Source organism: Hemiscyllium ocellatum, chromosome 1 (genome assembly GCF_020745735.1).
Source record: "Hemiscyllium ocellatum isolate sHemOce1 chromosome 1, sHemOce1.pat.X.cur, whole genome shotgun sequence".
Taxonomy (NCBI): Eukaryota; Metazoa; Chordata; class Chondrichthyes; order Orectolobiformes; family Hemiscylliidae; genus Hemiscyllium; species Hemiscyllium ocellatum.
In genome coordinates this window covers 162,167,645-162,239,733 of record NC_083401.1, presented here as the reverse complement: position 1 = coordinate 162,239,733, position 72,089 = coordinate 162,167,645, and the positions used below count along the sequence as shown (strand labels likewise).

Genomic DNA, 72,089 nt, shown 5'->3' with positions numbered 1-72,089 from the left:
TGGAACAATGGAAGCAGCCTGGGTGTGGCCAGCTCTCTCAGACCAGGCTTTCCCGCTTTATAGTTTTTAGGTTTAGCTTTCAGGAGAAGCCTTTGAGGTCCCGAAAGAGTGGGGGCTTCAGTGAATGTCTCCTGACCTCTCCACTCTCTGAATCTTCTCTTGATGTCTTTTTCCTCCTGGATTGGAGACCCGCATGCGAGAATCTGTGTCTGAATTTGCCTTTTTGCCAAGCAGTGTGTTGTTGTGATGTTACTATATTGGACAGTTAGTTCGTAATAGGTACTGTACTATTATTCAGTTAAGGTTTCCAATAGTTAAGTCATAACTAATTTCTCTTTTTTTTGTTTTTATTCAACTATAGTGTTTAAATTAATTGTGTTTTGCGTCACATCAAGTAGTCTGACCAGTCGCATTGCAATGGAACACAGCACTTCATATCTACCTTTAAAATAAGAAAAGTTAGGGTCTAATCTATCTTCCTGAAATATTTTGAGGGGGCCTGGTCTGGTCCTTGTAGTACCATTTTAAATCAGGTTTGGCATGCGCCCTCTAATATAGATCTGCAGTTTCTAAGTGACCAGCCAGAGTCCAGAGAGTGCCATGATAGTCAGAAGGCAATGGAGCCAATGGAGTTGAATTCACCAGGTACCCACTCTGATTTCTCTGTCAAGTTCTCTTGGCGTCTATCTGTTCGACAGATTTGGTAACATAGTTGAAGAGTAATGCGACAGGTTGCAGGATTAATTATGTGTTTAACAAATTATGATCCTGTCAACCGGCAACTCACCACTCCCCAGCGAGATTCTCACCACCTTGCAAAGGCAAAAGAGATGCAGCAAAATGCTCTCAACGTGGATGTAGGCCTCAGTGGACTCTTTGCATGATTCTACACTCAATTCCACATTGTACACCTCACTCATACCCTTAAAACATTCCGCAATTGTCTAGTACTGGGGTAGAAGACAGCTGTTCCAGTTGGACAGGCTTCATTTGAGTGTGATCCGGTGAATTGTACAGTAGAAATATAAAGAGGGCTTCAAACTAATTACATTGAGAGGGTTGGGGTAAGGAACATAGGCTTGCAAGGCAAAAGGATAAGGCAGGGTTGCAGGGCAACCATTTTGATAATGTTACCTAGAACAGCACTGCAAGTACTAAAACAAAATAAGGTTAAAGTAGGAACAGAAAGTAACATGGCAAAATTACTTGATCTTTACTTAAATGCACACAGTCTTCAGAACAAAAGAAATGAATCAACAGCACAAATAGAGGTTAGTGGACATGATCTTATAGCCATTACTGATTGCCACAAGGAGATCATGGTTGGGAACTAAGTATTCTTAAATGGTCAGGGATTGGGAAATGCTGAAATTGAAATGTACTCTTGTTCATGGATCATGGCAAATTAACATGCAGTTACAGCATCAATTAAGGAGGCAAATTAAATGTTTAGTCTTCATTGCTAGATAATTTGAGTGTCGGAATAAAGAATTCTTATTGCAATTGTGTTGTGTCTTAGCAAGTACACTTCTGAAATGTTGTGTTCAGTCTGATCTCCTTATGCATACAAAATCATACTTGCCATAGCATGAGTGAAACAAAACATCACCGACTAATTCCTGCGATGGCCTAATGAAGAAAAATTAATATTATATACTGGGTGTACATACGCTGAATTTTAGAAAAATGGGGGGGTGTGACCTCATTCAGATTACAGAATTCTTACAGAGATTAACAGGGCTGATGCAAGAAGGATGTTGCCCCTGACTGGGAGATCCCGAACCAGGAAATAGAGTCTCATAATAAGAGGTAGGCCATTTAGGACTGACATCAGAAGAATTCCTTCAGTCAGAGGATGGTGAATCTTTGGAACTGTCTTCACCACCAGAGATCTGTGGACGTTCAGTTAGTGAGTACGTTCAAGACTGACATCAGTAAACTTTCACATATTAAAACTAGCATGGAACATGGGGATAGTGCAGGAGTGTGGCACTGAGGTGGAAGATCAGCCTTAATCTCATTGAACTGTGCAGCAAAACATGGAGGACTGAGTGTCCTACTCCTGCTCCAAATTCTTATATTCTTGCATTTTTATTCTGAGGGGGCTTAACAAAGTTGATGCTGATAAAGATGTTCTACTAGGGGATGCAGTTTCAGAATAAGAGATGTCTCAGTTAAAACAGAAATAAGCAAAAATTTCTTCTTTCCGAGGTTAGTTAGTGGGAGTCTAGGCTAATGGGAGGACAGACACAGAAGTGAAGTTGAAGCCACAATCAGATCAGATCTTACTGAGTAACAATGCAGGCTCAAGCTGTTGAATGGCCTCCTGCTCCTATTTCTTATGCTTCTATATTCTCAAGGATAATTAAGAATAGGCACTAAATGCTGTGCCCAAATCTCAGGAACACACAGGGCTGAATCTTACAGATTTTTGGTTAAATCCAAATCGGGTTTGTTTGGTAGGATTCTTAGTGCAAGACCAAGTCAGTTTTCTCACTGAATCTCCTCATTATTTGGCATTCTTGCCTCTATAGTATATATCATATCCATCTCACCCATGTGCAGTACCTGTAACAGCTCAGAGTTGACAGGCACCCAAGCACAGGTACTATATTACAAAGACGTTGTGCACCAGACAAGCACCAGAAATCTGGAGCTACCCTGGGTATTTCTGACAGTTTCCCCCACATGGAAGACAGAGGGGGACTGGCAGGTGGAGCTCCTACTAGATTTGGTGATGCATAGGCTGTATGTCCTTTGCTCTGAGGACCAGCAGTGGAAGCCATGACACCAAACTATGCCAGTCTGGGCTGAGGTTGGTTGAAGGATTCTTAGCTATCTCAAGGAAAGCCCAGCACGGTGGGAAGAAGGCCTATCTCCCACCAGTGCAAGTGCTGCCACCTTCTATGCTGAAAATGTGTTGCTGGTTAAAGCACAGCAGGTTAGGGAGCATCCAAGGAACAGGAAATTCGACGTTTCGGGCATAAGCCCTATGCCCGAAACGTTGAATTTCCTGTTCCTTGGATGCTGCCTAACCTGCTGTGCTTTAACCAGCAAAACATTTTCAGCTCTGATCTCCAGCATCTGCAGACCTCATTTTTTACCTGCCACCTTCTATCCAAGGCCTCACACTCCCTCTGCCATTGTACCCACCTCCCACCAAACTTCATACTCCATCACTCTCACTATTGCCAGAAGCAGCTTCCCACTTGCCCTCACCCACTCTCACCCCTGACAGCACTAGCCCTGCATGCTCTCTATGCTGCTTATTCTCTCCTTCAACACACCTCCTCACCTTCACCAACTGTAATAGATGTGCCACCTATTTGCACCATCTGTAATACCTGTCTCTCTTGTTTTCAGAAGGAAAGGCCACAATAAGGCAGGAATCCCATCATTCAGCTCCTCTGCTCACATGAGGTATTGATTCTGATTGTGACAGCCCTGAGCAGGCCCTAAGCTGGTAATGGAGACGCCCTTAACTTGCTGTGCCAGAATACCTTGAGAGAACACCATCTCCCTTGAGTGGATTGAGGCCTGCTGACAACAGTGAAGAGCTTCCTGACTGTGTATCCATGCTAAATGATGGCAAGACAGCAGTAACAGGAATTGAGGAGGCAATGCTCAAAAACACAAGGCATGGCAATGCAGAGTAGGGATCCCGTAAGCATCCACATAGGATCAGGTTGACTGAGTTTTATGGTAGTGAGGAAGAGCCCGGAGATGCAGCCTGGTTCAGTCCATGTGTAGTGACTTTGCGGCAGCATTAAAACAATAGTTTCTGGTGCAGAAACACCCTACAAGCAAATCAGTGATGTGCCATGAGGTTTGAGTCCGGCACATGTTGGACATCGTTGTCCATCGACAGTGGTGAGATGCTTTGGGCCATTGGCCATAGACCATCAAATGTTGGTATCCAGTGTTCAACATTGATGTCATCTGGCCCATCAACCACCCATTCTGGTCTCGATGTCTGGTTTTCCTCACGTCTAGATTGTTGGGTGAATTTGGAATATCAATGAGGTGAGTTGGGCAGTCAACACGGACCTGAATAAGCATTAATTACTATAAATGAAAGGCATGAAGAAGGGGTAAAATAGCATCAATATGCACCTCATCCAGATTTCTCCAATTCTGCCAGATTCCTTTCTGTCGACAATGCTGCTAAGACCCTCCCATTAAAGAATTCTACTTCCCAAACTGCTCAAGCCACAAGATAAATTATTGAATTACTTTAAATTCGGGAAATTGATAATATCAGCATTAGAATAATTTTCCATACCTTGAATCAGTTTTAAGGAAGTTGAGACAGGAAACAAGTGTGGTCCATAAGCTCAAAATGATCAGTCACCAATAACAACGCATCAGCACCATGCTCAAATTCCCTTCTTCTTGATGTCTGCTGCTGTAAATCAGTTTGTTCAGCTTAACATTTGCTATTTTTCATGTATCAGCATCTAGCCTGTGTAACTCTTTGTTGTCTTTCAATAGATTACAATTATAACAAACGTTGAAACATTGCCAGAAAGCTGTGACTATAGTCCATGGGACAGAAATAACTGCTGCTATGGGTAGACCGAGCTATCACTTGGGAAAAATGCCAATGTTTGTGTGAGCAAGGTGCTCCTGTTCTGAGCTTTATTAGGTTCATGCCCCCGTTTGTGTGGATCGGCCAGATGTTAACTCCCTCAGTATGTTCTGTTGTTTGAAGTATAATTGATAAGCTGATGAAAATTTAGCACCAGCCACCACATTAAAAACACAAAAGGCATGGAAGCTGAAAATACTGACATTGCTGATTAATCATTTTTTGTCTACAATCTACAGACAATGCTTAATTTTAACAAAAACATTTTCATGTTTAAAAAAATCTTTTCACGTGATTATGTTACTGGACCATCGTCAACTCTTGACTAGACCATTCCAGTATGTTTGTGAATGGACTTCCACTTTCTATTCTGACAGCCATCTGGAACTTGTTGCCAATGTCTAAACTCACGACACGTCCCATTCGCACATCACCCCTGTGCTTGCTGACATGAATTGACTCCTGGCTAAGAAACATTCTAATCTCTCTTTTCAAATTCCTCATGCGCTCACCTTTCCCAGCCTCTGTCATCTTTTCAAATTCCTCATGCGCTCACCTTTCCCAGCCTCTGTCATCTTTTCAAATTCCTCATGCGCTCACCTTTCCCAGCCTCTGTCACCTTTTCAAATTCCTCATGCGCTCACCTTTCCCAGCCTCTGTCACCTTTTCAAATTCCTCATGCGCTCACCTTTCCCAGCCTCTGTCATCTTTTCCAAGATCTGCATACCTTCAAACCTGGCCTGGTGAACATCTCCAATTTTAGTTGCTCAACCACTGGTGACTGCAGCTTGTAACCCTCTCATCTTCTCCACATCTCTTTCCTTCATTAGGCCGTTGTTTGAAACCTACCTCTTTGATCATTCTTTAGTTCATCTGACCCAATATCTATTGCTTGTTCTTGGATTTTATTCTGTAGAGCACTTTGGGACTAAAAGTGTGATACGATTACAATTTTCAGTTTGACCCTTATCCACAACAGGCTTGTTCAGTTGTGTTTATGGCCACAGTGTCAAGTCATATATTGCCATAATATATGCTCAAGTGATATCAGCTTGGACAAAAATCCAGCAAACACGGTGCTGTGGTACTCACTGCACTTCTCCACACTGTTCCTGTTGAATTTCTCAGGGTCCAGCCAAATGAGGATAATATTAGTAGGCTTGTGGTGAAAATCCAGTCTGCCTTGGGAGCCCACCTCAGTTGGTGGCTCCAGAAGTGACTGTTTCCAGCCTTATACATGTTAGCTTCAGTTTGGGAGACAAGACTTCCATTCTCCCACTAAGCCACATTGCTCAGGGCAGGACGTGTCAGAAGAGGAAAATTCGAGAGAGAGAGAAAAAAAAAGTTTTATTGCAAATAAAAGAAATGCAGCATTATCAAGTGCTGGAGTATGTTGTTGGCAGCCTGAGCTCGTGGCACTGAAGCAAGCACTGAAGAAATTCTGCCAGTAGAATCTGAGTTCATCTAAGGACACATCACATCTTGATGTCAGTGAATTTGCAATGAACTGTTAAGTCAGTTAAATTGAGCACAATGACAAGAAAGTGCTCTTGAGGAAATTGCTGGAGTTTTCAGCTCTAAATTAATGGTCTGTGCAGACGTTTGGTTCTAACATTCAGATTGTTTGGAGGTTTCAATAAGATGGAGACGTTACTGGATCGCAGACTCCCATATTAGTTTCTCGTAATATTAAAATAGTGATGCTAATTACAACAGGAAAGGCTTAAGTTCATACCTAAACATTTTATTATCAGCTTACCATGAATTCTGAGTAAAAATCTGGGGGCTGACTTTTTTACACTAAATCCAATCAGTGTAACAATAATTTAAATGTTCACTTTTCAGCCCATTTACAGAATTGTTTGAAATGCGCACTGCGTTAGCGAGAATGCAATTTAGTTCGTGGAAGCATCAGCAAAACCAATCACATTATGTTTGTAACAATGATGATTTTATTCACAAGCAACCAGTGAGCAATGTAACCTCGATAAATGTTCAAGTTAACTACCACAGCTGGGGAGTTTGTCTTTTTCTTGAAAAAGGCTCACTGTCAAATTGTAAAAACCTGTTTTTCCCATTAGGTTCTGCCTGGTCCTTGTTTACTTCTGTGACTACTGCCGGTTTAAATGTTTTTTCTGGCAATAATGAAAGGAAAGTAAATAACTGATGTCATGCACTCGGATTGAAACTGAGGACACAAAAGTAACTGGCCCCCTTAGTTATGAACATTTGTTGATTCACATTGAAAGTCTAACAATCATTTGTTGCAATTTATTTTCTTCTTCAACTCATGAAGACACAATCTGTTGTGTATGTTGACAATATATGTATTCATATGATACGTGTGCAAGTGTCTTTTTTGGATTGAATAAGATGGAGAATTAGTGGATTAAATTTGGCAGCTCTCCCTCTTGCTTGTTTGCTGCAAGGTTAATTACAAAAGCTGGCTTTCCTTGTGGACATCTTTCTCCAAGATTGAAATTATTTTACACTTTAAAAGGAGTCAATTTAACCAGATTTTCTTCTGTTAAAGAGGAAGTGAAGTTTATCAGTTACTAAATATGAAAATGGAAATAATAAAGCAAATTAGATTCAAAATGGCAGGTAGGTCTAAAAGAGATATGTGGATCAATCTGAGTTCCAAAATGCATAGATGATGGGATGTTGTGGCTGTCATTTTGGGTGATACCAGTCGCACTGATTCTGGCAGGTCACTGGTTGATTTGAGATGCTTGGTTTTGCAGGTGAGCTAATAGGCCTTTGTCCTATTTTGACTCAGGTTTCACTTACTTTCTGGCTTTGATCAAAGAAAGAGGCTTTTTTGTTATACCTGCAGCGCGATGATGATGAGGGGATGTCTCAGCTGAGACCCTACAGCACATACCTTTACTCATTTGTCCACATAAAAGAGCACTGAAACTGGTTTTCAATCCCTGCTCTCGTGTACTCTTGGCAGGGAAAAACACAAACAAGTCACTCCCCCAGACAGCTCTCTTTGCTCCCATCACAGACTGAGATAATGCACAGGATATTACTATCCAGTTTGCCATGTGTTTCCTGTCTTTGAAGTCCTTATCTTTGAAGTTTCCTTGATACTGGTCAGACATGACATTTCAGGGTCACTCTCAAGGCTGAAGTGCCTTCCTGACAGTCCTGAATTGCATTGTATATTCTCAGTCACCTTTTGACTGTATGTTGTCTTTTATTTTACAGAAAAAAAATGCTGTGCTTAAAATTTTGATATCTCCATAGAATTGGGTGGCATAGTGGCACAGCGGTTAGCACTGCTGCCTCACAGTGCCAGAGACCCAGGTTCAATTCCCGTCTCAGGCGACTATCTGTGTGGAGTTTGCACATTCTCCCCGTGTCTGCGTGGGTTTGCTCCGGTTTCCTCCCACAGCCCAAAATTGTGTAGGTCAGGTGAATTGGCCATGCTAAATTGCCCATAGTGTTAGGTGAAGGGGTAAATGTAGGGGAATGGGTCTGGGTGGGTTGCTCTTTGGAGGGTCAGTGTGCACTTGTTTCCACACTCTAAGTAATCTAATCTAATCTAATTGGGGGGGCTGTCATGCTGGGCATATTTGTGATGTCACTAGAACTAATCATGGATTCAAATCCCTATTGTGAAATTTGAATTCAATAAATAAATCTGATTAAAAACCTGGCCTAATGGCAACGATATAACAGCTGTTAATTGTAAAAATCCGTTGAAATTATCTAATGACCTAAATTTATTATTGTTTGACTATTAATCCAGAGACTCTGGTCATGCTTCAGGGACTCAGATTCAAAGCCCGCCATGGTGGATGGTGGAATGTGAATTTCATAAAAATCTGGAAAGAATCTGATGTTGACCAGAAAACAGCTGCTCATTGTCAGGAGAAACCCATGTGGCTCACTAGGGAAGGAAACTGGCATCCTTATGTTGTCAGAGCTGCATGTAACTCCACACCTGTAGTGATGTGGCTGACTCTTAACTGTCCACTGGGTAGTAAATCCCTGGCCCAGCGATGCCCACATCATGTGAATGAGTTTTTAGAAAAGGATTATGATCCATGGTAAAGACAGAAGTGATGGGTCGGATGCTATTCAAGCAGGTCACTTTGACCTGAATAGTGTTGAAAATCTTGTGTGTTGTCAGAATCGCATTCATCCACTCCTGTCTTGTGCCTAATAGATGATGGATACGTTTTGGGAATTTAGGAGTTGAGTAACTTGCCTCAGAATTTTCAGCTTCTAGGATGCTGATAGCCGGGGATGCAGGGATGGAAATGCCATTGAGTGTCAAGCGTAGATGGTTAGATTCTCTTGTTGGAAATAGTCGTTGCTTGGCACTTGTGTGGCACAGATATCACTTGCCACTTATCAACCGAAACTTGAATGTTGTCCAGATCTTGGTGCGTATGAACACGAATGGCCTCAGCCTCTAAAGTATTGCACATAGTATTAAAGATTGTGCAATCATCAGTGAACATCCATATTTCTGACCTAATCAGGAAGAGACAGTCATTCACGAAGCCATTAAGGCCATCATCAGCAATACTGTGTAACTGAGATGATTGACCTCCAACAGCTGCGACCATCTTTTTTCACGAGGTGTGACTCTAACCGGTGGAGAGCTTCCCTCATTTCAGTTTTGACCAGGTTTCTTGCTGCCACACTAAATCAAAAGCTGATGTCTTGATGTCAAAGTCACCATCACTTCACCTTTTGAGTGAGGTTGTGTTATTTATATATTTAGCTCAAGCTCAGGAAATGAGTGGTGCTGGCAGAATCCAACTGAACATCAAGGGGGAAGTTATTGCTGTTTAAGGGCCTCTTGAAATCACTGTCAATGAAGTGTTCCATCACTTTGCTAATAGTTGAGAGTTGGTTCATGAGTTGGTGATGGGCTAAATTAAATTTGACCTGCTTTTAATGTACAAGGCATACTGGGCAATCTCCAAATTATGGGAAAGATGCCAGTGTTGTAACTGTACTTGTTCGAGGTGTAGCTCATTCTGGCACACAAGACTTCAGTGCTACTGTGTGGGTATGACAAGACCCATAGGCTTTGTAGCATCTAACATCTCCAGCCATTTCTTAAAATCATGTTGACTGAATCAAATTGGCATACCTCTGATGCTCAAGAGGAAAGAAAAATGGATCATCCATTCAGCATTTCTCTTGAAGATGATTTTTAATGTTTCAACCTCAACTTCTACTCTAACGTGCTGGCCTACACCATCGTTAAGGATGGAAGGATTTGTGGAGCATTTTCCTCCTGTTAGTTGTTTAATTGTTTGCAACCATTTTTTAGCTAGTGACCATTTATCGACGACTTTCTGCCTACCAACCATTATTGTAATTGGTTCTCAGACAGCCTAGAGCTGTAATGAGGCTGGGATGAAGTGAGCCATTCTCCGGCCAGCTCAGGAACTGTCTCAATTATCTGCAGCAAACCTGAAGACTGAAGAAAACCAGTTTATTCTTCCTTCTCCAGTTGCATTTAGCCGTGATTTTCAATTCATAAGTCAGAGACCTATAAAGTGTGTGACACAACCACCCTGTGCTTGCCTGCAAACTAATGAAAGCATCTAGAGAAAGAAAACAGAGAAGTAACATTCTGATCAGAATCATCTCACCAGATCCTGTAAAAAGGTCCCACTGAACCACTTTCCCATTTTTTCCCTCCACCCATGCCACCCATTTTTCTTTCTGTCGGGGTCTGTATATATGTAGGGGTGTTTATAAGAGATTAAAGATTTAACTTGTAGAGTTGGATGTCAATGGTTCACAATTGTTTACATATAGTTATGTGAAAATGAGGACTGAAGATGCTGGAAATTAGAGTCGAGAGTGTGGTGCTAGAAAAGCACAGCAGGCCAGGCAGCATCTGAGGAGCAGGAGAATCGATGTTTCAGGCAAAAGCCCTTCATCAGGAATGAGGCCTGACCTAGGAGTTGCAGTGAGAGAGAGATTCACTGAGATCTTTGTAGAGCAGAGAAGGAGAACTTCTTCAAAATAGGCATCCTTGGAAGACGATTCTAAGTGAGGTTAAAATGAATGAGGTGCTATGTAGCTGTGGTCTATTTATTTATAATAAATAGTAATCTTGTTAGGTTCAGAGGTCTGTTCCATGATTTCAATGAACCTGTGTCTAAAAGATGAGTAATTTTGCACACTCTTTGAAATCTTTAACTTTTGTGATGACACTGGGAATAGCAGAGTCCATTTTCGACCATGCTACCCAGTCAGACACGACAACGTTTGGAGGCTCCTCTGAGATTATCTTCAAACAGAAGGAATGTGGATTTTGGTGTGAAACTCGTAAATAAGGCAGGTGAAGGAAAACACCAGGTTCTATCCAGTGTTTAAGACAAAGCACAACAAAGGATTTCCTGCAGGTAGCAGTGTTGTTCCAGCAGCCTTAAGGAAAATTTGAAAGAACAGGTAGGTTGGCTTGGTGGGTGAACCGGTTGTAGCACTGACTGACAGAATGAGGAAGACAGAGAAAGCTAAGGTACTAGCATGGCATTTGGGTTTGGAGGGAATACAAGAGAACTATCCAAGTCATTTATAGTTAAAGCAGCTAGAGCTTGAGGAGAGAATTAAGAAACTATAGATAGATAGATAGAGGGAAAAAACAACCAAGAAAAAGCAGAGAAATAAAAACAAAGAGAAATGGAATTAAAAAGAATTGGAATGAGAAAATTAGAATTAGAATCGCAGGAGACACAATATGAATATAAACATAAAATTAGACAGTTGGAACTAGAGATGTCAAGTGCTGATGCAGGCATGGATGGGGAGAAACTGAATCTTAATTTAAGGTCAGTGGGAAATGATTAATTTTGTACATGCCCTACCTAAATTAGATGAGAAGGACGTGGAGGGATTCTTCATGTCATTTGAGGAAATGGCCAGATAAATAAATTGGGCAAATGTGGATTGGAAATTGTTCATAGAGTGTACTTTGAGAGGTAAATCACAGGAAATGTCTGCTTTACTGTCAGATGCAGTTGCTAGGGATTATGATGCTATAAAGATGACTGCATTGGCTACATACAGATTAGTGCCTGATGCATATAGGCAACAATTCTGGGATTTAAGGGAACAGCCAGGGCAACCTATATCAAATTCGAAAGGGTTAAGCAAAGTAATTTTGACAGGTGCATGTGCGTATTAGATTTCGGACTGAGTTGAGGGTGCACCTCTCCACCCAAGAGGTTGTGAATCTGTGGAATTCCCTGCCCAGTGAAGCAGATGGGGCTCCCTCATTGCTTGGGTTTAAGGAAAAGTTAGATTTTTGAACAGCAAAGCAATTGGGGGTTATGGTGAGTGGGTGGGCAAGTAGAGCTGAGTCCCCAGAAAGATCAGCCATGATCCTATTGAATGGCAGAGCAGGCTCGACTGGCCAGATGGCCTACTCCTGCTCCTCATTCTTATGTTCTCAGACAGAATTCACATGTCAAGCTGCTGGAGAGATGATTCTCTTTGAGGAATTGTAAAACTCATTACCTCCTGAACGAAGGACTTATGTTGCAGAACCAGAGGTGTCAAAACATAATAGCTGATGATTATTATGAATACAAAAAAAAACTAAACCTTTTTTCTGTCACCCTCATAAATACGTAAGGGTTAGAAAATGTGAAAGCAAAGAGAAGGCATGCCCCAAGGTCTCCTCCCCAGATCAGAAGTGAAAGCACTAAAGTTGGAATTGAAAATAAGAAGGTATTTCCAATGTGACAAGGTGAGACAAATTCATTTAAAATGCTGGAAGTTGAGAGGAAATCCATGGAGAGTGAACAGGCTTTAGGAAATGGGAAGACGATTTATTCGCTGCAGGACTCCTAGCCTTTGACCTGCCCCTGTAACCACTACATTTGTATGCTACCTGGAATGAGCAAGTTCACTTTGGGGATGAGTTGAACAAACCAAGCTCATTTCCACTCGGGTTTGGAGGAGTGATGCGTGACTTGGCTGCAACGTATTCGATCCCAAATGACTTTGATAAGATAGATGTGGAAAGGATGTTTCCTCTTGTGAGTTAGTCCAGAATTATTGGTCATTCCTTTAGGACAGAGGTAAGGAGATAGCTTTTCTTTCTGGGGTGGAGAGGGGGGGGGTGGGTGAGGTGGGATGGGAAGGGATGGCCATTGAATATTTTTGAGGCAAAAGTAGATGGATTCTTGTTAGGAAAAGCCAATACTGTTTATTGTGGAGAAAACATTAAGATTGTGGTGTACAGAATGATTACAAGTCTAGACAAAGTAGGTAGGGAAAATTGTTTCCATTGGTGGTTTTTGGCAAAGGTCACAATGATAACATCAGGAAAAAGTTCTATGTGCAGTGCCTTGTTTTTATTTGAATGGCTGGAACAGCAATTATAGCTCAATTTCAAGGTTAACAATCCTTTCAAGAGCTTCAGCTGACACAGTGTGAGTCGGTGTAATGATACCCCAGGTATGAATTCCCCGAGGAAGATGAACGCAGCCACAATTTGCACTGTTCTCTGTGTGGAGCTATTGACCACACCTTCCCTGTTGCAGTTTAGAGTTGCCCAGATTTTCCAAACAAGTCTGAAGCTTGGGCTTCATCACCAGCTGCAGTCAAGCAGGATGGGCACCATCAAACAGTGGAGCTGTCACCCGACTGCAGTGCATGGAGTGTGTTCTGATAGTGGGTAAGGGATTCAAACCAACTTTTTATTCACGCTGGGTCAATGGAAGTGTTTTGTTGCTGTCAGCGAGTGGTGTTCTTTGAGGAGGATGCTTTCACTGCAGTTCAGTGTGTGTTTGTACTCCAGCTGTATGTGCAACACGCAGGATTAGGATCCACAATGCATGGCCTGCAACTGATTCAATTTTGACTTTTTAAAGGGAATTATCTGGGAAGTAAAATTGTAGGTTTATGAGTGGAGTAAGAGTAAGTGATGTTGTAAATGCAGACCCAAATAGTATGGGTGTGATGGATTGGATGTCGTACTGTTATTATCATCATTTTCTATGATTTATTTAAAGTTTTATGATCGATTGGCAAGTACTTTTTTGAATATTCAAAATAAAATTGAATGTGATTACTATTAAGTTACCAAAATAAGAAACCGGTTTCACAAAGAACTTTTAAAGGCATTCTATGTTCACACCAACTGGCAGCTAGTACTGGGTGACACACACCTTCCATTTATTGAACTCAAAGAATATGTTCATTCTTGTACAGTAATTTTACCAGATGCTTGTTTAATTGGTTTGAAATTGGTGATCCACATCCTGTGGAAGCTCATAACTGTTTGATATAAGCACGTTAAGTCTAATATAGTGTACATACTGAGAGCAGTGAATTACAGAAAACAATCTATTATGTAGGCTGGAGTTGCACAACCTCGTTATGCAATATGTTACTTCTTTATGCATTATGCTGACTTTAATGTGGTTAATTCTCTTTTTAGCATGTATTGCTATTTCAACATATGTTTTATTAAAGACATTGGTAACGTTGGTTAATATTAATGTTTAGTCTTCCATTTCAAGGATTGATGTTAGTATTTTACGCAAAGGTTGGATGGGTGCCATCTTACATTCTAGAACAATAGTGTATGCAAAACAGAAGTGGAAACTGAAGTAATTACTTTCAGGTGGAGCTGTCTAACATAAAACATAGCTTAAAGCGGAGAGCTTTATAGAGAAAGGAGGAATCTTCTGGGTCCATTTTGGTTTTTGAAGGTTGGTCGGGGGATTTAATTGAGCAGGAGGCAGAAATAGAGTTTCCAGATGGAAATCAAGCCTTGCTATTCCCAAGTCTTCAGAAAAGTTAAAGATTTTAAAATAAGAGATAATATTCCCCAATTTTCAGAGTTGATGGAAAGCATGGGCCAGGTTTCTGAACTTAAGAAGAATTGATGTTTATTACAAGTAAATAGACTCTAGCTACAAATAACCAATTATAAACCATCATCGTATAACGCTACAATTTAAAAATCTAATCCCCTTATAAACGTGCTCTCACAGGCTGATAGTTAGACAGATCTACACACATGCACACTCACAAAGAGACAGAGAAAAATGATGATGAACAAAGGAAATCTGAGAGGCAGTTCAGTGGTTCTTTTTCATGGGTTGCTGAGATGAGCCTTATGGTTCTTAGCCAATCAGAAAGTTGTTTTGTGATCATCTTTCTCTAGATGCATCCCCTTGTTTTCAAGGGACACAGTGGCTGGTTCACTGATGAAGTCTCTCTGTCTTATCAGTTAAATGTCACAGCTTACAACAACTGCTGAAGAAAAGATCAATTGGTTGGCTTCAGGTTTAAAATGAATTTTGATGACAGAGAACAGAGAAACAGCTCCTGTTCTGTTAGAGATCAAAATACCCCTCTCTCTCTATCTTTTTCACAGTCCCAAACTCTTCAGTTACCCGAGAGGAATTGCAGATTTTAGGTTACTGTCAGATCGGGCTGTTAGCACTGCTGCCTCACAGCGCCAGAGACCCCCGGGTTCAATTCCCGCCTCAGGCGACTGACTGTGTGGAGTTTGCACATTCTCTCCATGTCTGCGTGGGTTTCCTTTGGGTGCTCCGGTTTCCTCCCACAGTCCAAAAATGTGCAGGTTAGGTGAATTGGCCATGTTAAATTGCCCGTAGTGTTACGTGAAGGGGAATGGGTCTGGGTGGGTGTGGACTTGTTGGGCCGAAGGGCCTGTTTCCACATTGTATGTAATTAATCTAATCAGTTGTGATTTTACTGAATGATATTACTGGCTCAATGGTCTGAATGGTCTAATTTTGCTCCAGATATGTACATTCATGGAAGCATCAAGAAGGGAACACCAGCTATGTATCATGGAGGATGTTCTCGTCCTATAGAGGTGGCTGTAGGACTAGCTGTCACCCAACACATGATGAACAGATAAAGGCTCACTAGTTGTGATGATAATGTCAGTATCTTGAATGAAAAGCATACATCTGACTCCTGATATTTCTTAACAGATCGTCACTTCCATGTCACATGTTTGATCTACTTTAACTAACAGTTGTCTTAACTTCTCCGATATTGAGAAGACGAAGGCAGAAAATACAGAAGAATTACTACAACAACAGATTCAGGAATCTGGGGCTCACGGGATGCAGGTGTGGCCAAGTCAGCAGCACATTGAAGAGGGGAGCAAAAGGCTTCAATGCCATTGGTCAATTTACTGAGGAACAGTCTATAAATGTCATTCCATCTCCCCTCAGGCAGCGCTGGAAGCATCTTCCAGTCGAGAAGTCATCATCCTCATCTGCCAACAGGCAGATCTGTGGTCAGTCAGCTTGGAAGGAAGTGTAATGCCAATGCTGCTGAAGGTTACAGCTGCATCACAAATTCTTTCCACAGCTACTTCCAAATCTCACTGGGCAACAAGTATGCCATCTCCCAAATTGCAATTCGCAAATGCATTTGATAATTTATCAGTGTCATTTCCAGGAAAGCAACACAATTTGTCCAGATTACCATCAGTGCAGAGAACCAAGCTGTTTGAACCATGGGACCTGTGGCCATCGCTGGATTCCTTCAGGTACAAGAGGCTATCAGCTATACACATGCAGCACTCAGAGCTCTATGACCTCATCCAGTCTTATTCAAGAAGGGAAGAGATTTCACTTCCTCAATATCCAGCTTGTTTGTGACCACATGCTCCCCATCCTGAAGTTGTCCACCCACTATCTGGGGACCTGTCATAATTCTTAACGTCCTGCACAATTCCCAGGTTTTGCGAATGCTTTTCCCCACCTTGCATCATCTCCATGGCTGGAGGATGAGGGAAGGAAAATACCAGAAAGAATGGCCAATGGCCCCAGTGCAAGACACGTGGACAAATGCAGAACAATGTTTCAGTGCTTCCCATGCAATTGGGGCCATTACTGAACAGATAGCCCGGCTTTTGAAGATGTATCTTTGTTGTGTGCACTGCTCAAGAGCAGCACTCCATTGCTTGCTCCATCCTGCACAACTGGCTCAATGATTGGGTCAGAACTTAGTAGAGAGGGGAGTTGGACCAGCCACCGGGGGAGATGTCTCCTCAGATAAGGAAGAAGTGGAGTCTCACAGTTGCCAAGAAAGCCGACACTGCTGATGACGCGATTGTGGAAGCCAGGGCAACAGTGAGATGAGGTGAAAGTGAGGACTGCAGATGCTGGAGATCAGAGTCTAAATTCGAGTGCTGCTGGAAAAGCACAGCAGGTCAGGCAGCATCTGAGGAGCAGGAAAATCGACATTTTGGGCAAACGGGCGTTTGCCCGAAACGTCAATTTGCCTGCTCCTTGAATGCTGCCTGACCTGCTGTGCTTTTTCAGTACCACTCTAATCTCAACAGCGAGATGAGACCCACAGGCTCACAAAAATTTAAAACCGAATAGACTTGAGGCTAAATGACTTTTTTATGAATGCTTGTAGATACTTGGAAGAGTTAACCTGTCTTCAAGGGAATTTTTATGTTTTTAATCTTAAATGATAAGATACTTTGACATTGCATGTAATTGAATTATAATTGATCTGGGGGTTGGTTGCAGTGTTGATGAATATCAATAAGCCTTGATATGACGTGAATACCTGATATTCTTGTGAGGTGTTCATCCCAAAGATACCTTTTGTTGTTGTACATGTCAGTCTTTGCTGGAAAGCTACCAGACCAGGTCTTCTGAGTGATGATGAGACTTCAGTCCACTGGTAACGTGTACGTCAGTTAGCGTCGTACACCCTTTTACTTAGAGGTCCAAACGCATTAAGTAGACAGCAGTAGATACCATCCAAACCACAGCACATCATTCATCCTCTTGCAGGACTGAATCCAGTCTCTCAGTGGGCACTGACCTGCGATTCTAACTCACTCCATGTAACCTTGGTCACTCAGAGTGACCTCTTGTTGACATCCTCCAAAAACAGTACAGCCCTTCTCTTCTTGCAAGGGAATGTAATAAATATGTTATGGTGGGGCTATCATTTGAGATGATGAGCAGAGTTTGAGTGATTTCTTTTTTTGCTCTGAACTAGACCTTTTTGTGGACCATCTCCATCTATCTCTCTTGGGGTCATAACTCTTGAATTAGTAGCCATTTCAGCAATTATCTGATGCTCAAGCTCACCTGGTAGGGACTGCATGGGGACGAGAGGGTCAAAATTCCACAACATAATTAAGACATTTCTGAAGAGTGGAGATTGAACTTTTCGCTTGCCACTTGGCTGCCTCTGACCTGCATCTGGGGACAGCTGCAGGCTCACTCCAGAGTTCAGTGTTGACCCAGTTTGAATGTTTCAAGACTATTAACTCTCACTTATGAGAGACTCAAATTTATAGCGTAGACACACAAGCTGTAAAGGACTGCATAATGTCACTCGAACGGTAATGATATGACGATTTTAAAACTCTTACACAATATTATCCCTACAGTGTGGAAAGAGGCCATTTGGCCCAACAAGTCCACACCAACCCTCCAAAGTGTAACCCACCCAGACCCATTCCCCCTACCCTATATTTACCCCTGACTAATGCACCTGAACATTATGGGCAACTTAGCATGTCCAATTCACCTAAACTGCACATCTTTGGACTGTGGTAGGAATCCCACGAAGACATGGGGAGAATGTGCAAACTCCACACAAGAGGTCACCCAAAGCTGGGATTGAACTCAGGTCCCTGGCGCTGTGAGGCAACAGTGCTAACCACTGAGTCACCATGCTGCCTATTTGTCAATGTTGAAAAGAAACATCCTACCAGTGTGCTTGTATGGTTAAAAAAGGGCTGTTTACATTTCCTTAAGTACTCATTATGAATACTTGGCTGATTTCCAAAAGCTATCTTATTTTTCAGCAGTGAGTTTGAAGTTCACTGATTGGCAGCTTAACGAGAATATGAAATAATTAGTTGGCTTTGGCATAAGCTTTCGAATAGAAGTTTGTTTTTGTAGAAGATTAACCACTTGAAATTTAGTAGGTTTTTTTGGTATTTTAATGAAGGCTAAATTATACTTTTCAAACTTAATTTTATTTGCTGTCATCAAGACCCCTGAAATCTGCTCATGGTGGGAGGTCACTGAATTGGAATGGAGAGCACAAGTTGCAAAGGCAATAAATATCAGATGATTTTCCATCACTTCCTCCTCCCTGGTCTTCTGGAGAATAAATTTTGTGTTTTGGTTGTTTGATTTTGAGTGGAAGGAGGGAGATTTGTGAGACTTGATAATTTCCCTTTTTGTTCAGTGGACTGTACAAGGAGTTGCAATCATAGATTTCGCTCTCCTCACTGATCCTTTAAGGCAGACAAAGGGAAACTGGATTGGCTAAGACAGGAGTAGGAAACAAATACATATTAAAGTGACTGGATAAATCTCTGTATCAATGTAATGGAATTTGGCCTGACTTTTATTAAGGTAAAGCTAGTTAAAAAGTTATAACTTTATGTTATATTTCCATTTTGTTAGACTCCTCTGGGAAGCTGCCTAACAAATTGAAAAAGCATCAAGTATTAGAATTGGCATTTACGATGTATCCACCTCTTGGAGCCAGATTGGATAATAGGTCCGTTCGCCTGTCAACATGGAGAAAGCCAATAGTGGAAGGAGAAGAGGGACAGAAATACATACGTAAGTTTAAAAAAAACCCTCCAATCACACTAGCCAAAACTGTACCGTAACCAACTTTGAGCGGACCGAATATTTAGTTCAAAGAACATCATTCATGTTTACCGTGTCACTACAGAAAGTATTTTCAGGAGGTGGTGCGGTGGAGTTGGGCTGATAATACAGAAATCTTCCAAATTCCAAGGAAAAATTTATTCAAGTCCAAAAACGAAATTTTCAACCTGATGTTTGGTACAGTGCACAAAGAGGTGGAGCCATGATTCAGTTTTCCTGTGCTGTATGAAAAGAAATCATTTTCTTGAGGGAGAGATATACAATAGGGGAAGCTTCATTAGGTTGTCCTATGTCACTAGCCTACAAAACAGCACAGTTAGATTCCTGGAAGAATTAATCCAACTCAAATGGTAGAGCAGTCCCAAGTGGCTGAACGATTGATGTAACATCTGCTATCTCTCTTGGTACAAAAGTGAAATATTTGGGCTCACGTGAGCAAAGGGCTGAAATTAGCTCCCAAATACATGTATTTTGGGATCATGTCAGAGGTTAAAATGTGAGAAATCTGAAACTGGAATCCCAATAGCCTACAGCACGACCATTTCCAGAATTAGTGAAGGTAAGGCAAGTGACCACAATCAGATTTCGATTTATTGTCATTATTAAAATCAGATTGTTCACAGAAAATGAGTGGTGTATTTAAATGGTATCATGAGGGCTGCCTGCCTCCATTTTGGCAGCCATTTTGTTTTTCACTCATGACTTGATTTCTGAGGCAAAAAGGGTGGTGCTGGAAAAGCACAGCGGGTCAGGCAGTATCCGAGGAGCAGGAGAATGGATGTTCTGGGCATAAGCCCTTCATCAGGAATGTGGGGTGGGGAGATGGGAATAGGGGCTGAGAGATAAATAGGAGGGGAGGGTGGGGCTGGGGGGAAGGTAGCTTGGGTGGTGATAGGTAGATACAGGTGGTGGGGTGATGGTCAGAGTGGGGGGTGGAGCGGATAGGTAGAAAGGATGGCGGACAAGTAGGACAGTTCAAGAGGGTGGTGCCAAGTTGGAGGGTTGGATCTGGGTTGAGGTTGAGGGAGGGGAGATGAGGAAACTGGTGAAATCGACGGTTGTGCTATGTGGTTGGAAGTGTTCCCCCCCACTTCCCCCTATTCCTCGGATGCTGCCTGACCTGCTGTGCTTTTCTAGTGCCACACTTTTTGACTCTGATCTCCAGCATCTGTGGTCTTCACATTCACCTGGAGGTTCCAAGGAACTTGGCAGTTTAGGAGAGGCAAGTGGGGCCGAGTTGTGAGGAAAGTGATAATGGAGGAGGAAGAACAGGAGTATTTCCAATCGGCCTGAGAAGCTAGCCAGTAAAACCCAAATCCTACAATCTGCTATTATTGTATCTCCCTACTTAACCAACCTCCCCCCCCCGCTCCCTGCACCCAGACTCCTACTAATCCTGTAGTGGACAACCAACCACATTGCCTCCACCATGCTGCTGACCAATTCCAGGCTTGTAATCACTGTTGACTGTCCACGATTGGGAACTCTCGAAATGCCATGCAAACTCCCCATCCCCTCAATTTGGACTCTTACCCAGAATCTAGGCCTCAGCAATTGTCCATGATCAGAACTCTCCTTCTGCTGCACTCTGGCAATCTGGAACCTAAGACCTCATCCCTGGACCCAATATACCAACCACTACAGTGGACAGCTGAAACTGACACCCGGAAGCGGCGAGGACAGACCACTATAAATACCGGAAGAAACATCAAAGAAGCGCTTCGCAGGAGGCTCCAGAGCACTGATGATGTCGCCTAGCCAGGGGATGAAACGTTTGCAACAAAAACTTCCAGCTCGGCGAACAGAACCACAACACCTCATCCCTGCCCATTACCTTTGGTTTCCAGAAACAAATCTGCCACTTATTCTCTGACTCGTCCTGGCAAGTGTCTGGAGCTAAACCAAACTGTTTGCGATTTTGCTGTCAGATTTGACTGTGAGATGAACTTCCAATTGCAAATCCACAGAATCACTAAAACTGCCCTCTCTAGCCTTGCCTGTACCACCATTGCTTCAGCTCTTCTTCTATACCAGTCTTTATCCATGACACTGGTTTTTCCAGACTTGACTGTTTCTGACTCGCACTACAGGCTAGCCTTCCATATTCTATTCTGAGGCCATCCGAATGTCTACTGCCAGTGTCCTCACTCACACCAAATCCCATTTGTCCAGCACCATGGGGACATTGACCTACAATGCTGGTTCGGAAGTGATTTGATTTTAAAATTCCCGTTCTGATTTTCACATTCCTCCATATGTTTGGCCCTCCAGGGTACCGCTTCAGGCATACTTAAAATGAAAGGCCAATCTGCAAATCAACACAGAAATCCACGCATGCCAGACAGCAACTGCAGCCAGTCGGAGCACAATAACCAACTAAGCATGTCAGAACTCTGTAGTTCTGTCACCTTCAGCCATGAATAGTGGTGGACAATTAAACAATTCCTGATGAAGGGCTTATGCCCGAAATGTCGATTCTCCTGCTCCTCGGATGCTGCCTGACCTGCTGTGCTTTTCCAGCACCACTCTAATCTTGACTCCAATCTCCTGCATCTGCAGTACCCACTTTCGCCCGATACATTGGGGAGCCAACTAGAGAGGAGGCCATCCTAGACTGGGTATTTGTAATAAGAAAGGAATAACTGGCAATCTAGTTGAACGAGGCCTTTGGATGACCATAATATAAACAGAATTTCTCATTAAGATGGAGAGAGATGTAGTTGATTCTGAGACTAGCATCTGAATCTAATAAAGTGGCTATGATAGATTGGGGGACATTACTTAAAGAGATGTTGGTGGTAAAGCAATGGTAAGAGCACATGGGTGAACTGCAAATGTTGTTCATTCCTGTCTGGCACAAAGTAAAATGGGTGGCCAAACCATTGCTGAGATGCAAAATTAGATATAGTGTTAAATCCAAGGAAGAGGCATACTAATTGGCCAGAAAAAAAACACAGTCCTGAGGAGTGAGAGCTGTTTAGATTTCGGCAAAGGTGGACAAAGGGATTGGTTAAGAAAGGAAAAAAAAATAGAGTCCTAGAATAAGCTTATGGGGAATTTAAACACTAAAACTTAAACAGATTGGTGAAGACCTTAGTCAGCAACTGGGGAATTTATAGTGGACAAGAAAGAAATGGATGACTGACTAATATTTTGGCTCTGTGTTTACAAAAGAGGACAGGAATAGGAAAACTATTAGTGAAAGGGAGGAACTGAAGGAAATCAGTATTAGTAGGGAAATGATGTTGGGGAAATTGATGGGATTGAAGGCTAATAAATCCTAGGGCTTGATAATCTACATTCCAGAGTGCTTAAGAAAGTGATCAGAGAAATAGTGATTGCACTGATAGTCATCTTTCAAGATTTCATATTCTCTGATGGAGGGAAGCTAATGTAATCCCTCTGTTTAATGATGGAAGCAGAAAAAAAATGAGGAATTATAGACCAGTCAACCTGATGTCAGTAGTAGGGAAAATGCCAAAGTCTATTATCGAGAGTTAATAGCTGAGCACCTGGAAAACTGTGACAAAAGACAGTGTCAGCATGATTTAAAAACGAAAATCATGTTCAACAAATCAACTGGAATTCCTTGAGCATGTGATTTGGAGTTTATGAGGGAAAGCCAGTGGATGTGGCTTACAAAATTCGGATTTTCAGAACGCATTCAACAAAAATCCAACGTAAGAGATTAGAGCGTAAAAATAAAGCAAATGGAATTAGAAGTAGTGTATTGAGGTGGATAGAAAACTGATTGACAGATAGGAAACAAGGAGTAAGAATAAATGGGCTTATTTTCCAAATAGCAGCAGTGACTAGTGGAGTACAGCAGGGATCAGGGCTCGGACACCAGCTGTTCACAGTGTCTTTTACTGATTTATATGAGGGAACTGAGTAGAGTTTCTGCAAATCTGCAGATGGCACAAAGCTAATGGGTGGGAGAGTGAGCTGTGAAAAGGATACAGAGATGTTGCAGTATAATTTGGACAAATTCAGTGAGTGGGGAAATGCATGGTAGATGCAGTAAAATATGGAGAAATGTGAGGTTATCCAGTTTGGGAGCTAAAACAGGAAGGCAGATTGTTATCTGAACAGATATATTTTGAGACAAGGAATTGCAACCGAACCTTGGTGTCCAAGTCTCTGAAAGTAAGCATGCAGGTGGCAGTAGGTGGTTAAGAATGTAAACTATATTTTAGCCTTTATAGGGAAGGGATATGAGGACAGGAGCAGAGATGTCTTGTGTAATTGTACAGGGTCTTGGGGAGACCACACCTGAGGTATTAATTGCAGCTCTGGTCTCCTTGTCTGAGGAAGGACATCCTTGCTGTAGAGGGAGGTTTTACCAGACTGATTCCTTAGGAACCAGAACTGACATCTGAGGAGTGGTTGAACCGGCCAGGATTATATTAGCTGGATTCCAGAAGAATGAGAGGGAGTTCCTGTAGAAGCCTAGAAATTCTAACAGGACTGGACAGGGTAGGATGATCATGATGATGGAGCAGTGCAGAACTAGGGGGTCACAGGCTAAGGATAAGGGATAAACCTTTTAGGACCGAGATGGGGAGAAAGTTCTTCATCCAGAGTGTGGTGAGTCTGTGGAATTCATCACCACAGAAAGCAGCCGAGACCAAAGCTTTGTCCATTTCCAAGAAGACGTTGGATATAGTACTTGAAGATAAAGGGGTCAAAGGATATGAGGGAAAAGTGAACCGATCCATTTCCATTTCCACCAATCCTGGACAATATTCAGGAGTGATATGTGGTAAATAACTTGAATGCCACACAACAGCCAGGCAATGGCCATCTCCAACGAGAGAGAATCAAACCATTTCCCTTTGACATTCAGCAGTATTACCATCACTGAGTCCCCCATTATCAATGACCAGAAATTTCACTGGACCAGCATGACAACAAGACAGATTCTTGGCATTCTATGGCAAGAAACTCACTTCCTGAATCTTCAGATGCTACTGTTTATAAGGTACACGTCAGGAATGTAATATAATGTAGTCATTTTTCTCTTAAAGTCCTGCTGAGTGATTTAAATTCCCACAGAAATCAACATATAAGCTCAGGGAATTTTTCATCTTGAAAACCTAATCTCAATTTGAAATACAGTACAGAGCATTAGCTAGGATGTCTGAATTACTCATCTACTAGCATTATACTCACCAATATGTTGTTTTGATCCTTTATTTTTTATATACAGGTCATTCTGCTATAATGCGACAGCTGTGTTCCTCTGTAACCTCGTGCTATAGAAAATCACGCTATGGAAAACCTCCATGGCTAAAAGAACATCGCTATAGCCATTCAGTCGAAAGTTTGCATTTTCCAAACAATGTCCATAAGTCGTCAGTTGCGTTATAGCCAATTCACACTGACGTAACGTGTGTTATGGCAGAGCGACCTGCAGTTTATATCAATTTGCTAACTCTTGTTCTTGAGTGCTAAATTTAATTGGAGGGCATTTTGCCAGGTAAATTTGAAGATCAATATGCATATTTACAAAAGTATTAAATTAACATTGATAACAGGTTAGGGCTTTTATAACAAGCCCACCATTTTGAATTTATTGGAACCTTGCGCATTTTCTTTTGTTGAGACACGGGGTAAACACCCTCCACACACCCCCAACCTCCGCTAATTTGTACTTTTATTTTTCTGAATGTCTGCTGCTCTTGGAGCCCGGTATTCACCCTAATCAATAAATCTCTTTTAGAAAATTGACCCTTAAAAGTAGGAATAGAATGAAGGATGAATGTTACCAAGCTGCTTATACAAACCCAAAATTCAACCCTGTACAGTGTTAGGAAGGTGTAAGGGGCACTGTACCTTTAAGAGAGTTGACAGCTCACAAGGACATAGAGAGTCACAGAGAGTCAGGAACAAGGTAACAATGTAACACTTGATCAGAACAGCTAGCACTAGCTGGGTTGCTATGAGACAAAAACAAATTCAAATTCAGCCAATCAGTTTAAATTATACCCCAAGATACCAAATTCCAAACAAGTCTGAATTTGTTATTTTGACAATATTAAAACCAATGAAATGATCCAATGTTTTGGGGTATAAAACTGGAAAAAAATGGAACAGTTGAGAGAGAACTGCCAAAAGACTGACGGATGTAGGCTGCTAGTCAAAACTGTCTGAGAGATACCTGTCCAGAGAAGGGCTTTGCACAGAGAGAAACATCAACACAGACCGAGAGAGCAAATCTGCAGAGGAAGGTCCCAAGAGAAGATTCGACAGCTGGCTGGTTTTGAAATTTGAATTTTTATGGAAATCATAATCGAGGGTTTTATTGGGCCAGTTTTGGAGAGAAGACAGTAAAATATAGATTTAGATAGATGAGTTGTAAATCGTTGTTAGTTAATTATTCTCTGTTAGACTTTAAAAAAAATAAAGTTAATTTTTACTTTAAAGAGTGACTTTTGGGATAATTCTTTGCCTCTTGAATTTGCACAGATTACTGCACGGGGTAAATCTTTTCTGTGTTGCTGGTTTAGATTAGCGGTGGGGGTGGGGGGGGTGGGGTGGGGGTGTTTACCCCGTGTCGTAACAAAAGAAAATGTGCAGAGTTCAAATAAATTCAAAATGGTGAGCTTGTTATCAACAATTCTGTTATCAACATTCATTTAATGCTGTTGTAAATACGCATATTGGTCTCAAATTCGTCTGGCAAAATGTCCTCCAATTAAACTTAGCACCCAAGGGGTTAAAACGATGATTGCAGATGCTGGAAACCAGATTCTGGATTAGTGGTGCTGGAAGAGCACAGCAGTTCAGGTAGCATCCAAAGTGCAGCAAAATCGATGTTTTGGGCAAAAGCCCTTCATCAGGAACGGAACAAGAGTCAGCAAATTGATATAAACTGCAGTTCATTCTGCTATAAGACACGTTACGTCAGTGTGAATTGGCTATAACACGACTGACGAATTATGGGCATTGTTTGAATAATGCAAACTTTCGACTGAACGGGTATAGTGATTTTCTATTAGTGATCTTTTACTGCTCGATTTTCTACCGCAGTTTTCCATAGTGAGATTTTCTATAGTGTGAGGTTACAGAAGAACACAGCTGTCGCGTTATAGCAGAATGACCTGTATATGAACAACGAAGAATCAAAACGATGCTTTGGGGAGTATAACCTAGCTGATGCTCACAGGTTCAAATCCTACTGTGGTAGTTGCTGGAACTTAAATTGAGTTATAGAAGCAAGAGAGGAGGGGGAGTGGCGTTTTTGATAAGGGATAGCATTACAGCTGTGCTGAGGGAGGGTATTCCTGGAAATACATTCATGGAAATTATTTGGGTGGAACTGAGAAATAAGAAAGGAATGATCACCTTATTGGGATTGTATTATAGACCCCCTAATAGTCAGCGGGAAATTGAGAAACAAATTTGTAAGGAGATCTCAGCTATCTGTAAGAATAATAGGGTAGTTATGGTAGGGGATTTTAACTTTCCAAATATAAACTGGGACTGTCATAGTGTTAAGGGTTTAGATGGAAAGGAATTTGTTAAATGTGTACAAGACAATTTTCTGATTCAGTATGTGGATGTACCTACTAGAGAAGGAGCAAAACTTGACCTACTCTTGGGAAATAAGGCAGGGCAGGTGACTGAGGTGTCAGTGGGGGAGCACTTTGGGGCCAGGGACCATAATTCTATTTGTTTTAAAATAGTGATGGAAAGGGATAGACCAAATCTAAAAGTTGAAGTTCTAAATTGGAGAAAGGCCAATTTTAACAGTATTAGGCAAGAACTTTCAAAAGCTGATTGGGGGAAAATGCTCACAGGTAGAGGAACAGCTGGAAAATGGGAAACCTTCAGAAATGAGATAACAAGAATCCAGAGAAAGTATATTCCTGTTTGGGTGAAAGGGACAGCTGATAGGTATAGGGAATGCTGGATGACTAAAGACATTGAGGGTTTGGTTAAGAAAAAGAAGGAAGCATATGTCAGGTATAGACAGAATAGATCGAGTGAATTATTAGAAGTGTATAAAGAAAGTAGGAGTATACTTAATAGGGAAATCTGGAGGGCAAAAAGAGGACATGAGATAGCTTTGATTAATTGAATTAAAGAGATTCCAAAGGGTTTTTAGAAATATATTAAGGGCAAAAGGGTAACTAGGGAGACAATAGCAAGGTGGCCTTTGTGTGGAGCCGCAGGAGATGGGGCAGATACTAAACGAGTATTTTGCACCAGTATTTACTATGGAAAAGGACAGGGAAGACATAGAATGTAGGGAAATAGGTAATGGCATCTTGAAAAATGTCCACATTACAGAGGAGGAAGTGCTGAATGTCTTGAAATGCATAAAGGTGGATAAATCCCCAGGACCTGATCAGGTGTACCCAAGAACTCTGTGGGAAGCCAGAGAAGTGATTGCTGGGCCTCTTGCTGAGATATTTGTATCATTGATAGTCACAAGTGAGGTGCCGGAAGACTGGAGGTTGGCTAACGTGGTGCTACTATTTAAGAAGGGTGGTAAGGACAAGCCAGGGAACTATAGACCAGTGAGCCTGACCTTGGTAGTGGGTAAGTTGTTCGAGGGAATCCTGAGGGACAGGATGTACATGTATTTGGAAAGGAAGGACTGATTAGGGATAGTCAGCATGCCTTTGTGCGTGGGAAATCATGTCTCACAAACTTGATTGAGTTTTTTGAAGAAGCAACAAAGAGGATTGATGAGGGCAGAGTGGTAAATATCTATTTGGACTTCAGTAAGGCGTTCAACAAGATTCCACATGGGAGACTGGTGAGCAAGGTTAGATCTCACGGAATACAGGGAGAACTTGCCATTTGGATACAGAACTGACTCAAAGGTAGAAGACAGAGGGTGATACTGGAGGGTTGTTTTTCAGACTGGAGGCCTCTGACCAGTGGAGTGCCACAAAGATCGGTGCTGGGCCCTCTACTTTCTGTCATTTACATAAATGATTTGGATGTGAGCATAAGGGGTACAGTTAGTAAGTTTGCAGATGACAGCAAACTTGGAGGTGTAGTGGACAGCGAAGAAGGTTATCTCATAATACAATGGGATCTTGATCAGATGGGCCAATGGGCTGAGAAGTGACAGATAGAGTTTAATTCAGATAAATGCAAGGTGCTGCATTTTGGGAAAGCAAATCTTAGCAGGATGTACACACTTAATGGTAAGGTCCTAGAGAGTGTTACTAAACAATGAGCCCTTGGAGTGCACCACTGCTAAATCAATTTTATTCTTCTTAGCTCCATTTATGATATTCTCCAGGATTTTAATATTTTCTTCACACCCTGCCACACCTGCCATAAAACCTTTTTGCCTTTTATTTAAATTTATAACTTTACTTAATCTATTGGCTATAGTTTTTGTAAAAAGCCTTGGAGCCCTTGGAAAGTAGAGTCACAGGTAGATAGGATAGTGCAGAAGGCTTTTGGTATGCTTTCCTTTATTGGTCAGAGTATTGAGTACAGGAGTTGGGAGGTTATGTTGCGGCTGTACAGGACATTGGTTAGGCCACTGTTGGAATATTGCATGCAATTCTGGTCTCCTTCCTGTTGGAAAGATGTGAAATTTGAAAGGGTTCAGAAAAGCTTTACAAGGATGTTGCCAGAGTTGAAGGATTTGAGCTGAACAGGGTGGGGCTGAACAGGGTGGGGCTGTTTTCCCTGGAGTGTCGGAGGCTGAGGGGTGACCTTATAGAGGTTTACAAAATTATGAGGGGCATGGGTAGGATAAATAGACCAAGTCTTTTCCCTGGGGTGGGGAGTCCAGAACTAGAGGGCATAGGTTTAGGGTGAGAAAGGAAAGATATAAAAGAGACCTAAGGGGCAACTTTTTCACACAGAGGGTGGTACGTGTATGGAATGAGCTGTCAGTGAAAGTATTGGAGGTTGGTACAATTGCAACATTTAAAAGGCACCTGGATGGATATATGAATAGGAAGGGTTTGGATAGATGGGACTGGATTGGGTTGGAATATTTGGTCGGCATGGACAGGTTGGACCGAAGGGTCTGTTTCCGTGCTGTACATCTCTATGACTCTATGACTCTAATAAATGTAAAATGAAAAACTGGTCTCATAGCTGATGACCATGTCAAGTATCATTAACAAGTACTTAAAAATAATCTATAAACCAATGTTCTTTGTAGAAGAGAGAAATCAACCATCCTCGCCTGGTCTGGCCTCTCTGTAACTTCAGACCAACAACAACAATATAATTGACTCTGAACTTCCCTCTAACAAGGTCTAGCGAACCACTCCATTCAAGACCATCATGGATAGCAATAAATGCTGGCTGTGTCGGCAAAGCACACATCATAAACTTAATTGACACAAGTGTGATTACTCACAGTGTAAATTAAGCATCAAGTTAAATCATCTATTTTAAATAATTATTTGATGTACTGTTTATTCAATAAGCAATTACCAATTGATTGTGATCACTGTTTTATATGTGCTGTAGACTGTTTCCTGAAGAGCTCTTTTTCCCTCTAATTACTTTTGCATCTCAGATTCTGCCACAGCAGATTAGCATAAGATTGTGAGCTATGTCTTGTTTTAATGTTCCCCGATCCTGTCGCAGCAGCAGCCTTTATCAGAAGAAACCCATTAACTTCCTGTCAATTTTATCTTTTTAATTGTAATTTTGCTCAGGAGACAACAATGCACTAAAATTGCAATTTAGATTATGAAGGTCCTGAAGGACCCTGGAATACATGATACCATTTCGATACTTGTCTACAGCTGTGTGATAAACTGTAACTTGCACTTGATCTGTACTCAGTGAAATTAAATTATTTCTCATTTAATCACATACCACAGAAAAAGCCATTAGATCCTTCATGTGTCTGCTGGCTCTGTGAAAGACAGAGCCTATTAATTCCATTCCCCTTGTTCGTTTCCCATTTACCTGCACTTTTAATTTTTTTTAAATTACATGCACAGCAGTCTGGTCTTGATTTTTATTCAACGTCATTTTCTTTCCTTGCTGTCAGTATTTTACTTCTTGGTCACGAAAATTGAAATACTTGCTTTTTATTAGCTTGGCAGGTGCTGGGGCAGGATTTGGTGCTGTTGGAAAAGATGGTAGTGAACCATTTGGCTCCCTCTGGCCAGGGATGTTATCACTCTTGGTTTTTTAATCATATATCTCAACAATGATATCACAATTGGCTAGCCGTGGTCACAATTGTTGAGGGTCAGGTTGCAGACAGGAACATCTGTTCATGATGTATGAGTGGGAATGACACCACATTGTTGCTTGCACCCTAGATCAGGAGCTGTAGGCAATGGTCAGGGCTAAAGGAGAAAGTAATGGCCACTCATTATAAACGTCCCATTTTTACTAAGAACAAAGCCAAATTCTTTGGATTTTGCTCGCTGGATATTGTGTATGGCTAGGATCAAAGAAGTGGAGCTGAGTGCACAATATGAATGAGCAAGTTGTGTATAATTGTTTGTTCTAAAACATGTCATAATGAAAACTGAACTACCAAATTGGTTTTATAAATAGAAACATAGAATACAAAAGTAGAGTGATTTTTTGCTAAACAAGGAGCTGCAAATCAGTTAGCTTCATATCTCCAATAGGGAAAATATTATAAACTATAGTCAAGGGTATTACAACAGAGATCATGGAAGTTCAAGGTAATCAGGTAGAGCTAACATGGTTTGTCAAAGGCATATCTGGCTTCGCCAAATTATTGGAGTTCTTTGAAGAAGTAATTTGTGAAAGGATTGAAGGAAACCAGTAAATGTCTTGTATTTAGATTTCCAGAAGGCAGTTCATAAGGTGCCACATCAAAGGTTATTGTGTAAAATAAAAGCTCATGCTGTTGAGAATAACATAATGACTTGGATAGAAGATTGGCTGGCTAGCAGGAAGCCGAGAGTAGGAATAAGCGAGTGCTGCTTCAGGCTAGCTGGATGTTAGAAATGATGTGAGATGATCCCTACTGAGGACTCAAACCTCTATCATTCATAAAAATTATCTGGTTGAAGGCATCGAAGGTAAAGTAGCTAAATTTGCTGATGACACAAAGATAGGTAGGAAAGTAAGTTGTGAAGATGTTCTAAGGAGCCTAAAAAGTGATATTAATGGGTTAGGTGAGTGGGCAATGGAGTACAGTGTGAGAAAATGCAAAATTGTCAATTTTGGCAGAAAGAGTGAGAAGGAAACAGATTATCTATATGATGAGATGTTGCAGAGGTCTGAGATGCAGAGGGATCTGTGTGCCCTAGTGCATGACTCTCAGAAGGTTTGCCTGTCGTTACTGGAAGTAATCAGGAAAGCCATCAGAATGTTATGCTTTATTGTGAGGGAATTGAATGCAAGTATGAGGAGATTATCTTTCAGCTATACAGGGCATTGGTGAGACCACATCTGGAGTACTGAGTATAGCACTGGTCACCATACTTAGGGGAAGGACGAAATAGCCGTTACCAGGCATGGATGGGAGGGAGGGAATGACATTAGTGGAGTGGTATACTGTCTGTTGTCCTCCATTTTGAGAGACAGATCATTTGCCACGATTTGTGGTTTCTGTCCTTAAGCAGTTTTGTTTTAATTCAACTTGATGCTCAACCTCCTATTGTTGAAGCTGAAAATGTGTTGCTGGAAAAGCGCAGCGGGTCAGGCAGCATCCAAGGAGCAGGAGATTCGACGTTTCGGGCATAACCCCTTCTTCAGGAAAAGGGCTTATGCCCGAAACGTCGAATCTCCTGCTTCTTGGATGCTGCCTGACCTGCTGCGCTTTTCCAGCAACACATTTTCAGCTCTGATCTCCAGCATCTGCAGTCCTCACTTTCTCCTCCTCTTGTTGGAGCTTCATTTTTGTGAACAAGCTTTTTTTTTCTGTGGAGCTTTGTCTGTTGTTGTTTCCAAAAGCTTACCCATCACCGATGCTAAATTGACCAATTTCCTGGTTAAATGTGTGACATTTGCCCCTCTACAATCTATTGGCACTTCCCTTGGTATTTAGGAATGATTAGAAGATCATGAAAAGACCTTCTGCTATCTTCACTGCACCTGCTTTAATAAACTGGGATGCAAGTTTGATCAGGTGAGTTATCCATACCCAGCATATACGCAGCCTGTCAGCTTTCACCCCAGATAGCGCTTCTGACAATTTGTTTTCCAGCAATATTTTGTTCAGCAGCCTTTTTGCTGCTGATAGAAAGTACTCATCAAATGTTCAAACCTTTCTTACAGTTCAAGTTATGTTAGGCATAATAAACAGGACACACACCATTTCATGCTATCCACTTATTCACCTGCTGGTAGAAGATGTTTGAGCTACCACTTTTGTTAAATGCCATATTCTCATATTCCCTTTTTTGTCAGTCTTACTTTCCTTTTCATTTCTCCTGTCAACATGTATTTGATCAATTGCTTGTTTGAAGAATTCACTTTTTTTTTTGTTTTATTAAATTCTCCACCTCTGTCATAATTTAAGGAATTTGTTGTTTTTCTGTCCCTGTTGGAAATCACCTATACTGTGTTTGAAATCAATCTTTGTTAAAGATCACTCTTGCAGATTTACTTATCAGTCTTTGCTTGTGGTTTGCCCCAGCTAGATTCCATTTCATCCTCTCAGTTAGTTTGGCTCCAGTTTAAAGATTACGATTAAGATTATTCTTTGCTCTAAACTTTATGATCCTATGGTCATTCTTACTCAGGTTTTGACCCACGGATGCAATTGTTTCCCTTGGCCTACCTCACTCCTCAGTGCCATCTCTAGCATTGCTTCTTGCTAACTGGGTTGAGAACATACTGGTCAAGGATGTTCTGCTGATTACATTTCAGAATTTCCTAACCCCCTTTGTACTTTTTCTCACATAATTCCTTAAACATTGATCAGGATAAAAGACCCTTAATGTTAGCACTTCATAGGTCATGACCATCTTTGTGGTTCTTCCTGTAGTCTGTCTGTCTCTCTCTCCCTCTCTCTCTGTCTCTCTGTCTGTCTGTCTCTCTCTCTCTCCCTCTCTCTCCCTCTCTCTCTGTCTCTCTGTCTGTCTGTCTCTCTCTCCCTCTCCCTCTCTCTCTCTCTCTCTTTCAATATTTAGAAATGGGGAGCAACCTCACAACTTTGACATCTTAGGCCTAGAAAATTTTAACCTCTGGGCCTCATCTCTATAGGCTTAATCTCCTACATGCGCCCATTAGGAATGGTTAGATTTGAGGGATAGAGACAAACATCTGGTGATCGGAGGTTGTTTCCAAAGATTAAAGGGAAAAGCCATGGCACTTAGATAAGTGTGAGGGAAGAGGTTACAGAAAGACACATTACTAGGAGTAGACAGGGGTGCCTGAGATTTTCCTTGTGGGACCTAGAAGGGCACTTCTATGGTACAACTCACCAAAGTTTGTAACAATTTTTTGGAGAATCTTAAAGGTGAAAAATCCCTTTCCTGGTTTCACCAACAGGATAAATTTCCCATTGGCACAGAGTGTAATCAGTTGAAGGCTAACAGTTTGAATTGTTTATTAATAGAGAAACATGCCAATGCAAATTGTAAGTTCTTTGTTTTTACTTTCTTTTTCAGTGTACAAGCACCCGATCCTAAAGAAAGCTGATATCCAGGCTGTTGGTGATTTGATCGCAAAATCATTTCTTGAAAGAAAACAGTCCAAAGTTTGATCCAAAGACATTTGACCACATTTTAAGGAGCAGTCAATACATTGTCTGTTTAGCCTGGGGTTTGAATCATCCTCAGGAAAGTAAGATGTCTATTTTATTCCTTGATGGTGCAAAACCAATCAAAATATTATTGAAGCATAAAAAAAACAAGAAATTACCTCAAACACATTGCATTGTAAGACTTAACGTGGCAAAGAGAACCATAATAACATGAATGTTAACCAGGGGACCATGATTTCTAAACTGAAATATTAAATACAGTATTTTATCTTATATGGTTGCTGAAGCACTGATTATTTTAGTTTACTTAAAGGAGAAGATATGCAAATTTAACGTGAGTTTTTGAAAACTGAGGGCATTTTGGCTAAGAGAGCTTAGCACTGACTTCCATGAGCTGAAGGAGAAAATCCTCATCCCCCACCTCACCTGTCCTCTCCAAATTGGAGTAATGTTAATTCATGTTAATGTTAGCAGCAACCACTTGTGTCACAAACAAAAACAGAAGTTGCAGGAGAAGCTCAGCAGGTCTGGCAGCATCTGTGGAGAGAAATCAGAGTTAACGTTTCAGATCCAGTGACCCTTCCTCAGAACTGATGGCAGCTAGGAAAGAGTTGGAGTTATGCAGAAGATGGGGTGGGGGGAGAAGGGGGTAAGAAGTCAATAATAGGTGGAGATAGAGCCCAAAGGACGAGAAGAACATTTGGACAGTCAAAGGAATAGATAACAATTAGCCTAGGAGAATGAGTAGCTACTAATGAAATGTCAGCTCTTTTCTCTCCTTACAGATACTGCTAGATGTGCTGAGATTTTCCAGCATTTTCTCTTTTGGTTTCCGATTCCAGCATCTGCAGTAGTTTGCTTTTATTTTAGCTACTAATGGGGATTAATATGACTAACAATGGATTGTGCGTAATAGTAGATCATGCGATAACAAGGCCTGGTGTGTGGGGTTTGGGATGAGGACACGGGAGGAGCTGCCTCAAACCTTAAAACTGTTGAACTCAATATTGAGTCCAGGAGGTTGTAGAGTTCCCAAGCAGAAAATGAGGTGCTAGAGCACTGCAGCGAGCCTGAGGCAGAGATGTTCACCAGGGAACAGGGTTGGGTGGGCCTATTTGTGCCACTTTGCTCATTATTTGAGCATTCAGCAAACAGCCTTGGGTCAGTTCTAATTTAAACTTGTTGTGCAAGTTCGACCCAACCAATCCCTTTCTGAAACTTTGTGGTGTAGTGGTAGTGTCCCTAACCTCTGTGCTTAAAGAGCTAGGTTCAAATCCCATCTGCTCCAGCCATTTGCCTTTGCATGTCTGAAGAAGTGGATTAAAATATGCACATTACAGATGGAGCTGTTGTTCTTATGAGTTCATATGGAAAGAAACCGAGATCCAGATGTCAAATCTTTCTCCTTTTCATGTTGCCCTGAAGAAAGCAGAGATGTTTGCCAACTGGAGGCATGCTTAATGAGTTTTCAGGGGACATTAATAATTTTCTTTCTTAGCTCCTGGGTTATTCACTAGCAGGATGCCCAGAAAAAGTGGCAAGGAGCCCTGTACCTATAAGTTTAGGAATAAAATTAGGGAACTTTTTGTTGTACATGCAAGATGGTTCAGGTTTGACCTCTTTTATACAAATGGAAGGTTCATGCTGATCAATTTCTAATTGAAGAACCAAGATTAAGGGAGGGGTATGGAGTTTGGTTGCAGACCAGCCTCAGGAGACAAAATGCCATCCCCCCGTTCTCAAGTTTGTCTCCCGTGCTGCCTGGAGTGTGTGTGGGGTGGTCCTGCATCTCAAAGACCAGTAGGTAGGGATACCGACTGAAAGGCTTCGTCATGAAGGGCTTATGCCTGAAACGTTGATTCTCCTGCTCCTCGGATGCTGCCTGACCTCTGTGCTTTTCCAGCACCACACTCTCGACTCTGACCCTCCAGCATCTGCAGTCCTCACTTTCTCCACACTGTTTGGAAAGGTCAAGTTGTGTCCTTTTGTCTGCCAGGTGCCCAGGAACAGCCAGGCACCAGAGCAGTTAATCCGATTGGTTCAAGAAAGATTACACTTTGATGATATATGCCAGCAGAGGTAGCCAGAAGATGCATGGGGTAGGGTCAGGGATATTTGCAATGTGGTAGAAAGTCATTTTGGCCTCATTACACCTGCTGCAGATCTCTCTAAAACATTATGAGAGTTATATGAACATCAGATTGATGTCATGTTCCCATACTTCAACTGGTGAAATCTAATTAAACAGCTGGTTAAATAAAAACACACAAAACAGAGTTTCAAAAATAGGTTGCACAGTCCATAAGCCTCTGAGGCTGTGGAAATGCTTAAGTTTCATGATGGCATTGACAGTGTGTGGAAGGTCCTTGTGCTGACCATACTGGATCATTTTGGAGCGAGTGTTAATGCAGATCCAGGAACTATACACCAGACGTGTGTCAAGTAGGCGGGTTGTGGTATCAGGTGGAATGCAATGCTGATTTGGCACTATTTCCCCACCACCTGTCCTAAACACTGCAGCCAATGCTTCCTCGCATACAGCTAAACGTGTTTGAGTAACAGGAAGGGCCCGCTCTTGCAGTACTCAAAGGATCGTCAGAGCAACTTTCTTATTGATTTCTGCTGGTTGTTGCTGCATTAGGAAAGTGATTGGCACGCTACTGCTGTTTAAAATTGTTGAAGGTTTTGTGGTGCTACATCTGGGCCAGAAGATCTGGGTTCATGTCCCATCTGCCCTGCAGGTTTTTTTTTTAGATTAGATTAGATTAGACTTACAGTGTGGAAACAGGCCCTTCGGCCCAACAAGTCCACACCGACCCGCCGAAGCGCAACCCACCCATACATTTACCCCTTACCTAACACTACGGGCAATTTAGCTTGGCCAATTCACCTGACCCGCACATCTTTGTGACTGTGGGAGGAAACCGGAGCACCCGGAGGAAACCCACGCAGACACGGGGAGAACGTGCAAACTCCACACAGTCAGTCGCCTGAGTCGGGAATTGAACCCGGGTCTACAGGCGCTGTGAGGCAGCAGTGCTAACCACTGTGCCACCGTGCCGCCCAAACTGTGCCACCGTGCCGCCCACTGTGCCACCGTGCCGCCCACTGTGCCACCGTGCCGCCCACTGTGCCACCGTGCCGCCCAGGTGTGTCATAACATGCCTGAGCAGCAAGTGGCTACATATTAAGAGCACCTCATGGCACAGATCACTGTCCACTCCCAGACCAGAAACTCCAGGTTCAGGATTCACCTGTGCAGAGGTGTGCCATGATAGGCAGATTCAAATAACAAACGTTGTCGAATGAGTATTGTGGCAAATGGTTCTAACTTGAGGAATTCTATTTGGATTGTTTTCTCCAACATATGGGTCTGTTTGGCCTGGAAACTGACTCCGTGAAGAAGTAGTGGCACCTGAAAGAGTTACTCAAACAGAGAGAGAGAGAAGTTCTCAACAGAAAACAACATCCACTGAGGAACCAGAAGACCAGAAGATGTAGGGACACAATTAGACTATTTCGCCCATTGAGTCTGCTCCCCCATTTGATCCGGGCTGATATGTTTCTCAACTCCATTCTCCTGCCTTCTCCCATAATCTTTGATCCCTTTACTAATCAAGAAGTTATCTACCTCAGTCTTAAATACACTCAGTGTCTTGGCCTCCACAGCCCTCAGTGGCAACGAGCTGCAAAGATTCCCTCTGGCTGAAGAAATTCCTCGTCATCTCAGTTCGAAAGGGTCATCCCTTCACTCAGGTTCTAGTCTCTCCACTTAATGGAAACAGCTTCCCCACATTCACTCATACCAGGCCTCTCGGTATCCTGTAAGTTTCAATCAGATCCCACCTCCTCCTTCCTAACTCCATTGAGTACAGACCTAGAGTTCTTGACCATTCCTCATATGACAAGTCTTTTATTCCCCAGGATTATTCTTGTAAATCTCCTCTGGGCCTCCTCCAACACCAGCACATCTTTCCTTAGATACAGGCCCCAATCCTGCTCATAATAATCCAGAAAAGGTGTTATTCAGCCTCAACAGAATATCTCTGTTTTATTTTCCAGCCATCTTGAAACAAATTTAACATTGCATTTGCCTTCCTACCTGTCAATGAACCTGCATGTCAACCTTAAGGGAATCCTGAGCTAGGACTCCCAAGTCCCTTTGTGCTTCAGATTTCCACAGCCTTTCCCATTTAGAAAATAACCTATGCAAGTATTCTTCTTACATGTCTTCATGTCTACAAAATGCACAGACACATTTATAGCCCTTAATGTAACAGCTTTGCATGACATTCGGTAGCTCCATATTTGTCAGAGATTAAGTTGCACAGTTGTTTCCCAGGATGCAGGCAGCATGCAGGCTCTATGGTTCCTGCTCGGTATTGTGCAGCCCAGAGCTGAAACCAACTGCTGTGCACCTCCACAAGGAGCCCGAGTTAGTGCACAGTTAATAACGCCGAAAGCTATCCTAGACTATTCAACGGCAGCTTGCACCCATTAATGCAGAGGTATATTCTAGGGAGCATTTTAGAAGTAACTGGGGAAGAAATTCTGGCAGGAAAAAGAGCGACTAATGAAGTCAACGAGGAATAGAACTTGCTTGAATATTCTCAGAGCCCACTCCAGAGATCTTGATGCAGAGGAGAGACACTCTGTATCCAAAGGAGCTCTGGACCCTCTACATCTTGAGGCAATGGGAGCAGAAAGCAATTGCTGTCAATGCAAACTGTCTTGACCTAGTGGCCTGAATGACTGAACACAAGTGGTCCAGATCACTATTGGTGAATCTTCAAGTGACTGAGCTGCATTGCTGAAGCACTTACCTCACACTCTTCATCACAGTTCACCATAACTGCTTCATCCACCCTGACCTTGCTCTTTCATGAGTCATTACTAATATTCAGCTAACACCCCCCCACACACACACACGTGCACACACATACATGCACATGCGCACACACACATACATGTGCGCACACGCACACATGCACATGCGCACCCACACAAACACACATGTTACACACACGTACACATGCACACACATACACACACCTACGCACACACAAACAAACATACACATACACGTGCATACACACACATACACATGTATACACGCACACCTATGCACACACAAACACACATGCTACTCACACATGTACACACACACGCACACATATACACATGCACACACACACCTACGCACACACACAAACATACACGCTACACACAAGCACACACATACACACACCTACGCGCACACAAACACACACGCTACACACACGTGCACACACACATACACATGCATACACACAACTAGCAAACACACACAAGCACACATGCTACACACACATGTACACACACATACACATGCATACACATACGCCTATGCGCGCACACACACGCTACACACACATGCCTACACACATACACATGCATACACACACACCTACGTACACACACAAACATACACGCTACACACACATGTAGACACACATGCACACACATGCGCGTGAATACGCACACAAACACACACACCCTACACACACACACAGATGCACGCACATACACATGCATACACACACACGCACGCACACACACACACATGTGCACACACACAGAACCACACACACACACACACACACACACACACACAGCCTGCACCACCGGCCAAACAAACCATCAAACTCACATCAAAACGTTTTTTCTCATCCACCCATGTGATGTGAACAATGCTAGCTATGCCACCATTTAATTCCCCGTCCCTAGTTACCCTTGACAAGGTGTTGACGAGTTGCCTTCTTGAGCTATTGCAGTCAATTGTTATACGTATACTTACAATACTATTGGGGGATGGGGTCCAGAATCCAGGATTTTAACCCAGTGATTCAGGGATCCAGGATTTTCACCCAGTGATTAAGAGATTCAAATTTTAATGCAGTGATTCAGGGATCCAGGATTTTAACCTAGTGATTAAGAAATTTGAATTTTTAACCCAGTGGTTAAAAAATCCAGGATTTTAACCCAGTCATTAAGGGATCCAGGATTTTAACCCAGTGATTGAGAAATTTGGATTTTAACTCAGTGGTTAAGGGATCCAGGATTTTAACCCAGTGATTGAGAGATTTTGATTTTAACCCAGTGACTAAGTGATTTGGATTTTTAACCCAGTGGTTAAGGGATCCAGGATTTTAACCCAGTGATTAAGAGATTTGGATTTTTAACCCAGTGGTTAAGAAATCCAGGATTTTAACCCAGTCATTAAGGGATCCAGGATTTTAACCCAGTGATTAAGAGATTTGGATTTTAACCCAGTGATTAAGGGATCTAGGATTTTTAACCCAGTGATTAAGAGATTTGGATTTTAACCCAGTGGTTAAGGGACCAGGATTTTAACCCAGTCATTAAGAGATTTGGATTTTGAACCCAGTGATTCAGGGATCCAGGATTTTAACCCAGTGACATTGAAGGAATGATGATATATTTCCAAGTCCCAATATTGAGCAGCAGTAGGGGAACTCACAGGTGTCAGTGCTTCTATCAATCTACTCCCCCTGACCTTCTAGACAGTAATGGCTGTGGTTTGCTGACTATGGAGCCTAACTGAATTCCTACAGTACACCCTGTAGATGTACACATTGTTGCTACTGTGTGTCAGTGTTGGAAAGAGTTAAATTTTCTGGATGTGGTTCTAATCAAATTGGCTAATTTGTCCAGAATGATGTCAAGCTTCTTGAATATTGGTGGAGATGCACTCATGAGATAAGTGAGAACATTCCATCAAATTTCTGTCATACACCTTGTAGATGGTAGGTAGTGTCTGGCCAGTCAGCAGGTGAGTTACCCACTGCAGGAATTTTAGCCTCTGACCTGCTCTTGTAAGCATTGTATTTACATAGCTAGTCCAGAGCTGAAAAATGTGTTGCTGGAAAAGCATAGCAGGTCAGGCAGCATCCAAGGAGCAGGAGAATCGACGTTTCGGGCATAAGCCTTTCTTCAGGATTCCTAGTCCAGTTCAGTTTCAATAACGGCCAATGGTTGCTCACTACTCGAGTTGGCTCCCTGCAATCTGTAGGGGCCTCTGACGGAGCTACAGAAATCAGTTCAGTGTGCAAACCACTCAGGGTCACAATGTGATCATAGAATGTAAGTGGGTGCATCAATTTTACAAGCTGCATAACTGACACAGACAGGCTCTGAATGGTGACTATTGCACTCAAGAGACAGGAGTACCTTAATTCAAACCCCTTGTCAAGTACGTTTGATCTTGTAAGACCTAAACAGGGTTGTGGCATGAAGCATTTTTCATTCTTAAGGATGGCATAGATATTTTGGTGGCGTTACCCCTCCCAGAACTGATGCTGGGATCATTTCATCTCTTGCCAGGTGGTTAGACAACTTTGGCTCTGCAGGCTGAGCTTTCACAGTTAAACCTAACTTGTCAGTTTGTGTACATACAATGGTGGAAGAATCCCATGTACGTGGAGTAAAGTCTCGTATGGGGACATGGTGATCATTTTTGGATGGTTTAGTACATACTCAAGCCCTAACCTAATTGGAAGTGTACTGGTGCTCTCTCTGCAACGTGGGGAGGATGCCTGAAGATTCTCACAAAGCTAAACTAAACTAAAAAAATCAGGACAGTAATTTCAGTCTCATCTGACGGGTGAGGAACAAAAGCAATCAGATTGACCACATGTTTTACCTGCATTGAAGTTTTCTCTGCCCGTGGAAACTACATTTGGTTGCTTTGCAATATGGGCAGCTGATCTGAACACATCAGTTTCCATCCAACTGGATGCGGTTACAATTGCTCTGAAAGGGAATTTCCCTTTGCTGTAATAATTGGAGGTCTTGAGGGGCAGTGATGGTATACATCCAAACTGTCGGAGAGCTGCGCCCAATTGAACAGAGGCCACACAAGCGCAGGGCGGGTGAAATTGACAAGCTGTTTATTACAAGCGACATGGCTGGAAGAGAAATTGACGAGGCTGATACAAAACTGACAGTCTGTGCAGGTAGATCAGGGGGTCTCTTCCTCGAGCACTGGGCCCAGGCAGTTTTATAGGGCTACAGTAACGTGTTGTGAGTTATAGTACAATCAAGTGTAAAACACAATCAGTGGGAGGACAATCAGCCGTCCAGTAGCAGCAATCCGATCCTCAGTGAGAGTAGGTGCTAATCTTTCTCATCCTGATATCAATGGGTTTCCATCGAGGTTAGTCCACAAGCGAGGTACCTTGGTCCCTTTCAGTCTGGGCACCCTTTGTGGAGTTCCAGTTTGTGTGGGGAGTGAAGCCGCTGTTAGGGCTTCGGGAGCGGTTGTGCTTACTGAGAGCGAACAAGTCTAGAACATAGAAAACATAGAACATAGAAAAATACAGCGCAGTACAGGCCCTTCGGCCCTCGATGTTGTGCCAATCCAAGACCACCTAACCTACACTAGCCCACTTTCCTCCATAAGCCTAGCCAATGCCCGTTTAAATGCCCATAAAGAGGGAGAGTCCACCACTGCTACTGGCAGGGCATTCTATGAACTCACGACTCACTGAGTAAAGAATCTAGCCCTAACATCAGTCATATACCTACCACCCCTTAATTTAAAGCTATGCCCCCTCGTAATATCTGACTCTACATGGAAAAAGGTTCTCATGGTCAACCCTATCTAAACCCCTAATCATCTTGTACACCTCGATCAAGTCACCCCTAAACCTTCTTTTCTCCAATGAAAACAGCCCCAAGTGCCTCAGCCTTTCCTCATACGATTTTCCTACCATACCAGGCAACATCCTGGTAAACCTCCTCTGCACTCGTTCCAGTGCCTCCACATCCTTCCTATAGTATGGCGACCAAAACTGCACACAATACTCCAGATGCGGCCGCACCAGAGTCTTATACAACTGCAACATGACCTCAGGACTCCGGAACTCAATTCCTCTACCAATAAAAGCCAGTACGCCATATGCCTTCTTCACAGCACTATTTACCTGGGTGGCAACTTTCAGAGATCTGTGTACATGGACACCAAGATCCCTCTGCTCATTCACACCACCAAGTATCCAACCATTAGCCCAGTACCCCATCTTCTTGTTACTCTTACCAAAGTGAATCACTTCACACTTAGCTACGTTGAACTCCATTTGCCACCTTTCTGCCCAGCTCTGCAGCTTATCTATATCCCGCTGTAACCTGCCACATCCTTCCTCACTGTCAACAATTCCACCGACTTTCGTATCATCCGCAAACTTGCTCACCTAACCTTCTAGCCCCTCCTCCAGGTCATTTATAAAAATGACAAACAGCAATGGTCCCAAAACAGATCCTTGTGGAACACCGCTGGTAACTGCACTCCAAGATGAATCTTTACCATCAACTACTACCCTCTGTCTTCTTCCAGCCAGCCAATTCCTGATCCAAACCTCCAACTCACCCTCAATGCCATACCTCCATATTTTTTGCAGTAGCCTACCATGGGGAACCTTATCAAACGCCTTACTAAAATCCATATACACCACATCTACCGCTTTACCCTCATCCACCTCCTTAGTCACCTTCTCAAAGAATTCAATAAGGTTTGTGATGCACGACCTGCCCTTCACAAAAACATGCTGACTATCCTTGATCACATTATTCCTATCCAGATGTTCATAAGTCTTATCCCTTACAATTCTCTCTAAGACTTTGCCCACAACAGAGGTAAGACTCACCGGCCTATAGTTACTAGGGTTATCCCTACTCCCCTTCTTGAACAAGGGAACCACATTTGCTATCCTCCAGTCTTCTGGCACTATTCCTGTAGACAACGAGGACATAAAAATCAAGGCCAATGGCTCTGCAATCTCCTCCCTTGCTTCCCAGAGAATCCTAGGATAAATGCCATCAGGCCCAGGGGACTTATCTACATTCACCCTTTCCAGAATTTCCAACACCTCTTTGCTACATATCTCAAAGCCATCTATTCTAACTAATTGTGACTCAATATTCACATCGGCAACAATGTCCTGTTCCCAAGTGAATACTGACGAAAAGTATTCATTCAGTGTCTCCCCAATTTCTTCAGCCTCCACACGCAACTTCCAATTACTATCCTTGACGGGACCTATACCTACCCTAGTCATTCTTTTATTCCTGACATACCTATAGAAAGCCTTTGGGTTTTTCCTAATCCTATCAACCAAGAACTTTTCATGTCCCCTCCTTGCTGCTCTTAGCTCTCTCTTTAGATCCTTCCTGGCTACCTTATAACTCTCAATTGCCCCAATTGAACCTTCACGCCTCATCTTTACATAGGCCGCCCTCTTCCCTTTAACAAGGGATTCCAATTCCTTATTAAACCTCGGCTCCCTCACACGACTCTTTTCCTCCCTGCCTGACAGGTACATACTTATCAAGGACACTCAGTAGTTGCTCCTTGAACAAGCTCCACATATCGATTGCACCCTTCCCTTGAAGCCTACTTTTCCAAGCCACGCATCCTAAGTCATGCCTCACTGCATCATAATTTCCCTGCCCCTAGCTATAACTCTTGCCCTGTAGTGCACACTTATCCCTCTCCATCACTAGAGTAAAAGTCACCGAATTGTGGTCACTGTCCCCAAAGTGCTCACCTACCTCCAAGTCTAACACCTGCCCTGGTTCGTTACCCAGAACCAAATCCAGTATGGCCTCACCTCTTGTTGGCCTTTCTACATATTGTGTCAGGAAACCCTCCTGCACACATTGGACAAACACCGACCCATCTAACGTACTCGAGCTATAGCTTTCCCAGTCAATATCTGGAAAGTTAAAGTCCCCTATAACAACCACCCTATTACTTTCACTCTTCTCCTGAATCATCCTCGCAATCCTTTCTTCTACATCTCTAGGATTATTAGGAGGCCTGTAGAAAACTCCTAACAGGGTGACCTCACCCTTTCCTATTTCTAAGCTCAGCCCAAACTACCTCAGATGGCGAGTCTTCATCCATCGTCCTTTCCACCGCTGTAATACTATCTTTGACAGGCAATGCCACACCTCCCTCTCTTTTACCCCCACCTCTGACCCTACTAAAACATTTAAACCCTGGAACCTGCAACAACCAATCTTGTCCCTGTTCTACCCATGTCTCCGTAATAGCACAACATCGAACTCCCAAGTACCAACCCACGCTGCAAGTTCACCTACCTTATTTCGTATACTTCTCGCATTGAAGTATACACAGGCTGTCTGGGGAGGTGCATTCCCCAGTCTGGAATTGGCTTGAGTCATCTCCTGTTTGCTGCCTCGTGTCTTAGTTAGCCTGTTTGGTCAAGGCTGAGGCACTCTGGGTAGTTTCTGTTGTGGCTCAGGCAGCCATGGTTCCTTATGTTCTTTGTGGCCATGCTGTGGGTGGACAGGATAGTGAAATTTCTCCCACACAGACATATGAGCTAAACGCAGGAGAAGGCCCCTTCAGATCATGGCTAACCTCAACTCCCACGTTCCCACCTACTCTGATAACCTTGTTTGCCAAGGAACTATTTATCTCTGTCTTTAAAATACTTAAAGACTCTGTTTCCATTGTCTTTTGAGAGAGGGTTCATGACCCTCTGCTTGAAAACAAAAGTCCATCTCATTCCTGTCTTAAATGATTAGGTGATCCCCTTACTTTTTAATAGTGCTTCCTAGTTCTGGTCTCCCCCATAAAAGGGAGCACCTTCCACCTCTACTTCATCAAGACCATTGAGGAACTTGCATACTTTAATAAGTTTTGTCTTAAACTCCGATGAAAGCAAGCTCAGTTTGTCTGTCCATTTATCGACTTGATTTCCTGGCTGAAGCTACAGAGACCATAGAGATGCTCCAGGATTTCGCAATACAACACAAAATCATGGAAAATATGTTTAACTACAATTACGACATTGTGGACTGCATTGCACTCATCTGAAGATAGCACACTGAGCAGATAAATATTACTGAGTTTTCCCAGAGCTAACTTTAAACATTTTTCAATGCCTTTCACTGTACAAGGTAAGGTGTGAACATATTGGAAAATAAATACGTTTCACATATTTACCGTGTCACTGTTTTTATTTTATTTTATGCCATAGAGCTTGTTTGTAGGCAAAGTCAGGTTGCACAGCGGCCTCCACAGCTATCTCAAAGCTGCGATTAACACAAATTTGTGGACAGGCCCCCTGCGATTTGAGTCATTACAATTTTACTGTACATTGCAGAAAGCTGCCTTTCAGGGCTAGACTGTTTTATAGAAACAGTGGCAGGGTTGTGCTGTCTGCTAGAATTGGACTGATGCCATCACAGGAACAGCACTCAAGTAACACTTAAGATGCTCATGGCCCCGAACTTTAAAACAGAGGTAAGAATTTTAAACTTGAAGTGTGGCTGGATCAGTAACCAATCTCGGTCATTAAGCATAAGAGCGATGGGTTAATGAGACTTGCTGCTAGTTAGGACCAAGCCTGCAGAACTTTGTGTGATGTAGAGTTTAGGTCTGGAAGGTGAAAGTCTGACCAGGATAATGGTAATAACCAAAGCAAGGAAGAAGATCCATCAGCATAGGAAGTGAAGGACACCTGGAATTGGACAGTGCAATGGAGATGAAAGTAGATGGCCTTGGGTAATATGCAAATCAACACAGCGATGTGGAACTTAATTTTGATGGACAAAGCAGAGAGCTAACATTGTTCTCCTTCAAGCAACGGTGCATAAGGTGAAATATGAGGAAAATGTTCAAAATAGTGGGCTTTAAAAGAATAAATTCCTCTGATAAAATCTATAACAAGAGAACACAAATTTAAGGCTAATGACCGGGGGAAATGAGAATTTTCTTTTGGTTGGCTATTTGTTATGATTTCAAGTGCATTCAATTGTAGCTTTCAAAAGGAATTGAATATTTATTTGAAAATGAGAAAATCACACTTAGAAAGAGGAGTGGGATGAATTACATTCGATAGATAGCCCTTTCAAATAAATGGTAGATGCAGCAAGGGCCAGTAGCCTCTTTTTTTCACTGCAGCACTGGAGAATCCTTCGCAGATAAACGAATGCCTCGAGGTAGGTCACAATACCTTTATTTTTCCCTAATACACCCATATGCCTAGATAATTTGAAGGGGAAAAATCAACAACCTGGGAAACAGTTAACCTTCCCAACACAGACTCTTAGTAACATTGTGACAGCCATGGATGATAGGTGGGTCAAGAATGCAGCTGTAGGCACTGGGATCATTTGTACTTGGAGCTTTGGAGTGAGAGGGAAATTGAAGGGTCTGAATAATGAATCAGTCTGATACACAGCAACTTCTGCTACTTCAGCCATCAGCAGATGCCTCTATACAACAACAAAGGTTGTGAAATGTCTTCCTTTAGCTTAGTTTCCCATTAAGTTGAAGTTCATCAGTTCAGTCACTACGACATTGGAATACTTCTCCTGATTCTACAACAATATTCAGTGCACTCAGAGATACTTCCATGTGTGTCTGTAATTCACCATTACACTTTCCTCAAACTGACTATCAAAACAGTATTGTTTTTCTTTCTCCTCAGGACAGACTGTTCAATGCAAGATACTGAGTTACTGACTGGGAGTTGGGGCGGTGATGTACCTAACATAATTCTCTGGGCAATTCTGGAGGCACACAGAGCAAAATGTGTTGTTGGAATAGCTGCAAAATATTCCTTCAAGCAATCTTTATATAGCTGTCTAGGATAGGTCCCTTCCTGAAGGACTTGATGAACGTATCCCTGAAGTTACTGTCGATGCTGTTGAGAAATAATTTAGCACAGCCAAACAGATGTGAGAAGGTGGACTGCTCCAATCACTGCCATCTTTTGTATCGTGCTTAGGACATGCCACAAGGGGAAAGCCTCCCCAATACTCTTGACCCACTCCAATTTGCCTATCAGACCAATAGATCCACATCAGCTTCTGTATCACTTACCTTTCACTCTTCCCTAGAACATCTTGACACCAAGCACAGCTACGTAAGAATCCTACTCATTGATTACAGTTCAGCCTTAAACACTATTATCCCCTCGAGACCGATTACTAAACTGAGTGATCTTGGACTAAGCCCCACTCTCTTCAACTGGATCCTCAGGTTCCTGACCCATAGGTCACAATCAGTGAAGAATGGGGACAATATTTCATCCTCACTAACACTGGTGCCCCCCCAGAGGTGCATTCTCATCCCCTACTGTACTCTCTATACCCATGACTGCGTCGCCAAATACCAGACTAATGCCATTTACAAGGTCACTGATGACACCACCATAGCCAGTCAAATCTCAGATGGCAACAAAACAGACTACAGATGGGAGGTGAAAGACCTAGAAAAATGGGGCACTGAGCACAACCTCACTCTCAATGCTGTCAAAAAAAACCCAAAGAACTCATTATTGACTTTTGGCAGGATGTTACTCCTACCCTCCTACACATTAACAGCACAGAGGTGGAACAAATGGACAGTGTCAAGCTCCTGGGAGTGGTCATCCACAACAAGCTTTCTTGGACTCTTCATGTGGATGCACTGGTTACAAAGGCCCAACAACGTCTCTTCTTCCTCAGGCAGCTGAGGAAATTTGCCATGACGGTAACTACTTTTGCCAACTTTTATAGGTGCCCCATCGAGAGCATTCTGTCTGGATGTATCACTACCTGGCATGGGCAACTGTACCATTCAGGATTGGAGACGGTTACAGAGAGTGGGGAACTCGGCCAGACAATCCCAAAGGCCAACCTCCCATCTACAGAATCCATCTACCAGGCCCGCTGTCAAGGAAAGGCCGCCAGCATTCTCAAAGATCCATCCCACCCTGGCAATGTTTTTCTACAACCTCTACCATCGGGGAGAAGGTACAGAAGCCTGAACATATGCACCAGCCGGTTTCAAAACTGTTTCTACCCTACTGTTGTTAGAATACCGAATGGACTCACAAACTCTCAACATTCACCTGTACCTGTGTTTTTGTGTTGCTGCTGTTTACCTGTTATTTACTATCTATGCTACTTAACTCTGTGATCTGCCTGTATTGCTCACAGGACAAAACTTTTCACTGTATCTCAGTACACGTGACAATAAATTCAATTCAATTCAATTCATACAGCATCTTCCTTTTAGATTCACGCACGAGAATATCCAGCTCCAGAGTTTAAGAATTGAAGAAGACGAAAACTGGCTTTCTGCAAAACAGATTCCTGTTCCTTACCTTGTTATAACCTATTGGTGTCAATCCATATGATGACGCACAGTGACTCATTCAGTTCACTCTCCTTAAATTTACTGGGTATCAATGTTGCTGCATGCAGTGTATCAAAGCAACTTGTATCGTGACGGATGGTCCTACCAATGTAATCTTATCTGTTGCATCAACCTGAGATCAGATGACAAAGATTTGTTTGTCCTAAGTAAGATTATTGTGTAACTTTTCTAATATGGTAACATCTTAGTTGGATCTCTGCTAAGCTCCTTTAAACTGTTGACTTAATTGTTAACTATAATTACAAGGAGGCAAGGGAGGGAACCTGCCTTGGTCTTTCAAAATGTATGTTCTTATGTTTTGCTGTGTCATTCTATGGTGTCAGAGGGCTGCCCTTGTTGGATTTTAAACATGTTAAGTATCAATTACATCGCAATAAAGTATTCCATTACATCAGCATAGCCAGGCTCTCAAACGCTGTATCAGGTCTTTTAGCACAACCAATCCTCCGACATCGATCTCTATCCCGCAAAAGTACCTTCCACATCTGTTCTCAGGAAAAGGTTGCATGTAACAAGAAACACTTACACACAGGAAATAGTCATCAAAGCGATGCATATTTAGTCCAAATGAGAAGTAGGCCAACAGGTGTGGAGGTTAGAAGAGGGGAAGGTGCCAGGATGGGAGGGTGGGTTGTACGGGGGCGTGGACCTGACCAGGTAGTCACGGAGGGAACGGTCTTTGCAGAAGGCAGAAAGGGGTGGGGAGGGAAATATATCCCTGGTGGTGGGGTCTTTTTGGAGGTGGTGGAAATGTCGGCAGATGATTTGGTTTATGCGAAGGTTTGTAGGGTGGAAGGTGAGCACCAGGGGCGTTCTGTCCTTGTTACGGTTGGAGGGGTGGGGTCTGAGGGCAGAAGTGCAGGATGTGGACGAGATACGTTGGAGGGCATCTTTAACCATGTGGGAAGGGAAATTGTGGTCTCTAAAGAAGGAGGCCATCTGGTGTGTTCTGTGGTGGAAACAGGTCATTCAGCCCATCGAGCCTACATTGACTGTCTGAACAATATCCCACTCAGACCCACCTTCCCCACCCAATCCCTGTGAGCTTGCAGTTCCTGTGGCTAGTCCACCCAACCTCCATAACCCTGGACACTGTGAGCAATTTAGTATGGCCAGTCTACCTAACCTTTCATTTCTTTGGACTGTGGGAGGAAACTTACTCAGACACAGAGAGAATGTGCAAACTCCACACAGACAGGCGCCTGAGGGTGGAATCGAACCGGGGTTCCTGGTGCTGTGAGGCAACAATATTAATCACTGAGCCCTTATGAATCTGAGGTGAGTAAATGGTAACATTTTTAGCAATTTCCTGCCTCCCAGTGCAATGTCATTAATGAGCTCTATGGACGAGGGTATCAATCAGAATGTGAAATGTGATTACTCAAGAGATAACAGAGAGAATCAAACATGGAGCCACTCTACAGAACTTCCAATCTGTTTTTGGCACAAAAGGCACAAGTTTTAATGTGGCCTGTGTTTGGCAATTGAAGAGGACATGGAGAAATCTATTACCCAGTTTTATATTTGTGGGAGTTTCTTCTGATGCAGAGAATTTTGTAAGGGTTGAATGAAAGATCTAGAAAAAGGTACCTTCTCCAACGTTATGGAAACGTTGGATGACAAACCTTCTCCACCCGCAAGCAGCAACTGTTGTGAAAGTCAGACGGAAGCATGGGTTGAAGCTGACAAGGTCAAGGAGAGTCCCTTTTGTTGAGCATGGAAGTGATTATCCAATGTTTACATGAGGAAAACTTGGTGCATCAAGGGAGGAACTGGAAGGAACAAAAGGAGAGACAAAAAGGTTCTTACCTGAAAAGGACACGTTTACTGATTCTATAAGGTTAGCAGTAGATGATATAAACAACCATCAGCCTCTAGCAATGTGTCTTCAAATAAGAAGGCTGCATGGCGGCTCAGTGGTTAGCACTGCTACCTCACAGTGCCAGGGGCCTAGGTTCAATTCCAGCCGCGGGTGACTGGCTGTGTGGAGTTTGCACATTCTCCCCATGTCTGTGTGGGTTTGCTCTGGTTTTCTCCCACAATCCAAAGATGTCCAGGTTATGGTGAATTGGCCATGCTAAATTGCCCATAGTGTATAAGGTAGTGTAGGTCAGGGGTAAATGTAGAGTAATAGGGTAGGGGAATGGGTCTGGGTGGGATACTGTTTGGTGGGTCAGTGTGGACTTGTTGGGCCAAATGGCCTGTTTACACACTGAAGGGAGCCTATGAAACTTTATTCAACCATGGGGCCACATTGTACCTTTCTTGTCCTTACATCATAGATCATCATCATCCTCTATCTTCCTGGCTCTTCAGGTCAGAATCGGACCACAGCTTTCTGCAGGATGAATGGGTCATGGGAGCTGCTGAGAAAATACATAATTACAAGTGATTCTACCCCTCTGTTGTTCTGGCTGGGCAAATCACCTCATGTTTTATTTGATTTTCTGGCATGAGTCCATTACCAAGACTTCGCCTCAGTCTGCTGCTGTGCTGTGAGGACCTCACTTACCTCTGTTGGTGTACTGGTTCCCGGTCTTACAATGGGGCCCTCCTGGACTGGAGGCAAGTTCTTCCAGTGTGAGGAGTCCTGAACACCAGCTCCTCCATCACTTTGACTTCACTTGCTCTGGACGGACCCTGCTGAGCTTTCACTCCTTATGAAGCCCTCCAGAAACTTGCCAAGTCAATAGGGATCCAGCATCTTGAGATTCCTGTATCTGCATCCCTGAACATTTTCAGGAATTCATAAGAAAATTCAGTATCAGTGAGAATGAGGAAGAGTCAGCCATATCTCTTTGTCTCGGCTAAAGGTGGCAACTTGTGCAGCAACGTTCCACAACTTGGTCTGTTTACCCTTAATATACTTACTATTCCCCACCGTCTGGCTGCTGCACTCAAGTTAATCCCTGAAAAACGGGAATTAAATTTAAAGGTCACACTTTTCTTTGAATTGCATTGCAATTACTTCTGTAGAAATGTGCTCAAAATCCTGAAATCTGACACTGCCCCATTACAGAAGTGATAGGCCTTTCCTGCGGATGCCATGTGTTGAGATCCCAGCACAGCCAAACAATGTACCAGTCATCCACTGGATTCAAATTGCGAACTACAGGGTACGAGAGATGACTGAGAGTTTCTGTACTTGACTGCATCACAAAACTTTGACAGCTAAAGATGGAGATAGTATGTGCTGAAGCAGCTCTTTAAGACTGTCTGCAGTACTTTGCAGACTTTAGTGACAGTTTTCTTAAGGAATCTTTAAATCAGCACTGACACATTTCTTGAGGTAGGCGTAGATTAGAAATCTTATTGTCAAACTAAATGTGTGCATCCAAATACAACATCAAATGTGCAATCTCACCTCTCTCCTATGCTTTTCCTCCTTCAGAATCTGCAAATAGAGACACACGGCTAAAAATTAAGGTACCCATGCCTTGCATGTTAATGAATTCTTGAACAACTACTTCTGAAAAAAAAAGTACAAAAATGCCTTCCGGCTTTAAGTTCTCACACAAATGCCCCAACAAGTTTCAAAATCTTTCTTTGTTCTGCAAGGTTAAACAGTGCAGAAAGAAACAGTTGCTGTGATATAAAATAACAGCAATGCAGTTTTAGCAAAAAAAGGACAAAACATAATGAAACAGGCCGCCATGGCAACATCCCTTTCAATTCAGACCATCGGCTGCTGATTCCAGTCGTCTACTGTATTACGGGAGGACCATAAATACATTCGAAGGTGATAATAAAACTTGAGTTGCAGATTTTGAGTTGATCATTTTACAACGTGTTTCGCCCTGGTGCTTTTTGCACTTCAGTTATTTTTGCTGTGCCAAAAATGACAAAAATCCCAGCAATCCAAGAAGTGCCCAAGAATTGGGCTGCTGTGCCAATTCCCATCCTCTGACTCCCGTTGTAATCTGGAACAACAGGATCATTTCACGACAAGGTATGGTATGCTAATGAAATATCTGATTGAAACATATAAAGCTTTTTCGAGCTTGACAGAGCAGACTGTGACAGGGCGTAGAACTGCAGATCGCATTATCAGGAGGAATAATTTTAGAACTGATATGAGAAGAAACGTCTTCAATCTGAAAGTGATTTGAATTGAATTCTGCATCCCAGAGTGCTATAGATGCACAGGCAACGTTTGCACTCAGGACTGAAGTTGCTAGATGTTTGGAGTTCCACAGATTAGGGATATGCAGAAAAGTGGAGTTGATACAGCAAGTTTAACCTTGAGCTAGTTGAATTTCAAACAGATGCATGGGCTAAGTGGCCAAATGCTAATCATTTTTCTTATCTTCTTATATCACTGCAAGCATTGGTCATTACTGCAACACTTGCACAGATCACAAGACTTCTATGGAAGCCTGTCAGGTGAATGCATTGCAAAATGAGGCCTGTTTCCTACAGTCTAGTTTTCTGATAAATTCAAGACCTGGAACAGGCCTTACTAACCATCACAGTGGATTAACCTCCCAAATGACAGGATTACAAATACTGCCGGATTGATTTGGAGTCTTCTGGCTTGAAAGACCAGTGTCCTGGGTGCTGCTGTAACCAACCTGGGAAAAAGACCGCAGGAACACCAAAACAGTTAAGGGCTGGATTTTATGTTTTATTGGCTAAGATCAAGCTGTGTAGAGCTTTTAGGAGGGTTTGTTGATTATATAGCCTAAGTACTCAATGTAGTCTTTAAAAACCTCACATTTCTCCCTTTTTACTTGTAGGCCATGCTCCTGCAACCCTTTCTGGGTTTTCAGACATTCCATTGTGCAGAAAATAAGTTGAAAGCATTACCAGGTTACCACATTAACTGCATAAAAAATGGTTTCCACAGACAATCACTCACTTCATTCCAGTCTTGAAAAACAGATGGCACAATGAGGATCTGTGGTGACCTTAGGGTCACAGTCAGCCCCGCCCCAAAAAACTCTTTCCACTCATAGTAGACCTGTTCAGTGAACTGGCAGATGGGAAGAAATTCTCAAAACTGATCCGTCCTAGGCCTAGCTACAGTTGGGGGGGGGCGGGGGGGGGGGGGGGGGGGGGGGGGTCGGCGGGGGATGGTGTGGTGGTGGTCATAAAGGAGTCCCAGCCACTGCTGATGACAGTTTCATGTTCCACCACAAACGACCGCCTTTCGGAATCATGCCAACACTGCCTCTGTTCCAGACTTGGAAGTTACACATCCACAAGTTATAATCCATCAGGTTTATTCGGAGCACTGCTCCTTTGTCAGGTCAAGTTCATCTGACAAAAGAGCGGTGCTCCAAATGTTTGTGATTTCAAATAAACCTTTCGGACTATAATCTGTGGTTGTATAACTTCTGACTCTGTCCACACCAGTGCCTCCATGTTCCAGAGGTCATGATTTGGAGATGCCGGTGTTGGACTGAGGTGTACAAAGTTAAAAAGCACACAACACCAGGTTATAGTCCAACAGGATTCTGGAGTAGTGTGGTGCTGGAAAAGCACAGCAGTTCAGGTAACATCCAAGGAGCAGAAAAATCGATGTTTCGGATAAAAGCCCCACAGGTTTATTTGGAAGCACTAGCTTTTGGAGCGCCGCTCCTTCATCAGGTGATTTTTTTTAACTTTGTATTCCAAAGGACCATGGACCAAATATTAAGTGGATCGCCAAGTGTTACCTGGATGATATTTTAGTTACAGTCCCCTTCTAAGAGGAGCATTTGAAAAATCTAGAAGAAACCCTAAAAATATTGCAGGAGCACCCTTTTACAAGTGAAAAGGGAGAAATGAGAGTTTTTTTAAAGGCTACATAAAATACTTTGGCCATGTAATCAATGGTGAGGGATTGACACAAGGTGCTCAGAAAGATAGAGGCTATCATGAAGAGCCCGAGACCACAGAATGTGGCTCAGCTGAGGTCACTCTTGAGACTTGTTTATGAATATTAAGAAGCCAATCTAAAGCCCTGTGTTGGTTGTTGGGAAAAGGGCGGCCATGGAAACGGACTCAGAAATGTGAGGAGAATTACTGGGAGGCGAAGCAAGCCTTACAAAGGTTAGAGGTGTTGACGCTCTTCAACCTGAAGTTGGCGCTGCAGATGCCTCCACCTTACGGGATTGGCGCTGTACTATTGCACATCTTAACGAATGGAAGGGGAACTGCCATCACGTTTTCACTAAGGTCACTAACAAAGGTGGTGAAGTGTGTGATAAGTGGAAAAGGGTGGATTGAGCATCGTGCTCAGTGTTGGGAAGTTCACCCATTTCCTTTGTGGCGGGGGCACTTTGTGCTGCTGACAGACCACAGGCTGCTAACCTCCATTTTGAGCCTGGAAACAGGAATACTGTCAATGTCAGCAGCACACATGCAGAGGTGGGCGCTGGCTCTGTCAGCCTACTCATCTGAAATCAGATACTGACAGTGGGAGAAATACAGCAATGTAGATGCTTTGTCAAGGTTACCGTGACTGGGAAATAATATTCCTGACTGGAATCTGAAAATTATGTACCTTTCCCAGGAAAGCAAAGTGCTAGTGTCAGCGAATCAGGTGGGAAATTCTACCTGGAATTAAATCATTTTGACCCAAGTGGTGGACTTAGTCCTGGGTGGAAGGACTTTTCATAGAAACCATCCAGAATGACACCCTTACTATCCAAGAGGTGCTAGATAGGTATTTAAGATGGGCAATTAAAGTTGTTATCCTGTTACGAGAAAAGATGCTGGAATATGTGCATCAATACCACCCCAGTGTGGTGCAAATGAAAGAAATAGCCAGGAGTTACTTTTGGTGGCCGAATGTGGATTCTCAGATTGAGGAGAACGTGCAATCACATGATTCCTGTGCATTAGTAAGGAAGGCACCACCATTGTTACCCCTTCACCCATGGGAATGGCATCGATCACTATGGCAACAGATTCATGTTGTTTCTCGTGGGACCAGTAAAGGGATGGATGGTACAAGTGGTTATGAATGCCCACTCCAAGTAGGCCAAGGTGTGGTCATGAAGTCAGTATCAGTGAAAGCAATGATAGACGGACTGGATGAAATATTTGCCAAGTTTGGGAACCCCGAACAAGTCATGAGTGATGATGGCTCACAGCTTGTGGTGAAAGAACATAGAACATTACAGCGCAGTACAGGCCCTTCGGCCCTCGACGCTGTGCTGACCTGTGAAACCAATCTGAAGCTCAACTAACCTCCACTATTCCATTATAACGTTGAGTGGAGTATTGAAATAAAGGGAGAAGGGTATCATGTACGTAGGTAAGTGAGTGTTGCCTCTTTAAGAGAGCGGGTCAGGAGACACTGAGTTGGAAGCCAGGAGAGGCCATCTTAAGCTGATTTTGGAACAGAGAGGACATACAGTAAAGCATTCCTTGTTCATGTTTACCCTCCGATTACCTCATGTTCTATTTATGGATCTAGTGAACCACAAACATATTACATAGTGACCACACGTTTGGTAAGTGTTGGTTATTGGAGGAGCTCCAGCTCAGAGTCGCTGAGCTAGAGGCTGAGCTTCGAACACTGTGACCCATCTGGCAGTGTTCAGGAGAGTTACCTGGATGCTGTGTTTCAGGGGGCAGTCACACCCCTTAAATTGAGTACCTCAAATTCAGTCTGTGGTCAGAGACAGGAGGGTGGGAGGCAGGTCAAGGAAGCCAGGAGATAGTGCTGCTGGAGCCTTGGTCTTGCTAACAGATTCACGATTCCTGCTCCCTGTGTGGATGAGACTGGGGAGTGTAAGGACAATGAGCAAACAGAACGCAGCTCTGAGGTACAGGGAGCCATTCAAGAGAGGGGAGAAAAGAGAAATGTAGTTGTAATCAGGTATAGCACAGTCAAGGAAATAGTCACTACTCTCTGTGGCCTGGATCGAGAGTCCCGAAGGTTATATTGCTTGCCTGGTGCCTGGGTTCACGATAACTCATCTGAGCTGCAGAGGAATTTAGAGGGGGAGAGGAAAACTCCAGCTGTTGTGCTGCAAGTAGGCACCAACAATGTAGGTTGAATGAGGAAAGAGGAACTGTGAGCAGTTTGTGGCTAAATTAAAAAGCAGAACCAGAAAAGGTAATAGTCTCCGCATTATCACCTGAGCCTTGGACACATTGGCACAGGGTTAACAAGGTTAGAGAAATAAACGTGTGGCGCAGTGATTGGTGTGGGAGAAATGGGGTCACGTTCATGAGACATTGACGTCAGGACTGGGGAAGGACGGAGCTGTTCTGATGGAATGGACTCCACCTGAATCATGCTGGGTCCAGAGTCCTGGTGAATCACGTAACTAGGGCCATGGATAGGGCTTTAAATTAAACGGGATGGTGTGGATTCAGTATATGGTCAAAAGTAAAAGTGGGGAAGGGCTGAGCTGAGGCTATTAAAGTTTCCCCAATAAGTACTAGGACAGAGAGTGTGGAAAGGGTCAGGAATCTAACTTCAGGCATAGTAGATAGGGAGACAATTATGAGAAGGAAGGCAGTTAACGTAGGTATTACAGAGATGTGTCTGCAAGGGTATTAGGGCTGGGTTCTAAATAGCCAAGGGTACATATCCTACTGAAAGGACAGGCAGGTGGGCAGAGGAGGTGGCATTACCTTGTTAATAAGAAATAACATTGAAATGCGGAATCCATGTGGGTAGAGTTGAGAAACCGCAAACGGAAAGTGACTCTGATTGAAGTAGTGCACTGACCCCCTCGCAATAGTGAGGAGATCGGGGAAAAGATACATCAAGAGGTAGAATGGACATGTAAGAAAGGCATGGATGCAATAATCAAGAGGTCTTCAATATGTAGGTAGACTGCGAAAGTCAGGGAGGTAGTCAATCCCAAGAAAATAAATTCATAGAATGTCTGAGAGGTGGTTTTTTTGGAGCAGATGGTAGTATAGCCCATTAGGGAACCAGCAGTTCTGTATTCAGTGATGTGTAATGAGGCAGACCTGATTAGGGAGCTGAAGGTGAAAGAACTCCGAGAGACCATTGACCACAATCTGATAGAATTCATCCTGCAGCTTGAGATGGAGAAACTGAAATCAGATGTAACAGCATTACAATTGTGTGAAGGTAACTACAAAGAGAAGAGGGAGGAGCTGGTGAGAGTTGATTGGAAGGGGAGCCTAGCAGGGAAGACAGTGGAGCAACAATGGCAGGGGTTTCTGGGAGTAATTCAGGAGACACTGCAGAGATTCATCCCACAGAGGACGAAGTATACCAAGGGGGAGGATGAGGCAATGTAGCTGACAAGGGAAGTTAGGGCGAGCATAAAAACAAACAAAAAAGCGTACAATGTGATGAAGAGTGAAGGGACGATCATTCAGAACTGCTATGAGGGTGAATTTCTTCAGCCAGAGGGTGGGTAATCTGTGGAACTCATTACTGCAAAGGGCTGTGGAGGCCAAGTCACTGATGAGTGGTAAACCTTTAAAAACCAGCACAGTATAACGAAAATAGCAATGAGGGGGGAGAAGATGAAATTTGAGAGTAAACTAACTCAGTAATGTAAAAGAAGGTTGCAGGAGTTTAGATACTTAAAAGGTGAGAGAGAGGCAAGAGTGGACATGGACCACAGGAAAATGAGGCTGGAGAAATAGTAATGGGGAACAAAGAACTGGCAGAGGAACTGAAAAAGTACGCTGAATCAGTTTCCACATTGGAAAATACCAGCAGCATACGAGAACTTCAGAAGGGTCAGGAGCAGAGGTGAGTGCAGTGGCCATCACTAAGAAGAAGGTACTGGGAAGTTGAAAGGTCTGAAGATGCATTAATCACCTGGAAGAGATGGCCTATAGCCCGGAGTTCTGAAGGAGATAGCTGAAGAGATTAGGCAGAAGCGAGGACTGCAGATGCTGGAAATCAGAGTTTAGATTAGAGTGGTGCTGGAAAAGCACAGCAGGTCAGGCAGCATCCGAGGAGCAGGAGAATCGACGTTTCGGGCATAAGCCTTTCTTCAGGATTCTTAGTCCAGTTCGGGTTTTTGACAAGGTTCCACATAAGAGGCTGCAAAATAAGATGGGGGCCCATGATGTTCAGGGCAATATACTGGCATGGCTGGCTGGCTGGCAGATGAAAAAGAATAGGGATAAAGGGGTCTTTTTCAGCCAATAGCAATTGGCGACTAACGGAATTCCGGAGTGCAATGTTGGGACCACAGTTATACACTTTAAACATGAACAATCTGGCAGAAGGGCCTGAACAGAGGAGGAGAGTGGGCAAGGAAGTAGCAGCTGGAACACAATGTAGGAAAGTGTGAGGTTATGCACTTTGTAGGACGAATAGAGCTTCGACTATTTTATAAAGGAGATAAAGGCTTTGGAAATTTGAAGGACAAAAGGACTGACAACATAAGAACTAGGAACAGGACAATGCCATCTGGCCCTTTGAGTTTTTCTGTGGCCTCAGCTCCACATCCCTGACCTCTCACTATAACCCTTCATTCCTTTACTGTTCAAGATATTAGCTTTAAAAGCAACAGGACAATTTCTATCTAGATGCCTTACTATTTCTTCCTTGGTAATAGACTCAAGCATGTTTCCCACGACAGTGGTTAAGCTAACCGGTCATTAATCCCCATCTTTTGTCTATCTCCTTTTTAAAACAGTGAAGTCACATTTGCTGTTTTCCAATCTACTGGAACTGCCCTAGTCCAGTGAATTCTGGAAAATTACCGGCAATGCATTTGCTATTTCTCCCGCCATCTCTTTTAGTACCCTGGGATGCATTCCACCAGGGCCTGGAGACTTGTCTCTGCTTAGCTCCATGAGCTTGCCCAACACTACCTCTTTTTTGATAATGATTGTTTCCAGGTCCTCACCTACCTTCATCTTTTTGTCAATCACTGGCGTGTTATTCATATCCTCCACTTGGGAGTCCGAGTCCAGGATTCTCTTAATGTTAACATGCAGGTTCGGTTAGCAGTGAGGAAGGCAAATGCTTTGTCAGCATTTATTTCAAGAGGGCTAGAATACAAGAGCATGAATGTACTGCTGAGGCTGTATAAGGCTGTGGTCAGACCACCTTTGGAATATTGTGAACAAATTTGGGCCCCATATCTAAGGACTGATATGCCGGCAATGGAGAGGGTCCAAAGAAGTTTACAAGAATGATTCAAGGGATGAAAGGTTTGTCACATGAGGAGCAGTTGATAATTCTGGTCTGTACTCAATGGAGTTTCGAAGGATGAGGGAGGATCTAAAACTTATAGAATACGGAAAAGCCTGAATAAAGTGAATGTGTAGAAGATGTTTCCACTAGTATGAGAGACTAGGAGCTGAGGGCCTATAGTGAAAGGACAATCCTTTAGAACTGAAAGGAGGAGGAAGTTCTTCAGCCAGAGGGTGGTTAATCCATGGAACTCATTACAGCAGAGGGTTGTGGAGGCTGAATCATTGAGCGTATTTAGGGCACCAATAGATAGTTTGTACATATTAGACCATTGGGGTGGCATAGTGGCTCAGTGGTTCAGCCCTGCTGCCTCACAGCATCAGGGACCCAGGTTCAATTCCAGCCTCAGGCGACTGTGTGGGTTTCCTCCAGGTGCTCCAGTTTCCTCCCACAATCCAAAGATGTGCAGGTTTAGGTGAATTGGCCGTGCTAAATCAGCCATAGTACCCAGGGATGCGTAGGTTAGGTGCATTATTCAGGGGTAAATATAGGAAAAATAGGGTGGGGGAATGGGTCTGGGTGGGTTGCTCTGCGGAGGGTCATTGTGGACTTGTTGGGCCAAAGGGACTGATTCCACACTGCAGGGATTCTATGATAGATAGATGTTTGATTAGTAAGGAGATTAAGGGTTACGTTGCAAAATATATCAGCCAAGTTCGAATGCTGGAGCAGATTTGATGGGCCGAATGGCCAAATTCTGCTCCTTGGCCTTATGGTCTAATAAGGACAACATATTATGGAGGCTGGAAACCAGAATCAAAAACATTAAGTGCCAGAGAAGCTCCCACAGGTCTGACAGCATATGTGGCAAGAAAAATAGAGTCAATGTTTCAACAGAACTTCCTTCAAAATGGATAATTCAGTCTGTGCTATCCAATCCTGTAACAGAAACATTGTCACTTCCTTCTCATTCACCAAACGGTGACTATCGCAGGATTAAACTCCAGCAGACCTTGTAATTACCAGCCAGAACTTTACAATGGAACACTCCAGACTGTCGCAGTTCAACCCGTTGCTCCAAAGCTACAATTAAGGTCTCAGAAAATGTCGTCTCATGATCCCACTGGCCCCACTTGCCCCACCTCCAAGCCTCACCACATCCTGACTTGGAACTATATTGCTATTCCTTCATTGTCGCTGGGTCAAAATCCTGGAGCTCCCTTCCTCATTGTCTGTGGGTGTCTCTAACCCCATTGGCTGGTTCAAGAAGGTAGCTGAGCATCACCTTCTGAATAGCAAGTAGGGATGAGCAATAAATGGAAAGAAAACAAATCGGCTGTAATTATTGGATTATTATATCCGCACGTTGTATGCAAGGAGGTTCCTGATGTAAGGTCAACTTCCAGAACTAAAATGTACATGGTTTGGTTTCTAGCTCTATGTGTGATAGGAATTTATTTGATGTTAAGAGTGCAGTCAGAATTTATATGTGGCTGTTCCTTTTATGAAGGCATTTGCACTGGTTAAAACAAAATATAATGACACTACTGTTATAAAGCAATACTGGGGATGGGGTGGGGGGAGGGGAGCAGGAATAGTTCTATGTTACAATAATGGTTACATTTCAAAAGTATTCTATTGCCTGCAAAGCCCTTTGGGATGAATAAATGTTATGAAAGTACGATATAAGTGGAAGGTTTTTTTTATTTCCCAGTTATTTATGTCATGCAAACAACATGATGAAATGTTTACCAGGATTGAGTTTGTTGCATTGAGTGTTTAAATAAACAAGACAAGTTTGCCAAGGGCCGGGACCCTTTAGTTTGACACATAAGAGAAATTAACTTTCCGCATGATCACTACAAGCTCTTAACATGCAGATGTAGAGCTTTAGGAGGAGGTTGTTCACTGCAGTGTCACCATCTGACCCACAGTGACAGTGATCGGTGCCAACATTTACAGGAGATTGACTGTCAGAGTGAGAACTGCAGATGCTGGAGATCAGAGAGTGTGGTGCTGGAAAAGCACAGCAGATCAGGCAGCATCCGAAGAGTAGGAAAGTCAACATTTCGGGCAGAGAATTCAGACAATTTCTCAGAGATACAACCAATAACTGACTATGGAACCAGCCAATTAACTAAGTTGCAATAGCAAAATACAGCACATGCTTGAAACCTGAAGTTAAATCAGAAAATGCTGGAAAAACCCAGCAGGTTGGGAGTTTGTGACTGGTTTAGTCCTGGTTATGCTAATGAATGGGATCCATTGTCAGTGGGGCCTGCTGAAGCCCAGGCAACCTCCAACTAGGCCTCAGCCAGCATGGTTTGAGTCTTGTTCTCTGCTACCTTATGCTGTATACAATTCATAAAAGGTTCCTGTTCACCAGTATCAGGGCAGGTTCCTCCCTCTGGGTACAACCTTAATATAATTAATACAGCAGCAGAGTTAGTGGAGAAACTTTCTGCTTGTTGGTGAGAATATCCAAAGCAGTTGGCAGCACAAAGTACCTGCTTGGAGAAGACCTGAAACAGATGAAATGAGACACTCTCAAGCGATGCCAAAGGCAGGGGTGTGCTCTGGAATCGATCACCATGACAATTGGTGCGTGGGGGACAAACGTCGAGAAATCCCTCAGTCCAGGCCACAGAGAGTGGCAACAAAAGGTCGGGGGAACCAATACCATTCAGTGACTGGGCACAAAGAAATCAACTCTCAGTTTTGCCTAGTTTCAGAACACAGGTCTCCCTTTACAGGTGGATAAATCCTTACCTTGAGACTCTTGAGGCTGACTAGACCAGGGTTCTGAGTGGATAAGGTGTGCCAGTGGTTTGCTCAATAATGCATACCTTCAGATTATTGTAATGGATGTGCATAATGTGCCAATGTCGTGTCCACTTACCCGTCCAGCTTGCTCAACCTTCTCTCTTCACTGGGACCAGAAACTCCTCTGACGGTTCAATGCCTTTAAAATAATGAAGACGATCTGGGAGAAGGTTCTGCCAAACTGCATGCAAGTAGTCCTTACTGACATCACCCCAGGCCTCCACAATAATGTCAATAGCATTCTTAAGGTTAAAGCTCTTCCAAAATTGAAGAACACTTTCCTCATTATCCCCCTCAGTAGTTGCACATAGCTTCCTGGATGTGCATCTTAAATAATAAGCTTTCAAAGCTGTTATTGCACCCTGGTCCATGGGTTGGATGAGAGAGATTGTGTTCGGAGGTAGAAATAGCACTTTGATGGTTTCAGAAAGCTCACTAAATGGTGGAAGGATGCCTTGATGCATTCTCCAGAAAGAGGAGAATCTTGAAATCCAAATAATTTCTTGAAAAAAAATCCTTGAAAAAAATCAACAATAAGATGAGAAACAATTTGTCCCAGTCATCCAACCTCTTTTGGTTGCCCTGAAATAAACAGCTATAGTGGACTTAAGGAACCGGCGATGGAATTGTGTACTAGCCAACGGGAGGTCACTTTTTTAAAAATTGTTCCCCAATTCACCAGTTGTGTTCCAGCCAAATTGGATTGATGGAATGTGCATTATAAGAGAATAACCTGTAGATTTGCCCCTATTATTCTTCAAGATAAGCAGAGAACAGCATCAAAAAGAGACTTGGCAGGGTCGAGGCTTGGGTTAGGGGCTCATTGGCTATGAAAGAAATATGCATAGACTCAATCAGCACGGAAACAGACCTCAAAGTGTTAAGAGAAATGTTAGCATTAACCATTCATATTAAATTATATTGATTTAAAGAGGGTCACTTAAAGATGTGAAGGAAGATGTAGAATAATGATTAAGTCTCATTATGCTAATGGATGGGATATGACATCAGTAATGCTTGTTAATGACCACTCACACTTGAACCTAAGACCAGACCCAGAAGGTATCTCAGAATGCTCCCTCCTACCTAACTCTGTTTCTCGTGTGTATCGTCAATAAAAGGTTGCTACTCACTGGTATGAATTCAGACTCATCTCTCTCCCTGTACAACCTCAATCTGATCGATGGAGAAACAGAATTACTGGCCAGACCTTTCCCTTCTCAGGAAGCAGGATTGAAGGTGACCGAGGGCCTTGGCCCTAACTGAGATACTCACCCTCAGGAAGTGAGTTCTGATGGGAAGGCCCATGTTCAAACATCCTGATCTGATGCAGTTCAGCTCCCTAAGTCATTGTCATTGACCACTTGAGTACCTTCTCCCATGTGGGCTCCTAACACTCCTGTTTCTAGGTGGGAAGTCAAAGAAGTGGCCCCCCCAACTGGGGCGAACTCACCAAGGAGTTCCTTAATACTCTACATGCTCATTTGTGCAAGATAAGGGGCATGACCTAGGGCAGGGGGAATGGTATCTGAGAACCAAACCCTACTCTCACTTCTCACACTCTGGCTTCTTTCCCTGTGAGCCCGGTAGCCACACCCTTAAAAAGCACGTACCCTTCCCACTCTGATCCTCTATGGGGGTTAGAGGGTGGTGATTGTATCACACCACAAGCTGGTGGTAAGCAGAACTCCTGGTTGAATCTTCTACATTGCGATGGAAAGGACACTGACAGCCAATCAGCTGCCTTATTGATCGATGACCCAGTGAACCTTCCAAATAAGGTAGGCTGTGCGTTTCCGTCCATGAAACGTTCCTGCTCTCAGACTTCCTCCTGAGGCATGGAAATCCTGGGCTTTGATGAGAGCAGGAAGACTGGAATCAGGCAAGAGCAGCTGGAGGACAGTGAGAGCCATTAGAGGAGGGTTGTGTGGTCATTCATATTAAAAGCTACAGATGGGCAAAGTAGGGCAAAGGATCTCTGAGCAAATCAGCTATGGGGGGCAGGTAAGATCAACAGGGGCATAGCTGTATGTGGCTGGTGGAGGATGGGGGCACATTGCAGAGGTCCCAGTAGAGGGGGAAAATCTCAACTTGGAGCTCTGCAATCAATTTTGCTGAACAATGTTTCCTTTTTCTTCTACCTCACAACCAAGCCCAAAGCTGCACCCATTGGTGAAGGTTATTTAAGTCACTGCTGAGTTTTTTTTTCTGTTTTTCAAACCCACATTCTGCTCCACACTGAATACCTCTGGATAGTACTGGTGCTAGTTTCCCTTTGGGAAAATAGACAAATTACAGTATGTTCTCATAGCTGAATGTTAGCAGGAAAATTACAATATAGGCACCAACTAACTTAGTGTCCACGCAGAAGATGACTGAATAAAATCTAAATGGTAATAATGTTTATGATATTTTGTGAAGTAACAGACAAGAACAGTCTTTGGAAATCTGTACCATTCATGATCTATCCCTTTCAAACAATTCAACTTTGGTTTAACGAAGCCAGAAATTTACAGGAACGTCTCAGCAGGTCTGGCAGAAACTTAGAAACAGAAGAAGGGTCACTGGACCCAAAATGTTAACTCTGATTTCTCTCCACAGATGCTGCCAGACCTGCTGAGATTTTCCAGCAATTTCTGCTTTTGTTTCAAGTTTCCAGCAGGCTGTTCTCTCGGGGTTTTCCTTTTGTCAAGCCTGGTTTGATTTTGAAGGAAATGGCCTGAAATCAAAGCAATGAATTTTGTTGAAGGCAGGCTTCAGCTTTGGCCACATGTGATAAAGTGAGGTAATTTAGCAGGAAAGTAGTGAGTGCTGTGCATATAAAAAAGGATCAGGAGAAAATGTGGAAGAGCTACATGAAGTAAGAGGAATTGTCAAGCATACTTTTATGGCTTATAAATGTGAATTAAAAACTGAGGTGATATTTAAATATATTAACATAGTCATTACTTAGAAGTTAAGATCAATAATGTAAGTAAATCTAAACTGCTGACAGTTAATTCAGCAATGTTACTAGTATGCATTAACTATAATTTCTTATTAAGGTATTAAGGGTATGTAAATCTTCACGCCATCTTCTTCATTATTAAGTAAGATACAAATTTCTGTCGGAATTAGCTTTCAATATTTGTGCTGATTTGGTGAGAGGAAGGGAGTCAATAAATGTTAATATTGCTATTTAGTGCTAAGGCAATTTTTAGTAGAATATTTAAATTCACGTGATAATCTATTTAGAAATTAAACAAAAAAAAATTCTGTGAGGGTATATCAATGAAACTTAAAAGGGATGGTAATCAGTCACATAGGGCAGTACTTTAAAGAGCACACAGTGATGGGATATGGAGAGAGATTGAGGAGAACCACGTGAGAAATGAACAAAGACTTTCTTGATGTTAACTTACAGAGCTCTGGGCACAGCATGAGATTCTTATCAATGGGGATTTTTGCTTCTTATATCGTCTCGTAAACAGTAAATCTCACTCCATTAAAATGCCTCTTCCTATTCCACCACTAACCATGAGGAAACACCACAAAAGATGTTGACAATTCCTGACATGAAAGTCCAAGTAGATACTTGGCAACTTTAACTTGTCACTTACTCCTCCAGCTTTCTGTCAGTGAAGGGTATATATGGTGTGAATTAGAGTTAGGGTCAACGAGGGAAGATGTTGCATACTACAGTGAGAGTGATAGAGCATGAGCCTTGGTGGGAGGTATATGCAATAGCAGAGATAGAGTGAGTGTGAGGTAGCAGAGAGAAGAGGGTGGTACCTCCCTTGAAGGAGTGGAGAAGGCCATTAACCTCCATCCTGTATGCTTACAGATTGTGGAGATGGCACTGACCCAGGTTTGCGTCCTTGGAGCAGGCTGGTAGGTTCTGGAGGCGCAGTTTCCTCTGCTGCTCAGTCAGGAAGAGGACAGCCCTCTGCGTGGTTCTGTTACTAGGACCTCCAAGTCCTTGTCAGAGAAAAACAGTGCTAATTTCCCCTCATCCAATATCCTTCCAAATCAGTCCTGTACCAAGCAGGGCAGCTTTGGAATGCCAGTGCCGACCCTAGTGATCACCATCCTTTCAAATATGGCATGGGTATACTGGCCTATCCCAGGATATTTGATGAGTGATGAGTTCTTCCAGATATGACAAGTGGGAGAATCAGGCTAGAATGAAGTGGCACAGTGGCTCAGTGGTTAGCACTGCTGCCTCACAGCACCAGGATCCGGATTTGAGACCAGCCTTGGGCGACTGAATGCTCGGAGTTTACACCTCTCCCTGTGAAGCGTGAGCACTCTCTGGGTGCTGCGGTTTCCCCCACAGGCCAATGATGAGCAGATTGGATGCATTGGCATAGTAGCCAGGGATATGTAGGTTAGGTGGATTAGCCATAGAAAATGCAGGATTACAGGGTAGGCGAGTGGGTATGAGTGGGATACTCTTCAGAGGGTCAGTATGGACTCAATGGGCCAAATGGCCTGTTTCCACATTGAGGTTCTCTGATAGTATCGGGTGACAGCATCCCCATAATGCTGGGGTGGGTAGTTAATGAGGAAAGCGTCATACAATATATTAAGAAATCATACCTGTCCTCATGGAGAGAACATGACAAAATTGACACTTGCCAATCATTTTAAAATGACCCCATCTTGTGACCACAGTTTCAAAACTGAGATAATTATTGAATATTCTGACCACACCAACAACATTTTTCCTGAGATTAGTGCTGCCTTTATCTGAATCGTATCTCGGTGATGCAGAAATTTGATGCCACCAAAGTCTCTCAATGAAAGCTGAGAGCTTGGCCCACATATAGAAGGGTTGGTAATTAAAATGTCGTGACTCATTTGCATTCCTCCAGTTTGTTTACAGTAAAGCTGTGGCAGCAATATGTTGTGGAGAGAGGGTTTAGAAAGAATAGCTTGCAGATTAAGACTGGGCCTGGCAAAGTGCCAGGCTGAGGCATGTTCTGCCTGTACTCACCTCTTGTGTATTCATCAGAACCGAATTATTCTGGCTGTGAACTTTTCAACTTTCTGTTCATATTGTAGCCGCTGCACACTGCGCCCATCTAGAAATCGATAACAGAAGAACCCAACCAACCAAAAATTCCGAGACAATCCTGTAATCACATATTATTCAGTAATTTAGTCAGTATCCAATAAATCATTGGCCCTAATTATAAACAGAACGATTTCTGTAGGGCAATCTCCAAAACATCAGGAATCTTGAATCGTACGCAGTAGAAAGAAAGCAAACCACCAGGTGATATGTCCTTCTGCACGTACACAAAAGCTTACATTCCACCTACAATCTGTATCACTAGAATAAAGGATCATTTTACAAGTTTATGTCCCTGACGAGGACGGAACTTCAATCTACTCATAGTGGCTCACAGTTGGGTTTGGACAAGCAGCAGTTGGGTAACTGTCTATCACAGCACCAATCTTCAGCATTGGCTCTTGAACTCAGCCACAGTGATGACTCCACCTTCCATGTTTCCTGGTCAGTGACAGACCACAACTATGATTCCTTTTCATTCATGGGATGAGGGCATCGCTAGCCAGACCAGAATTTGTTGTCCACCCTGAATTGCAAGGAGGGCAGTTAAGGGTCAACCACATTACTGTGGGTCTGGAGTCATTTAGACAATAGACAATAGACAATAGGTGCAGGAGTAGGCCATTCAGCCCTTCGAGCCTGCACCGCCATTCAATATGATCATGGCTGATCATTCCTAATCAGTATCCTGTTCCTGCCTTATCTCCACAACCCTTGATTCCACTATCTTTGAGAGCTCTATCCAACTCTTTCTTAAATGAATCCAGAGACTGGGCCTCCACTGCCCTCTGGGGCAGAGCATTCCACACAGCCACCACTCTCTGGGTGAAGAAGTTTCTCCTCATCTCTGTCCTAAATGGTCTATCCTGTATTTTTAGGCTGTGTCCTCTGGTTCAGCACTCACCCATCAGCGGAAACATGTTTCCTGCTGCCAGAGTGTCCAATCCTTTCATAATCTTGTATGTCTCAATCATATCCCCTCTCAGTCTTCTAAACTCAAGGGTATACAAGCCCAGTCGCTCCAGTCTTTCAGTGTAAGGTAATCCCGCCATTCCAGGAATTGACCTCGTGAACCTACGCTGCACTCCCTCAATAGCCAGAATGTCTTTCCTCAAATTTGGAGACCAGAACTGCACACAGTACTCCAAGTGTGGTCTCACCAGGGCCCTGTACAGCTGCAGAAGCACCTCTTTGCTTCTATACTCAATCCCTCTTGTTATGAAGGCCAGCATGCTATTAGCCTTCTTCACTACCTGCTGTACCTGCATGCTTGCCTTCATTGACTGGTGTACAAGAACACCCAGATCTCTCTGTACTGCCCCTTTACCTAAATTAATTCCATTGAGGTAGTAATCTGCCTTCCTGCTCTTGCCACCAAAGTGGATAACCATACATTTATCCACATTAAACTGCATCTGCCATGCATCTGCCCGCTCACCTAACTTGTCCAGGTCACCCTGTAATCTCCTGGCATCCTCATCACATTTCACCCTGCATCCAGCTTTGTATCATCAGCAAATTTGCTAATGTTATTGCTGATACCATCTTCTATATCATTAACATATATTGTAAAAAGCTGCGGTCCCAGCACAGATCCCTGCGGTACCCCACTGGTCACTGCCTGCCATTCTGAAATGGAGCCGTTTATCACTACCCTTTGTTTCCTATCTGCCAACCAATTTTCAATCCAGTCTAGTACTTTGCCCCCAATACCATGCACCCTACGTTTACTCGCTAACCTCCTATGTGGAACTTTATCAAAAGCTTTCTGAAAGTCCAGGTACACGACATCTACTGGATCTCCCTCATCCATCTTCATAGTTACATCCTCAAAGAATTCAAGAAGACTAGTCAAGCACGATTTCCCCTTCATAAATCCATGCTGACTCTGTCCTATCCTGTTACTACCATCCAGATGTACCGTAATCTCATCCTTTATAATAGACTCCAGCATCTTTCCCACCACTGAGGTCAGACTAACTGGTCTATAATTTCCTGCTTTCTCTCTCCCACCTTTCTTAAAAAGTGGTGTAACATTAGCCACTCTCCAATCCTCGGGAACCGATCCAGAATCTATCGAATTTTTAGGCCAGATCAGGCAGTTTCCTTCCCCAAATGGCTTTAGTGAACCACTTGGGTTTTTCTGACAATGAATTGATGGTCATTATTCAACTCTTCATTCAAGAGTTTGACACAATTTAAATTCCACCATCAGCTCGCAGGATTTGAAACCGAGTTCCAGAACATTACCTGGACCTTTAGATCGACAGGCCAGTGATAATACCACTTGACCATCACCTCCATCTGTTAATGTGAGGATCTCTGGTTGATGGCACACTGGCAAGTCTTAGAATGGCCAAAATTCTACATTGCCTCCTAAGGCTTTAGCAAGCAGGAATAGACAAGAGACATGGAAAGCCGAGCGTCTTCAGGTCTGGCATTCTCCCCGGAGGTACTGCAGCACAATCAGAAGGACTGAAGTGACATTTGTTTACCACTGATTAGGGAGTGACACCAGCCTCTATGGAAACCTGGAGTGGCTGAGGGAGTGAGCAGCAGGATTGCCTGAATCTAGGCATGGATTTTGCATTCTGCAGTTCAAATTTGGGTTCAGGCATCTCAGAGACATCACTTTCACCATAGGGTGGAGCAATGTTTCTCACACCGTTACACACTTATCAGCTTCATTCATATGGAACCATGTTGAGGCACCAGTTTAACAGCAAATCATGTCACTGGTGAATAGAGGTTATCCTCAATGCCATCACCCTCACCAGGATCCTCTGGCATCAAAGGTTCTGGAACTTAATTTAATAGGCACTCCGGCACTCATCCAGTCCCTCTCACACCTCCATCTGCCATGACCAGGGCCTCCAAGCCCTCTGTTTCTTCATCTCCCGACGTCCCCACCACTATCCTGCCACTGACACTCTCATTTGTTTGGCTGAACTGATCCTCACCCTCAACAATTTCTCCTTCCAGTCCACCCACTTCCTCCAGACAAAAGGGGTAGCCATGGGCACACACATGGGCCCCAGCTATGCCTGTCTCTTTGTCAGCTATGTAGAACAGTCCATCTTCCACAGTTATGCCGGCATCACTCCCCACCTTTTCCTCCGCTACATTGAAGACTGCATCAGCGCCACCTCGTGCTCCTGTGAGGAGGTTGAACAGTTCAGCAACTTCACCAACACATTCCACCCTGACCTTAAATTCACCTGGACCATCTCTGATACCTCCCTCCCCTTCCTGGACCTCTCCATCTCCATCCACGAGGACTGTCTTAACACTGACTCCCACAGTTACCTGATTATACCTCCACCCACCCTACTTCCTGCAAAAATACTATCCCGTATTCCCAATTCCTCCGCCTCTGCCGCATCTGCTCCCAGGAGGACCAGTTCCACCACAGAACATGTCAGATGGCCTCCTTCTTTAAAGACCAAAATTTCCCCTCCCAAGTGGTTGAAGATGCCCTCTAGCACATCTCATCCACATCCTGCACCTCCACCCTCGAAACGCACCACCACCCCCCCTTCCCCGGTCCTCACCTTCCACCCCACCAACCTCCACATAAATCGCATCATCCGCTGACATTTCCATCAACTAAAAACGGACCCCACCACCTTGGATGCTGCCTGACCTGCTGTGCTTTTCCAGCAACACACTCTCAACTCTGATCTCCAGCATTTGCAGACCTCACTGTCACCCAGGCACTCACTGTCAGCCAGGGGCATCCCTGGATACTGTGTGTCATCACTGCCTGACTAAAGATGCCTCCATCTTGGTGCCTTGCTAAAGTATCTGCTCCAGACCATCTGGGTTAGAAAAGAAGCCTTCTTCTACTCTGACAAAAGACGTCCAGCTAACAGTCCAGGGCAGACCTGGGAGGAAGTCGCCCTGGAGGTTCAACTAGTTACTAGTTATGTGAAAACCCACATCTGAGACAGGAAGAAGATGAGCAATCACCCGTACACTACAAGGGGAAGAGCCACCATCTTCTCCCTGTAGCCTCACACACATTGGG

At 43.1% G+C, this 72,089-nt stretch overlaps 1 long non-coding RNA gene across 1 annotated transcript; it reads right to left on the bottom strand.

Annotated features, from left to right (window-relative positions):
- Positions 1-41,902: 41,902 nt before the first annotated feature.
- LOC132820716 (uncharacterized) lies at positions 41,903-68,064 on the bottom strand. The gene is made up of 6 exons (XR_009645233.1): positions 67,985-68,064; positions 63,086-63,148; positions 52,471-52,500; positions 51,619-51,834; positions 45,032-45,229; positions 41,903-42,215 (listed from the first exon to the last, which is right to left on the bottom strand). It is a non-coding gene; the product is annotated as an uncharacterized LOC132820716 (long non-coding RNA).
- Between the last annotated feature and the right edge of the window lie 4,025 nt (positions 68,065-72,089).